The 72,089-nt window shown below is 38.6% G+C and overlaps 2 pseudogenes across 1 annotated transcript; one reads left to right on the top strand and one right to left on the bottom strand.

Annotated features, from left to right (window-relative positions):
* Positions 1 to 15,534: 15,534 nt before the first annotated feature.
* On the top strand, positions 15,535 to 18,928 carry LOC149188508 (cinnamoyl-CoA reductase-like SNL6; annotated as a pseudogene). The gene is made up of 6 exons (XR_016255818.1): positions 15,535 to 16,170; positions 16,442 to 16,593; positions 16,688 to 16,879; positions 17,766 to 17,919; positions 18,171 to 18,362; positions 18,567 to 18,928. The product of XR_016255818.1 is annotated as a cinnamoyl-CoA reductase-like SNL6 (transcript).
* Positions 18,929 to 29,286: 10,358 nt separating this feature from the next.
* On the bottom strand, positions 29,287 to 32,119 carry LOC149188507 (GTP-binding protein BRASSINAZOLE INSENSITIVE PALE GREEN 2, chloroplastic pseudogene; annotated as a pseudogene).
* Between the last annotated feature and the right edge of the window lie 39,970 nt (positions 32,120 to 72,089).

The raw sequence follows: 72,089 nt of genomic DNA, 5'->3' as shown, positions 1-72,089 counted from the left end.
GTTTAGGGCCTCAAAACGGCTCCGGAAGTTTAGGACCCGAAAAACTGCTAAAAATAGTAAACTGTGCTATAATTTAGAAAACTGAAAAGACTGAAAGAGACAGTTGTGGGGGTCCAAATGGGATAGGTGGGTGGCCACCAACATCCACCTGGATCAATACCAAAGTGGGAATTCATCCATATAATATACAAATATAAGGATCATTCAATAGTAATAATATGCATAAATAATCTAAGGATTGTTAACAACAATATAATTCTTCTCAAACCCACAACGAATAGGGTTGACTACCCGATTTATCCAACCAAGAATTCACTAGACTGTTTAATCAATATACAATAGTCACACTAATTCAATTATGTGCTACTAGTTTAACTAACAGCTAACCAACCAGCTACAGCTTATCCTTATCCTGATCACTTGACTTTATTAGTATTTGACCAGTCCTGCGTTGTTGTTCAAATTCTTGATTTGATATGAAGGCCTTAGATTGATGGTTATGAAGCCCTAAACAAGGTTCTGAAACTACCTTTACTCAGCCATAGACTCTTCCCAAGTTGACACAGAGAACCCTTCTGCATGTCCTATCCGTTAGCCACCAAAAACATGACCACTAGGACTCGTTTGAAACATTGACCTCAGATTGACGCAGGGGAATAGAGCCATAAAGCTTTCTCGGGTATGCCCTCCTTAGATGGCCGCAACCCTCAAAACTTGGATGTTCCCTCAAAATGACTTCGTTGCTTGAACAGTGGGTAAGATGCCCTCGGTTAACTCTTCAAATACTTGATCTATCTCTATATAGGGTCTGGTCACCCTATTGTAGCTATCCGCAATCCAATGAAAGTCGAGTACAAATGGTTGCAAACCTCAAACTTAGCTTGGATCCTTGGCTGAAGTTGCAATGTCTAGAACGATTCTCAAATAAACAGCAAGTCACTCTTGTGTCAGAATAATTACCTCCTTGTTATCCGCAGGGGGAGATCTTGGTGACCTAAGAATGACCCCTGACCAATCCACCAAGAAACATAGAAGAGGATAAACCACAGATCAAATCTTACTGTCCTTAAACAAGATACAGACCGAATCCTTCAGTTGAAGAGAGAGCGTCTCAATGTTCCAATATCATACCAAAACTGCTTCCAAAGAAATATGTTGTGCTAGAACAAGACAATTGTGGTGTCTAGGTAGGGTGGGATCAACTCCACTGAAACTAGACAAAAGGTTTAGATAGGGTGGGATCACCTCCACCGAAGCTAATCAAGAAGGAGGGGCTAAACCTTCAGAGCCTCAACTCAAGAACATAGAAATATCAAATCCAAATCGATGATGCCAAAATGATTCCAACTCTCCTCTATTTATAGGTTCCCTCATGGGGTTTCTCAAATGTGAGGGGTTGTAAGTGCAACCCCCAATTTGGGCTTTTTTCCCTAGCTAACCCCAAAATTTACCCAATGTTGCCCCAAACATTGGATAATTGGGTTTTCCCCCTCTATCAAAACTATAGCCTATGGGGTTGGATAGGCTACTTTGTTCTTCTGCGGGCAATTAATTCATAGGGGGCATCACAATTAATTTCAGTTTATAGGTCCAATACATCAAACTTGGTCTCAGTGGATAGTAATCATCATCATCATCATTTGTGTATGCCAAAAAACAAGTACAATATAGCAACATACTGCACGATCGAAAATGCGTCAATAATGAAGTGTTCTTAGTTCAAAGAAAAACCACTCCCCAAATCATTTCTCCTTGGGTCACCTTAGACCCTCCCACTCAATTTATAGCAGGGATGCATTATCAAGATTCAATACCATAAGCTGAGGGTTGCTTTACACATCTATCAAGAACATGTGTCATCAATAGGAGCTTTAATTGATGAATACCATTCACAAACACAATGAACAAACAAAAGGGAGCATGTGAAAAACATGGAAAGGAAAAAAACAAAAGCAAGTAACTGAAAGTTTACATAGTGTAAAGAAAATTGACAAGAAGGTCTGAAATGTCACATCCTTTGAATAACTCACTGCACATAGGGATCAAAGTCTTTGTACCATTTTTGTAAACAAACTCTTTTAACACAATTACAGTCTTAGTCTTCAAGAAAAACGGCAGTTTTTGACGGCATTATCTCATAAATTGCACTGAACTCAACTAAGGACTTGGATATTATAATCCATAGTCGTTGTGTCCAAATTTGGATTAGAATACAGATACAGGATGATACAGACCAAAAAAAACAATTCAGAAAAATCCAATACAGAAACTTTAGAAATTAGAAGTATACATCTCACATAAAGTGTCTGTGTGTGTGTACAATTTCTTCAAATTTTGAAAAGTAAAATAAATAAATAAATGTAAAGATTTTAAACTATAAAATTGATTTTAATATAATTTATTTTTTAATTAAAATTTATAATGTTAAACTGCATTGAGTTAAGAGCTGTGGTTTTACCTGTTCAGCAACAAGTACAAGACAAGAAGGGGTCACTATCTGTATAGTTGGTTCCTCTCTCCAAATAAAGTGACGAGTGACTGATTAAAGAGAATCATTTTGTTAAGGGTGGTCGGTGCAGCAGGATGGGGTTGGGGGAGTGGTTGTCTTCAACCGCCAGGGAACAAAAGTGTACTCATATACCTGGACCCTAGGGATGACCATCAGCAATGCAACAGAAGCATATGCCCTGCTACAGGGACTAAAACTTACAAATAATATCAAAGTCTCAAAACTGAGAGCGCTTGGTGACTCTATAGTAAATCATCAGATCTCTACTCTCTGATCAAGCCTCACAAGATCACCAGCTGGAATCCAGTTGAAGTGAATTCGGCATGAGAAAGACAGCATGGCTTCAGTCTCCTGCTTCCAGATCTTTAGGGCACCATAATCAAGAGGCAGACTGGTTAGCAAACCTTGCAACAAAAAAGAAAACGGGGGCACTATTAAATAACTCTAAGGCATATGAGCAACTCATTCCGTAAGACCCCCTCATTTATGACATTAACACATGTCTAGTAAAGAATCAAGATGTGGACGCACATCATACTCTCAATGAGGAACAGCCAGTAAGACCCTCCGACCACCCTCACACACCCCTCATAATCATCACCCCTTCATATGATTTCCTCTCTATATGCAAACGAGATGAATTTGGATTTATCCCATGGCTTGCAAATTTGATCGGCATCCAAATTATTCCCCTGGTTCAGCTGCAATTCACTCTGGTTCAGGCCTACGTAGGCTTGGAATTGTCCTCCTTGGCACCTCTCATCTCTCTTCCTGTAAGGAAACGGCTCCATCAGAGTTAGCAGTCGCATGTTTTCTCAGCTCTGGGTGGGTTTCCACTGGCCCTCTATGCAGGCCACTTCCTTTGGTTACGTCGGTTATCAATCCAATTTCTCCTCCGTCTTTCATTGTGCTCTGATGGTCTTTTGTTCAGCTTCGTGTATTTCAGAGGAGTGCAAGGAGAGGTGTGTATCACTTGTGGACTGGGGTTACTCCACCCATTGACTATCAGGGATGCATCGAATTTCGAGGCACTACAACACTGATCCTTCTCAACACATAACAAATTGTGGCATGAACAACACTCCCGACTAGAAGCATACACCAGTACTCAGACAACAAAGGGACCTATATCACCACAATAGTATGGATTATTCATAGCTCCACATGACAAGACAAACACTGGAAAGCCATCAAGCCAAGATTAGTGGACTGGAGAATCAACTGACAGCTCTCTGTGACAAATTCAAAACCAAAGATAACCAATTTCGCTCTCAGCAATTGAAACTTGTGACAAAGTTCTCATGAGTTTCTTGGTCCTCTAGTCTCAATGCATTTCGGTCTTGGAGAATGAAATCCAAGGAATTTTGCATCATCTAGTTTGCCTTTCTACCCAGACTTCTGTTCCTTCTACTTCAGGGACACATCCCCTTAGTCTTCTCAGTGTGCATTTAAAGATATTCTCCAAAGAGGCAAAGTGTCAGCAACTGTGGGCTCCTTCATAACCACAACAGCACACTAGGAATGATCCAACTGCTAGCACAGCGCAGGACAAGGCCCCACACGAGTGACTCTTCTCCCCTCTTTATGACTTTTGAATGTTCTACAAAGTTTGCCTCTCCCGAGGACTTTTCTGCAGAATTTATGTAACTAGACTTATTAGAAATTTGATTACTGGAAACTCCCTTTGAATTTAGTCAGCAAAATTTTGGAATGGACTGTACCTCTCTTCAGGGTGGGGCACTGGGAAGCCTATCTTGATGAACTTCTGCAACAATCCTTTACTACAGCCTTTATATTAATCAATGTTTTTAAAACCGGAACCGCTGACCGAACCGGTCCACCTAATGAGCCGGTTTACCGACCGGAACCGGTCTAACTGGGACTGGTTTGGTCTAAACGAACCGGTTTTAGAAAAATACATTAAATAATTATTTTTTAATGAAAAAAACTATTTTTAAGATTTAAAAGCATGATTCCAAGCCAATAGAGACAAAATATGCAAAGATTGCTCATTTATATACCATGTAAAGGTGTATATCAAAATGGCACCGAGTGCAATACATATCATCGACAAAATACATAAGCAATGAGGCTCTAAATGGCCTCTAGAGTGCAAAAACAAAGCCTACAAACTATGGGACCAGTGGCCTACTACAAGACTTCAGTCTAGACTCTACATATATGATAATAGTAATACTATAATAGTGATCAACATTATCACTTGAAGTTGAAACTTCTCATGAGTCTCAGTCATCATGATCAAACTCAGTTGGTTGAGTCTCGACTCCCAAACTTTGCAGTCACAAACTTCTCTATTGGTTCAGTGACTTGAGTCTCAAACTTCTGAAGGTATTCTGCCCTAATATGCTCTATTATTTCATTTGGTGCTCCACGTGGCTTTACATGGCCTCCTATCCCAGCCAAGTGTTGCTTGAACCTGTTAATACCCCCTCCTTGAATGGATTTTTGGCAATATTTGCAGATCATTTTGCCATCAATCATATCACAATGAGCCCATGCAGTATCTCTGGCTTTTGGAGGCATGATGACTCCCTGGATGGTAGATCATAGAAGTGAGAAGTTTATAACACATAAAAAAAAATTAATTCATGGACAACAGTCAAATAAGGAATTTTCAAGTGCAAATCCTTACCTGGAAATGCAAACTAGCTTCCTTAGCCTCCTCTTGAAGATGGCAACTCCACTGACAGCTACACACTATCTCCAAAATAGCTCCAACTCCAACTCCAAGATGACTACTTCAGCAAATGCCAAAAACTCAACTCTCCAAGCTCACAAACACTCACAAACACTCCAAAACAGTTGTGTGAGACAAATGAGAGTGAGAGGGGCCTCTTAAAGGCTTGGAGAGGGTGTTTTTGGAGGGAAAACACCCTTAGTTTCCCCCCAAAATCCCTAAAACACAGTCCGCATACACTTTTTGCATTACACGGTGGGCATGCCTCTAACCGGCCGGTTTAGGACGGAACCGGCCGGTTTGATACAAAACCGGCCGGTTAGCACCGGTTTAGGGCAAATTTTAGTGAAATGGGCGATTGAACCGGGTTTTTTTGCCGGTTTAGACCGGCGCCCTTGCTAACCGGCCGGTTAGACCGGTAACCGGTTTTCAAAAACGGTTTTGAAAACAGTGATATTAATATAAACCTTTCCCAGTTTTGGTCTTTAAAAAAAATTCAAAAAGGAGCAAATCATTTTGTTGCTTACATCTCTTCCAAACCTTGCAGTGCCCACATAGATCCAGACAAATGCTTATATAGGATTCGACAATAACAATACATACTAAGTTCAGATGGCTTGGTTATCACATTTTTTTGTATTTAAGAGAGGGTCTAAGAGGTGTCTCTCTCCTGCGAACTCCTTGTAACTAAAAAGAGAGCTTTGGATACCAACAGCAATGTCTCTTGTTGCCTCATTTTCCCTACACTTTCGATTGGATTTCCTTCCCCGAGGAAGTGGAGGTGAGATGCAAACAATGATTTTTTAGTATGGCTTTAAAGGCTAACCCTTTCTCTATTCCTTTACATTCTTCATTCTAACCCTTTCTTGTTTTCTTTCCATTTCTCGTTCTCCTCTCCTGCCAATGGATAGCAAATCATGGATGATTTGTTCTGCAGTTTCTTTCAGTGGGGATGGAAGATCTTCAACTATTTCAGTGGTTGTTGCTCCTTTCTCGGGCATCTCTGACTCTGGGACGAGCGTTCCTTTTCTGATTGACTCTCCCCTCCTTCCTTGAGATTTTCATAGGCTTTAGGATCATCTACCACCTCAAACCATTTGTCCAAAAATAGTAGCAACAAATGGGGAAAGCAAACCTAGACAAGGGGTTGAAGCAATATCCTCTGTTGGGTAGAGATCAAGGGTCTAGTGATTGAAGTACAGGCCCCACAAGCCCATGAAGTATGCCCAGGAGTAGAAGATCAGATCTCAATCATTTTTTTGGCTAGAATAGAAATGCAAAGAAGCGCCTCCCAAAAGCAAAAAGAGAGTTGTCTTTGCATCTTAGACATCCAAGATTTTGAAATCCATTTATCAATTGAAACGAAACTCAACCACGGTCCAGCAAACTTACCAGTCAAGGCTCTCACTAAAAGGATGGAGGGTTTTTCTTGTCAATCCTAAAGTCAAGTTACACATGGTGGGGGCACCTTCCACATTCACAATTGATGTACTAAGTCCAACCTTGAGGTCTTTAGTGTAACCATGCCTTCTTCAATGGTCGGATCTATACTCTTCAGTTTGTTTGACAGCCCTATATCTGACAAAGAGCCCAATAAGGCACTGATGGGCTACCTAATCAGCCTCTACTATACTCACAAGTGAATCTCCCTGTGACTTCCCTCAAATTACTTCAGTGTTCCACGGGGACGCGTCCCCCAGTGTCACGGCCCTATACCTGTGGTAGTCTTTCAACCAACGTATAGCAGGTGCGACACCACTACACTTTTTCTTTTCACCAATACTAGAGTGTATGGACTACACCTAACTTCAACACTTAGTCAATTTTCCAATCAAGTGTTAACAATGCAGCAAAATAACATTTACTTCTTCAATTATATTTCATCATCACTATTATGTAGCGAAAATCACATCAAGTGTCACGGCCCTATACCTGTGGTAGTCTTTCAACCAACATATAGCGGGTGCGGCACCACTACACTTTTTCTTTTCACCAACACTAGAGTGAATGGACTACACCTAACTTCAACACTTAGTCAATTTTCCAATCAAGTGTTAACAATGCAGCGGAATAACATTTACTTCTTCAATTATATTTTATCATCATGATTATGTAGCGAAAATCACATCAAGACAAGTATAACGCAATTATACTTGGGAGGGGCAACTCCCGTAAAGTCTGCCCGAATCAGTAATAATAAAACTTTAGTAATTTTACAAGTACACAATAATATACAGCTAAGTCGTGCAGCCACTCATCGACCTGCACACTTAGACAACTTTCCAAAATCGTGCCTCAACCGTGCAGCAATAGTTGTCGTTGTCCGCACTGCTGGAAACCCCAAATTCGTTGTTGGCACAACTCGTGTTGCCCGTCGTTCAGCCTCACCCAAATTCTGCACACTTCGTTCAGCAATCGTGTCGCCCACTTGTGCTATCGTTATACTTAGCACACGGCCTACACACAGCAATACACCATACAATGTTGAACCGTTTTAAACCCGAACTGTCTTCCAAACTGTCTGCACTGCACCCGTCCAACAGACTGCCCGTCAGCGCGAGAACACGAACTGCACACAGTGCGGCCTGTTCACCCGACTTTGCCCGCCGAACACACTTCGCCAAAAACCCGACCCTGCCTGCCTGCAACCCAATCGTCGACTTGTTTGCTCTGCGCCTACTACTTATGCCTCCCTCGCTCGACTTCTATCTTTGTGATACTTCAAAGAAATTTCATTGATGGTTGAATGCCATCGCACCAACTCTCATATATATATGGGTCGAGTGGACCCAAACGCCACCCAACCATCGCATCGATCGACCTCCTTTATGGTCAGCCCAACCAATCTTTCCCACGTCGGCCCAACTCCAATCGTTGCCTCCCCCACTAAAGGCCCACCAAGACTTCCTCTTCATCTCAGCTATGAAGAAGACCACCCAAGTATCATATCATCATAATTCCAATGTGCCCACTCTCCAATATGTCCATGAGTCATGTCGGGAACTTAGCCAATTCTCCATATGGCTAAGCATGACTCATCCATCGCAAAGCTCATCATGTTCCTCCCTTGTCACAGGCATTTGCACCTTTTGCCATAAGGTCACAAATTGCCCCAACAAGTCCTGCAACAATCAATGTTCCTTGCTTCAATGCACAAGGTCTCATCATAGTCATCCATGGTAAGGTTGTCCATCGCATTGGCAAACTCCCTTTGCCCATCCCTACATATGGCCCATCCTCCAAAAGCTCCAATGAAACACAAGTAACAGCAATACTTACTTCATCATGAGGCTCCTCCATGTGAGTGCCTTCATCCATCAATGTCTGCAATATGTACGATCCTGGTCCAACTTGAGCAATCAATGGTGCCTCAAGTTCTTCCTCCATCGTTGTCACACCTGCAACATCCTCTTCCTCATATATCACAGCTTCTTCTTCTTCATCGCAATCTACAGCTACATCCTGCTCCATTGCCCAACCAAGTCGAAGAAGCTCTCCTTCAACATTCCCTTCCAAGACTTCAAGTTCATCTCGAATCTGTGGGTTCTCTTCTTTCATATGCCTCAACCTGTATAAGGTTAGCAAGAGCCTCCCATGGCATTCTTCCCAACTTGCCATGTCTTGTCATTCAGCTTGGCCCAAGCACAATGCTTCACCCCTACTCAACTATGTCGCACCTAAGTGCTCAAGCTTCAATACCAACTGCAACCCTATCGTCGTATCTCTGCTTCACAATCTTCAATCAACAAAGCCTTGCGGAAAGAGGGCTCTGATACCATCTATCACGAAGTGGCAGCTGTATCTCTGCTTCTCAATCCCCTTCAAATCTCAATCAGCTCGACTCGCCCTAAATCAAGCTCTGATACAATCTATCGCGGCCCTATACCTGTGGTAGTCTTTCAACCAACGTATAGCAGGTGTGGCACCACTACACTTTTTCTTTTCACCAATACTAGAGTGTATGGACTACACCTAACTTCAACACTTAGTCAATTTTCCAATCAAGTGTTAACAATGCAGCGGAATAACATTCACTTCTTCAATTATATTTCATCATCATTATTATGTAGCGAAAATCACATCAAGACAAGTATAACGCAATTAGACTTGGGAAGGACAACTCCCGTAAAGTCTACCCAAATCAATAATAATAAAACTTCGGTAATTTTACAAGTATACAATAATATACAGCTAAGTCGTGCAGCCACTCATCGACCTGCACAGTTAGACAACTTTCCAAAATCGTGCCTCAACCATGCAGCAGCAGCTGCTGTTGTCTGCACTGTTGGAAACCCCAAATTCGTCGTCGGCACAACTCGTGTTGCCCATCGTTCAACCTCACCCAAATTCTACACACTGCGTTCAGCAGTGTGTCACCCACCTGTGCTACCCGTTATACTCATCACATGGCCTGAAGCAATACACCATACACTACTGAACTGTATTAAACCCAAACTGTCTGCCAAACTGTCTGCATTGCACCTGTCTAGCAGTGTGCCTGTCGACGCGAGCACACGACCTGCACACCGTGTGCCTGTTCACCCAACTCTGCGCGTCGAACACACTTCGCCAGAAACCCAACTCGGCCTGCCTACAACCCAACCTTCGGCTCGTTTGCTCCGCGGCCTACTCCTTATGCCTCCGTTGCTTGACTTCTATTTCCGTGATACTTCAGAGCGAGTTCATTGATGGTTGAATACCATCACACCAACTCTCATATATAAGGGTCGGGTGGACCCAAACACCACCCAATCGTCGCGTCGATCGGCCTCCTCCATGGTCGGCCGAACCAATCTTCCGCACATCGGCCTACACGTTATAACATATTGGCCCAACTCCAATTGTTGCCCATGTCGCTACCTATAAGTCGATCTTTCATGTCGACCTTGCCCACCTGTCCAACTCGTCATTGCACATGGTCTCTGCACTTCAGCCGTGTTGGTTAACTCATAGTTTTTAAAACCGGAACCGGTGACCGGACCGGTCCACCTAATGAACCGGTTTACCGACCGGAACCAGTCTAACCGGGACTGGTTTGGTCTAAACGAACCGGTTTTAGAAAAATACATTAAATAATTATTTTTTAATGAAAAAAACTATTTTTAAGATTTAAAACCATGATTCCAAGCCAATAGAGACAAAATATGCAAAGATTGTTCATTGATATACCATGTAAAGCCTTAAAGGTGACTATATCAAAATGGCACCGAGTGCAATACATATCATCGACAAAATACATAAGCAATGAGGCTCTAAATGGCCACTAGAGTGCAAAAATAAAGCCTACAAACTATGGGGCCAGTGGCCTACTACAAGACTTCAGTCTAGACTCTACATATATGATAATAGTAATACTATAATAGTGATCAACATTATCACTTGAAGTTGAAACTTCTCATGAGTCTCAGTCATCATGATCAAACTCAGTTGGTTGAGTCTCGACTCCCAAACTGTGTAGCCACAAACTTCTCTATTGGTTCAGTGACTTGAGTCTCAAACTTCTGAAGGTATTCTGCCCTAATATGCCCTATTATTTCATTTGGTGCTCCACATAGCTTTACATGGCCTCCTATCCCAGCCACGTGTTCAAATCTCAATCAGCTCGACTCGCCCTAAATCAAGCTCTGATACAATCTATCGCGGCTCTATACCTGTGGTAGTCTTTCAACCAACGTATAGCAGGTGTGGCACCACTACACTTTTTCTTTTCACCAATACTAGAGTGTATGGACTACACCTAACTTCAACACTTAGTCAATTTTCCAATCAAGTGTTAACAACGCAGCGGAATAACATTTACTTCAATTATATTTCATCATCATTATTATGTAGCGAAAATCACATCAAGACAAGTATAACGCAATTAGACTTGGGAAGGACAACTCCCGTAAAGTCTACCCAAATCAATAATAATAAAACTTCGGTAATTTTACAAGTATACAATAATATACAGCTAAGTCGTGCAGCCACTCATCGACCTGCACAGTTAGACAACTTTCCAAAATCGTGCCTCAACCATGCAGCAGCAGCTGCTGTTGTCTGCACTGTTGGAAACCCCAAATTCGTCGTCGTCACAACTCGTGTTGCCCGTCATTCAACCTCACCCAAATTCTACACACTGCGTTCAGCAGTGTGTCACCCACCTGTGCTACCCGTTATACTCATCACATGGCCTGAAGCAATACACCATACACTACCGAACTGTATTAAACCCAAACTGTCTGCCAAACTGTCTGCATTGCACCTGTCCAGCAGTCTGCCCGTCGACGCGAGCACATAGCCTGCACACCGTGTGCCTGTTCACCCAACTCTGCGCGTCGAACACACTTCGCCAGAAACCCAACTCGGCCTGCCTACAAACCAACCTTCGGCTCATTTGCTCCGCGGCCTACTCCTTATGCCTCCGTTGCTTGACTTCTATCTCCGTGATACTTCAGAGCGAGTTCATTGATGGTTGAATACCATCACACCAACTCTCATATATAAGGGTCGGGTGGACCCAAACACCACCCAATCGTCGCGTCGATCAGCCTCCTCCATGGTCGGCCGAACCAATCTTCCGCACATCGGCCTACACGTTATAACATATTGGCCCAACTCCAATTGTTGCCCATGTCGCTACCTATAAGTCGATCTTTCATGTCGACCTTGCCCACCTGTCCAACTCGTCATTGCACATGGTCTCTGCACTTCAGCCGTGTTGGTTAACTCATAGTTTTTAAAACCGGAACCGGTGACCGGACCGGTCCACCTAATGAACCGGTTTACCGACCGGAACCAGTCTAACCGGGACTGGTTTGGTCTAAACGAACCGGTTTTAGAAAAATACATTAAATAATTATTTTTTAATGAAAAAAACTATTTTTAAGATTTAAAACCATGATTCCAAGCCAATAGAGACAAAATATGCAAAGATTGCTCATTGATATACCATGTAAAGCCTTAAAGGTGAATATATCAAAATGGCACCGAGTGCAATACATATCATCGACAAAATACATAAGCAATGAGGCTCTAAATGGCCACTAGAGTGCAAAAATAAAGCCTACAAACTATGGGGCCAGTGGCCTACTACAAGACTTCAGTCTAGACTCTACATATATGATAATAGTAATACTATAATAGTGATCAACATTATCACTTGAAGTTGAAACTTCTCATGAGTCTCAGTCATCATGATCAAACTCAGTTGGTTGAGTCTCGACTCCCAAACTGTGTAGCCACAAACTTCTCTATTGGTTCAGTGACTTGAGTCTCAAACTTCTGAAGGTATTCTGCCCTAATATGCCCTATTATTTCATTTGGTGCTCCACATGGCTTTACATGGCCTCCTATCCCAGCCACGTATTGCTTGAACCTGTTAATACCCCCTCCTTGAATGGATTTTTGGCAATATTTGCAAATCATTTTGCCATCAATCATATCACAATGAGCCCATGCAGTATCTTCAGCTTTTGGAGGCATGATGACTCCCTGGATGGTAGATCATAGAAGTGAGAAGTTTATAACACAAAAAAAAATTCACGGACAGCAGACTCAAATGAGAAATTATCAAGTGCAAATCCTTACCTGGAAATGCAAACTAGCTCCCTTAACCTCCTCTTGAAGATGGCAACTCCACTGACAGCTACACACTTTCTCCAAAATAGCTCCAACTCCAACTCCAAGATGACTACTTCAGCATAAACTCCACACTCTCCAAGCTCACAAACAAACTCACAAACACTCACAAACACTCCAAATCAGTTGTGTGAGACAAATGAGAGTGAGAGGGGTCTCTTATAGCTTGGAGAGGGCCTTTTTGGAGGGAATATACCTTTCCCTCCCCCCCAAAACCCCTAAACCACAAACTGCCTGCGCTTTTTCATAAGTTACGGTGGGCTGGCCATAAACCGGCCGGTTTTGACCGGTTAGGGCTAAATTTCGGTCACAAGGCAGGGTTAACCGGGTTTTTAGGCCGGTTTCGACCGGCAGGCCAGCTAACCGGCCGGTTGGACCGGTAACCGGTTTTTGTGAGTGGTTTTAAAAGCTGTGGGTTAACTCGGGCGCGCACTCACTCGGGCGCCTAACTCAAGTCGCCCGGCATGCCCTTCACCCAACACACCTTCATCGCACATCCGCCCGTCACGTTTCTTCCACCCATTGCACGACACAACTCAATGCATGCCCGTCGCACATCTCCCACCGGTCGCTCGTAGCGATGGGCGGGCACTCGCCCAATACGAGCGCGCACACTATAAGTGCGTCCACCCGTCGCACGTAACCGAAAGTCATGTCAAGTCGTCACACAAAACCGAGCACGCTCCACCCGAGTCGGTCAACACGGGCACCCATCGCACATGGGCACGCCCTCTACAACTCAGTCGCACATCGCCGACTCGGGGACCTAACACCCAAGGATGGGTGCATGCACCCCTTGCACCCGGGACAAGGAGTCTACTGGGGGTGTGCTTCCCCACACCCTTTTTGGGGAGTCTTGGGGAGACGCAAGGGGGTGTGTTTCCTCAATGTGGGGGACAAGACTCCCCAAAAGGGGTGCATCTAGGCGTCCCCCCATAAAACTTCAGTATCAAGTATATAGTAATATACTAGTATGTTTTGCTTTCAATTTAGATTCTAGAATGATGAATCTAATTTTTAAATCAATGTAGATTGTAGAATGATGAATGATATGGATCAATGTATTTGGAAATTTCATTACTCAATTTTTTTATTGAATCTCATGGTATGGATGAATAATGAGTATGTCATATGAATGATGTATGTATCAAAATGAATGATGAGGATGGATCAATGTATGTCATTATTTAATTCAATTATGAATTTAAATTTTATGTGTGGATCAAATTTAAATTTTCAATGTATTGGTATCCATATTACTATTAGTCTATTTAATATTTATGTTTTCATTATTGAACAATGAATATGAACTTGAATTATATATATATATATATATATATATAGATATATATATATATATATATATATACCCCGACATCCCCCCCGTACCCCCGAAATTTCCCTAAAATTTGAGGGTACTCTGAGACGTCCCCTGTACCCCCGAAATTTCCCTAAAATTTGAGGGTACTCTGAGACGCCCCCCCGTACCCCCAAAATTTCCCTAAAATTTGAGGGTACTCTGAGACGTCCCCCCTGTGCGTCTCCCCGCACCGCAGTCTTTTGAAACATTGAATTACTTTCCTTGAGCCTACTGTGGCCTCCAGCCTAGATCAAGAGTAACATTCACCAGCGAGTTCCAGTGGTGATAACAGTGTAACTAGGGTTACCCTAACCGTTGTTCTTAGTAGTTGCATTGCTTCATCTCTATTTTTATAATACTAATACAATATTATAATAATACTAAAATGTAATTTAATAATATAATTAAAGTTGAATAATATCATAATCTTAGGCTTTATATATGTCTGTGTAAGATTTATATAGAATAAATAATAAATATATACCTAATATCCCGATGAACCACTGACTTTATAATGGATGACCATCAGATGCATATCCTAACAAATACAGTTGGCAAGAGTCCCTCATTGATCACTCACAAGTTGCAACTCCTTCCTCAATGCCCTACACCTTGTTGTTTAAGCATTGTATATGGAGTCAACATTCAATCTGTTAAAATGGGTAGGGCAACCCAACCCGACCAGAGCAAGCTACCACTAACAGACAAGTGACAGAGAATGGACATAACATCATTAAATTAGAAACTTCATAAGTATTTGGAGACAAAGGGACAAAATCCTCAAAGTCAGCCCCGGGGGATGTGTTGAAGTATTTTTGGTAGCAGGTAGAACTTCTGATTGAGATGATGAAGGACAATTACATGCTGTAAATCTTCTTCTGCATCCCTTAATAATGTATATTCTCAAGTACTTTTGTTTTTCTATGTAGTATCCATTCAACTGTTGTAAATCACACTAATTATAATGGCAAATACATTGCATTGAATTGCACCTGGTTATCTCTGTATTAGGAGTAGTCTACCTAGGCGGTAGAATGGCCCGTTTTCCGTCACCGGCCGGAAAATCGTCCGGCTCCGGCCACCGGGAATGTCTCCGCCCTCCGCCACCCTCCCCTAGCTCCGCCACCCTCCTTCTCCGCTTCTCCGCCACCCTCCCCTGGCAATCCTGACATTCCCTGCCAGGGCCTGACAAAAAATCGGATTCGGATCGCAGAGAATGGGGCCTGACAAAAAATCGGATTCGGATCGCAGGGAATGGGGCCTGACATCCCCTGACAGACTACTCCGATCGGGGACGAGCTATTGCAGCCGCGGTGTATTGTTCCGGGGAGCTCCTTATTCCGGTTCCAATTCGAATTGTCACCCGCGCGCTGCAATGCATAATCATAACCCTGTTGCAATTGTATGAAAGAACCTGACCAAGATTGCAATCTACTCCGATCGGTTTCTGGAACAGCTAATTCTCACCCGCGCGCTGCAATGCATAATCATAACCCTGTTGCAATTGTATGAAAGACCCTGACCAAGATTGCAATGCATAATCGCCACGGAACCCATACGGAACCCTAAGCCAAATTGAATGAACTCCTGCATTGCTCACCGGTCCTTCTTTAAGCCTCCCACCTGCACCTACGACACGCATTAAACATGCCGACGATCCCCAACTCATTCCTAATTGTTCGATCTTCCCTTTTAAAGCCCCTCCCTGGCCTTCATTCCAGGTCACAGAGTTGTTCGTGCAGTGCTAGGAGGAGGAGGAGCAGCGTTGCAATTGGGGAAAATTTCAAAATCAATAACGAGAGGACAGAAGTAAGTTTGTGGAAATAGCAACCATGCCGGTGTTTCCTTCTGGTCTGGACCCCTCTGAGGGCAATGGCAAGGTCGTTTGTGTCATGGATGCGTCCAGTTATGTAGGTTTGTGGATTGTTCAGGGCCTTCTGCAACGAGGCTATTCAGTGCATGCCACTGTGCAGAGAGACGCTAGTATGTTTATTTATTGAAAAGAGAACAAGATTTTCTAGTTTCTTGATGAATTTCAGGTTAAGATGAATCTCTATGAATCTCAGATTTTAAACCAAGCTTGATGTGTTTTTGTTTTCAAAACCCTAAGGATAAAAATATGGAAGTTGCCCCATTCCATCCCTATTTTGAATTCCCAGTCACTTTGAAATTGAGCTGAAGGTTTTTAGATTTCGTTTCGAGTGACCTTATAGTATGTTGGGCATTCTTCATTGATGATTTTGAATGCTGGCAGGCGAGGTTGAGTCTCTCAGAAAATTGCAGGGGGATCGATTGCAGATCTTCTATGCAGATGTCTTGGATTATCACAGCATTACTGATGCGCTCAAGGGCTGTTCTGGTCTGTTCTATACCTTTGAGCACCCTCAGAGTGCTGCAGGCTATGATGTAAGTTAGTGAACCTTTCAGTTAAAGATGTGGGCATTTTGGTGTCTGTCTTGGAGGGTTGAATATTTGATAGATGTGAACTTGTGTAATACAGGAAGTGATGGCAGAAATTGAAGTACAAGCAGCCCACAATGCACTGGAAGCGTGTGCTCAGACTGAGACCATTGAGAAAGTTGTGTTCACTTCTTCTGTGGCTGCAGCAATTTGGAGAGAAGATGGAGACTACAAGGTTAATGCCCTTGACGAGAGGCATTGGAGTGATGCAAATCTTTGCAGGAAATTGAAGGTCTGTATGTGTGATTATTGTATATGTCAAAAAGTTAGGTTTTGGTTATGCAATCTAAGTAAGTAACTCAGAAGTTTGCAATGTTGCATCTAGAGTTGCTTTGATCAGATTAGTTACTTAATCTATTAAATCTAATAAGTAACTTAAAAGTTTGCATTTACAGTTTTTCAATTCCAGTCAGCAATAGGATGGAAGCCATGATAGTAATATATTTGATATCAGCTCAACATGTCACTAGTGGGAATTGAATCTGGGTGAGGAGAGACATAATTGCTCCTTCCAAAGTGGCCATATTTTAGTTTATCCAGGGTCATATTTTAGTTTATTCAACATCATAATACATTCTACTCGGCTATACAGTGTATCTTGCTTCTCTAAGTCCCCATATCCAATTAGTTTTTGGCGTTTTGTAATTGCGTAATGATAATACATGCTATATATCGCACCTAACTTTGCAACAATACATATCCAACTGATCTTGCCTCTTAAGATTGCTGAAGTGATAACACATTCTAGACAATAGAGTGCATCTATCTTCTCTATATGCAACAATCCATATGCAATTCATTTTCGCCCTTTTGAAGTTGCCCAGGCTATAAATGCATCAAATAAGAGAGAATCTACATATGCAACCATTTCTAAATCTTTGGTGCATATTAGAGCAGGGCTAAAATGGCTTTGTGCTAAGTATATATATATTTTACAGAGAGAAACTATATGTATTGGGGTGAGGTATTCATCATTTTTTCACGGGGTATATGTATAAACTTTGGGAGTTTCTCAAAGATTGTGAAGTTCAAAGCCTGCCCAGTTTAATAACAGTATTCCAAACCTTGAAGTGATCTGTGGTATTCTGTTCTAATTATACAATATTTCCTGTTCACAGTTGTGGTACGCATTAGCCAAGACACTGTCAGAGAAGGCTGCATGGGCGCTGGCAATGGACAGAGGGTTGAATATGGTGACAATCAACGCATCTCTGATTGTAGGACCTGGCATCACATACAAAAGCTCAGGATCTACCATTGCATATCTTAAAGGTGAGGATGAGAGATCTGCATACCATATAGACTCTGCTTTAAAGCATACAAATATGGTATAGTAATCCTCTGGAGAGGATCTAATCCATAGAGGTGCAATATATAATTTAGTTTGCTTACAATTGCGAGTCCTTGTAGCACAGGGGCAGCACATATAAATATGGAATATTCGAAAAGGATTTAATCTCTGTAAGTGCAATACACAGTACATAAGCTAGTTTATTTACAGGTGGAGGTCTTTATGATTGCAGGGGCTGCACAAATGTATGAGAAGGGCACTTTAGCTAGTGTGGACATAAGTTTTCTAGCGGATGCACATATATGTGCTTATGAAGATCCATCTGCCTATGGGAGGTATATTTGTTTCAATCAAATAGTCAGTAAGGCAGAGGATGCTGTCAATTTAGCACAGAGCTTGCGTCACCTGATACGTTCCCTGATAGGTACAGAGCAATTATTTATTCTTCAGTTATTAAAATCACTGAAGATTCTGTATCTGCAAGATTTGAAATGGGTTTGTTTACATAATGATATTTTATCACAATTATTGTGTCACAATGAAACCAATCATACATAGCTGCTGTCCAAAGATAAATATGAATTTTGCATTATTTATTTGATTTTTTTGTTGTATAACTTGGTAACAGATTTGAAGACTCAACGGTCTACCAACAGCGTCTGAGTAATAAGAAGTTGACTGGATTGATGGTTGGATATGGAAATCGTGCAACCCTAAGCAGCGAACTGTAAGGGACGGGGGGGTGGCTTTTCCCCATGTTTACAGCTCATCAGCAGCCATGAATGAGGGGCACAAGAAAACTTGGGGAGATTACATGTTCAGACTACATGCATTATTGTACATCATGTAATATAATTTTCCCTTTTAGGTTCGTTGGAATGTTGGCAATAAGTCGATTTTCTTCACGACGAGCATTAAAGTCTCAACCTTCATTTGATAGTTGGCAACAGCCCTAAGTCGATTTCCATAACGACCAGCAATGAAGTTTTAGCCTGTCACTAAGGCTTTCAACCATGCGCATTTTTTTGTTAATTGCTGAAGTAAAATCTATTTCCTGCTTTCTTGCAAAAGTGCAAGCAAACTTTGTTGATGGGCTGTTTGGTGTGTGAATAAAAAGTGCTATACCCCACATTCTGGAATTGTTTTATCATTATGAAAGTTCCTCCTGTTTGTTTTACCATTATGGGCAGTTACACTCTTCCTTAACACAGCTTGCACTCTCCCTTATCATGAGCTGTGTTATGAATGAATGGAATGTGTAATGTTTGTTTATATGTGAAAATTTGTTACGTAAGGCCTTTTGCTTATATTTGCAGCCATCATTTTAATGATGTTTTTGTTTTTTTTGGTTTTAATCTTTATATATATTTGAGTGTGTTTTTATTTTTAAAGAAGCAGAAAAGATTATTTTTAATTAATTGGATTATTATGTAAAAATCCTTGAACCATTTATCTGAATAATCCACAAACATCTGGCAGGAAAGAGTAGATTTCCATTTCTGCCAAATGCATTTGGATCAACTAATAATTTATTTGAATAAATCACTGACATTTGTAAAATGGTGGATTATCATTATAAAAGGAAAAAAACGCTAAACAAATAATTTTTATATCCTGTTTTATTGATTTAATATGTTGTAACTGGTTAAAGTTCAAAGGAGTGGTTTATGTATGCCAGTTTTGTGGGAAGTGTCCTGACTCCACAGAAATTCTCACTTGTATATAGGATTGTAATAAGTGGAAAAGTGATTCTTCTCGCTTTTAAATTCTTCTCTCGTGTTTGCAATTGGCTTTATATATGCCAGTTTTGTGGGAAGTGTCTTGATTAAGAAAAACTCTACAGATGTTCTCTGTCACACATCTACTAACTAATAGAAGTTCATAAAAAGTGATTCTTCTCGCTTTTAAATGCTTCTCTTGTGTTTGCAATTGGTTTTATATATGCCAGTTTTGTGGGAAGTGTCTTGATTAAGAAAAACTCTAGAGATATTCTCTGTCACACATCTACTAACTAATAAAAGTTCATAAAAAATTTATTTACCACATACCATAATATTATATGGTCAATATCTTGACCAATGTTGTTAAAAGCGCGACCAGGATTAAATCGGCGCCGGGAATGAAGCGGAAAAAATCGGAAAAAGCGGGAAAAAAGCGTTTGGTACAAAAATATTCATTTTTTTTCATTTTTTTCAATTTTTTTAATATCTAAACCATCTACAACATAAAATAAATACATTGACACATAAATATGATAAGAAAACTAATATATAAGATGTTTAATATCATTTCTAGCGCTAAAATCACACATAACATTGAATCATGTCCTGAATAGTAAATCCTGAGTCCTGACTCCTGAGTCCCAGCTCAGCCTCAAAATATCAACAAAAAATATGATAATGTATCTCATCATGTCATAATGTCATAGACTCATATAAAATAAAATGAAAGTCTAATCCTATTGATTTCCTCTGCCCCTCTTGCGAGAAAATGTCACAGCTTTCTCTTTCCCTCTAGATGTAGATGCTGGTGGAAATGGCAATGGAGTCTGATGTGCTCTAGAAGCTGAAGAACTAGAAGTATGAGCTACAGGAGGTAGACCACGTCCTCTACTGGTCCTAGTGGTAGCCCGGGTAGGCGGTGTCACCTCCTCCTCCTGCTCCTCCTCCTATTCACCTGCTCCTCCTCCTGCTCCTCCTCCTCCCCCTCATCCTGCATTAACCAATCATCAGTAGAATCCATGGGAGGCCTCTCGGCCTCAAACCTCCATGCAGCAGTGGTTTCAATCCCATCCAATGAGATGGCATCCACATTAGGTGTCCTCTCAAGTTGCCTCACCCACAATCGAAGATTGTAGTAGACGTAGACCATGTCATTAAGTCGCTGGGACTCCAACCTGTACAAAGATCATGAAATAATAATTAATAAATCCAAATTTTCATTATAAATCGTGCTGCCATGGACCCCCGAGATTTTTTACGAAAAAAGCGTGCTTTTTTCAAAAAAAGCGGCAAAAAAAAATTTAGGCGCTTTTTTCCCATAAAAAGCGCGATTTAATCGCGCTTTTAACAACACTGATCTTGACAAATGAAAAAAAAAATTATTTACCACATACCATAATATTATATGGTCAATCTTGACAAATGAAAACGTAAGACTTGTAACTCGTTATTGTGACTTTACATAAATTATAGTGTGAATGTTCGTTTTAAAACAACTAATGAAATTTGTCATTAGAATTGGTTTACGACCTGAAAAGGTCACTGTCAGGCCAGTACATATGTTATTACAGCACTCTTTTGATAATTACGAATCATGAACCTTACACTGCGTTGCATATTGCACTTTGGTGATGATACCAATTTTACGCAGGGGCTTTGATGAAGCTTGCAACAACGACACCACTGCTAGGCTTTGCTGAGTCTGTTTTCTCTTCAGAAAATATAAATTTTTCCCTCATAGAGTATACTTGTTGATCCTCCTTCAAGTTGTCTTCCGTTATGGTTTCATAATCAATCTGCAGTCATGATTTTATTAGGTTGGTAATAAGGTGAGTGAGTAGCATTGAATGGAATATCTACATCATACCACTATCTACCTATGTATTCAAAGCAACATCTTCATACTGCTTCTTCCAATGGTAAGGTGGCCTTGTTAAGAGGAATTGGCAAATGTGGGGCAAGGTGCAAAATAATTTTGAATGTTCCTTTTCTCTTGGTTCACCGTTCACTTTCATGGTGAGGAGGAACATAAAGAAAGGAGACCCTAAAATTGTTAGAAGGGAGAGAGGAAGATCCTTTAAATTCAACACCAGAATTTGGTTGTGGTAAGTTGACTCTTTCTCCCTATTTTGGCATTTATCTCTTTTTTCCTTGCCCCCCCCCCAAACTTTATGTGTTTCGTGCAATATCTGCAATACATCTCCTCATCAACAAGCTTAAAATGGATCCATTACTGCTTTTGACTCTTGGGGCCTTGGTAAAATTTAAATGGAAAGAAATCTACAAATTCAAATATGCAACATCGCAAACCCTATTTTAATATGCAAAGTTCAAAGTCCAAACTTAAAACTAGTAAAAGGTTGAAAGTACAAAACTTAAAACACAGATTTCAGACCTCCAATTTCGTGAGAGAATTAAATAAGGACAAATTTAACTTTAGCATGGAATGAGATTAATGAGCAGTGGACACAAGAATCCGGTTTACAACTCCAACATGCTTGAAGATGGGATCTACCACAAACTGCCCAAGAGAAATGTCAAACAAGCTCCAAGCTCACTCTAAATCACAACTCTTCAACATTGCTCCCAAACTCCAAATGTAGGGCTTAGGGTACTAGTAAAAGGTTGAAAGTACAAAACTTTAAACACAGATTTCAGCTCTCCAATTTCATGAGAGAATTAAATAAGGGCAATTTTAACTTTAACATATCTTGGAATGAGATCAATGAGCAGATTCAATGAGCAGTGGGCACAAGAATCTGGTTCACAACTCATCCAGCATGCTTGAAGATAGGAGATACCAAATCTACCACAAACACCCCAAGATAAATGCCAAACAAACTCCAAGCTCACTCTAAATCACAACTTTTCAACATTGCTCCAAAACTCCAAATGTAGAGCTTAAGGTGCTAGATATTAGGTTTTAGTTTTTTTATTTGATTTTTTCCTTAAAAAATGTGTCACCCTATGGTTTAGGGTGCTAGGAATTAGGTTTTTGTTTTTTTAATTCATTTTTTCAAACAAAAAAATGTGTCACCAAAGTGGTACAAGCTCAAGTTGACTTGATTAGGAGGTAACTCAACCAAGTCCAAGACCAAGCAAGCCAAGATTAAAAACACTACTCTCAAGTAGCAAGGGAGCCATATCCCTTGCTAAGTTGAGGCTAGAAAGCACATCTCAAACTGAATTGAGTCCCTAAGAATTGACCCCATGATCATGATATCTTCTCCTCAAAAGAGGAAGTGATCATTCAAAAGAGCATTTTTTGATGCATTGAAAATCATAATCTTCATCTTACTAATGTTAAATATCAACTTTCAAAGATCACAAAAATTGGATATGGCTTCAACGTATCTTTGCAACCCCTCTAGCAAGGAGGCCAAGAGGATCACATCATTGACAAATAGACACAAGAAGATCAAGATATGGTGTAGAAGACAACCATCCCCATCCTCTAGGTGCTCTCAAAAAAAGGATTCCAACACATCAATGCAAAATTTGAAAAAGATTCAATGAGATTGGACATAGAGATTGAGCACCTCTATTTGAACCCTATAGTGCTTCTGATGAAGTCTAGGAGGCTGTAGGGGGTGCAAAGACAACCAAGAACCAACTCAAGAGTCAAAACCTTGTGATGGCAACCAAATGGGTTTCTGATATGCCCATGTCATGCAACCTCTGAAACAAGGCCTTTCTTACGACCAAATCAAACATCTATTGAAAGTCCACAAAATAACATGAGATTTTTTAATAGAGATGGTAGGCCTCTTAACTGACAACATTAAGTGCAAAGATATGATCAATGGTCTAAGACTCTCTACATTGAATATTGCCTATCCTCTGGCCTGAAGGTAATTCTACTCAAGCTCATCTGGATTCTGATAGTCGCAAATGCAAGATTGTAGAAAAAATCTTGGAAAAATTGTCCAATTGTGATGGTCCTATAATTAATTTGAAGCAGCTTCGGATTTGAAAATCATATGGACGTTAAAGTGGGACCTAAAAATACAGCATGATTAAAGAAATCAGCAATGTGAAAGTTGAGAGAGTGAATACCATGCTTGAGGAACTCAAGCTGCAAGTCTTCCTCATCAGCATACAGCCTAGTACTTATAAAGTTGACAACTCTCCTAATGCCACCACATGAGAAAATATATGACAATAGAATGGGAGAAGAGGTGATGTGAACTAGTCGTTGCCTAGGGATATCACAAGGGAGTTACATGCACCAAGGATCTATATCAGGTGGGACAGCAATTTGTCTAGGGAAAGGGGTGCATCCAAGGGCCTTAGGTGAATGGAAGAGGTCTTCACGAAGCTCACATCTTCTTATGGAAAGGAATTCTTGGTATTTATGACAGAGCAAGACAATGGTAAGAGGTCTATGGAGGAGTTTACACTCCTTATCATAACAGCAATTCATGGGGCAGAGGTCAGGTTTAGGAACTCCAGAGAGCGTCCTGATGGTATGGGGGTAGTTACAAACTCTGTCTAGCCTCTTACTCCACTGTGCACATAACCCATTCTAGGTAATTTAATGGACAATTTGGAAAATTTTCCACCGATATTTCTATATGCAAATGATTTGAAAGATATCTTTAACAGTTACCCAAGCCATAGGAAGACATTCTTCTCAGTTTAGCTATATATTACTGAATATTACTTTGGCATATCTGCGCCTAGTTTATTCATGCTTTGTAGCGGTCTATGCATGAGCTTCCATTGTTTTCGAATTTCATCTTAATCAGATCTAGATCAACCATTCCTTTTATAATTACTCTTTAGAATTTCAAACTGTTGTCAAAAAATGAAGAGCATCCATGGGTACCACACTTGAATGGTAAAAGTTAATGATAGAAGTGTTAGCAATAATAAGCATCTGTAAAGATCACCAACAACAAAGTATGATTCAGTTGGCTCATTAGGGGAACCTTCAGATCGGTAGTGTAATGGGAAACTGGAAACTGTTCGTACATTGAAGCTTACAGGTAATTATTCTCCAGCAGAAACTAAGGAAATTTTGGTGATTTTGAGATAGTCCACACTTACCATGAGAAGATCATAATTGTAAATGAGAATACGAAAGCAGTAACAGAAGTTTTTCTTCAGGCAGCTAAGCTGAATGCATTAGAGCAGGATTTCTCAAGCCTGCTTCAGATGGTTCCAGTTTGGATAATTTAACAAAATTTTAAAACTTATCATCTGTATTTTTGCTACTCTAAATATTAAAGTCCATATACAGAATTTAGTACTTGTAAAAGTCAGCCTTATCAAACATGGGTAAGGCCCAATCTATGGTCTGATGTCTGATCCTCACAAGACATTAGACTGAGCTGGGTATTTTAAAGCCCAGTTTTTATTTGTAAAATTATTAAAATTTGAAATATAAAATATTGAACACCTTTTTTAATGGGATAAAAATTGTCAATTGTTCATGTGGTGAGATCTGTACATTACGTCTGAAATAACAGGCATTGAGTTTTCCCTTTTCATAGAAAAAAAATCAACAATCGTCTTTGTAGTATGCCCATTCCATTGTGAATTGCTCATGGAGGTGCTTTCCTGCAGATGCTGTCATATTATTAAACAAACTGAATTCCCCAGTGACTTCTCCATAAATATTTATTGCTTTCTTCTACATAAACTAAGTTATGTTTTCTAAAACAGCCCTTCCTGGTCTGCAGCTAATCGCATGTTGCCTATAGCTTGAAAGTATATCATTAAAACCTCTGCGCATTGCTATAAGTGAATGTAAAAAAATGTTGGCACATTGATGACTATGGATGCTGCAATCCTTCTGTGTATGAAATAGTACAATATTGAAGTCATTGTGCCTTGACCAGAAAAGCATTTATATCAAATTAAAATAAAAGTTAATCATCACCACATCTTCCACATATGTCAACATAGGCATTGCACTTTAGAAGCATGAATAAGAGAAACATTCAGCGTATCAACAGGCATGTAGAATGCACTGGCCACCGTTATCCCTTGTCTAAATGCTACTGGTGCACCTTTTTGGATTCCCCAACGTCATAGTTACTCTAGGGCAGAGTTGACATTATATCCATTGATAGTTGAGATTCATCATTTGAGAGCAAAGTCTGCTTGGAAAAACTAAAATAATCCCTAACAGCTAAAGCCAGAAAAGAAGACACTAAGACTACATTAAAAGATCCTCAATTCTTTTAAGAATAAATAAAAGATTGAAGTGTTTGATCATATGCTGTAGGACTACAAGAGCAAATAGCCCCGAGGGTTGCTCAATTAGTTCAACCATCTGCCCAAGACATGTTGCCAACAATGAGGCCTTAGGTCACAAGTTAGAATATGGCTGGGTTCTATTATCCCACTTGTTAGTTGGGGTTCATATACTATTCAGTGCAGCATTCACACCATTGTAAGCCCAAGGTCACATGTCAGAGCTATGTAAAAACCATTTGAGGCCCTGTATTAGGCATCCTAGACCTGTGCCTTTGCTATTAAGTTTGTATTCAATTGTTTGGTCGGACCATACCCTATCCCTTTAAGTTCCACTTGAGGTCACTTTCGTCCCTAACTGCATTGAAGGGCTTTAGGTGAACTTTCTTCAGGGTTCATGTTTTTATGGGAGCCTGCATTTGTGGGGGTGATCACCTGGTGTATGGGCCAGTCTAGCTCATGTCAATACTTAGCTCCAGAGTCTATAAGTCTATAGGTGACCTTGGCTTCGATGCAATGTTCCTCAGACAACTTTCAAAGCAAAATCCACTTATGAAACACAAATCCACTCTGAGTCTTTGCACTGGAATGATAACTATGGGCTATCAGTTCAATAAGTTGAAACCTCAGGCTTCATTTTGGACTGTAGCCATTCTGGACAGCTCTGACTGACCAGGGAAGTCTACCAATTTGTTTTCATGACTGCTATAGGTATTGATGTAAAAGCAATGACATGAGCTTAGATGCATCCCTTACTCTTTATAAAAAGGAGACTGTGTGTGTACTTGGAAAGATACCCGTAACCTCAATGGAGTAGAAAGGGTTCTTGGTACGCTACACACAGGGGTTCCAGGTTACAAGTTAAGGAGAATTTGGTATTTAGGTTGATTACATCTCTTTATGGTTTAAAACAAGTTCCAAGGACCTACTATAAAATATTTGACAAATATCTTATACTATCAAGATCCAAATCTCTAAAGAGGCGATGTTTTTGCCCTGAAAATAATGGAAATTCCTTGGTTGCTTGAGAATATCCCTGCAAAAGTGAAGGGTTGTTCAACGAGTATAGAGACAGCATGCAATGACTTTCCAAATGGATCGCCACCAAAGAGGAAGACTGCACATGAGATGGACTTGATTCTAGGTGTGACATTGCCAAATCAAGCACTGCACAAGATGAGTACATTGAAAAGCATGGAATTATATCAGCAAGTTGGTGAGTTGTTGTCAAAGGGCTTTAATGGAGATATTGTGAGCCTGAGCACGTTATCAGGTCTGATGACATCGAAGAAAGATGGGCAGTGTAAGATGTGTACAAACTCTAATTCCATTACGAATTCTGAGCTTGGCAGAAAAATTATAAAGCATGCTGAACTAATGATCCATGTATCAGAAAAACCAGCAAAACTAGCAGAATCAGAACAGCACAATGCTGAAGGTTTGGATGCAATCTTGGTTGAAAAGATCCATGTGCCAGAAAGAGAACAGTTAACTCCCACAGGAGAAAAATATACAAAGATGCATCAGCCAAAATCAGGATTGTCCAAGAAACAAAGCATGGAAATTGATTTGAATCCAGTAGATGGTATTGACACTGAATATGATAAAGAGAACAGAGATACAAATGTATTTTCAACTGAGAATAAGACACTCGAAATGAAGAGCAAATTTGATATTCTGAACATCAACAGCCTGGATAGTGACCTCAGTACTATTCCCCTGGAGCATGTAACTGAGCTTGAACAAGAGATTCTTGCAGTGAAGAATGCCTCCGACGTTGTTGAGCCAGTGCAGAGAAAGCAAAACCACCATAATGAAAATAGTGAGGAAGGTCTAGGTAAGATTTTGGTCAAACGTGTCTCAAAACTTGAGAAAGAGAAGTTGGCAGCAGCAGCAATGTCAAATGAAGCATTTGGTAGTCCGCAGCGAAAGAAACAACTTCATTGTGTGGAGAGTTTGGAGAAAGACTTAGTCAAGCATATTTCAAAGCTTGAGAAAGAGAAATTAGCGGCAGCAGTATTGTCCAATGAAGCATCTACTGGCGTGCAAAGAATAAAACAACACCATTATGTGAAGGATGACGAAAGTTTGGATAAAGTCTTAGTTAAGCATATCTCAAAGATTGAGAAGGAAAAAATGGCAGCATCAGCAGCATTGACAACAAATTCAGTGCAGAATGTAGACAGAAAACATCAACCGCATGATACAGTTGAGGATAGTTTGGATAAGGTATTGGTCAAACATATATCGAAATTGGAGAAGGAGAGACTGGCAGCATTACCATCTGATAAAGAATCATTTCAGAGGGTGCAAAGAAGTCAGAATCGCTGTGACAGGAAGGATGGAGAGAGTTTAGAAAATATCTTAGTCAAGCATGTATCAAAATTGGAGAAGGAGAAACTGGCAGCATTAGCATCGGAAAAGGAATCATTTCAGGGGGTACAAAGAAGTCTGAATCACTATGATGTTACCGGAGAGAATTTAGAAAATGTCTTGGTGAAACATGTCTCTAAGCTGGAAAAAGCAAAAATACAAGCAGTGCAAGAAGCATCTGAGAGGGTACAGAAAGGCCAACGTGAGTGTGATGCAAAGAATGAAGATAGTTTAGATAAGGTTTTGGTGAAGCACGTCTCTCGACTGGAGAAGGAGAAAAATATGGCAGCAGCACAAGAGACATTTCAAAGGGTTCCAAGAAATCGATGCCAAAAGTGATGAGGGTAGTTTTGAGAGTTTAGATAAGGTCTTGGTTAAGCATCTCTCTCGGCTTGAGAAGGAGAAGCAGAGAGAATCATCAAAAGGTTCTGAAATTCTGCCACGGAGTTCAAAGTCTCAGACTAGGGTAAGTTCTTTTAACTAAATGTGCAAGTACAGTCAATCGAATTGCAATGAGACAAACTGAACACACTGATATTTTACTGTCATTCAGGCACGATAATAACAAAAACAATGTATGTTATATAAATGAAAAGAAACCAGAGAAGATGGTATTCCTAACTGAAGTCACGCCTGCTGTTCGTTAAACTCGTTTCAGAAACCAGAATTAGCTGTTCCAGAAGGCTGTTGTAGCATTTATGACCAGAAGAATTGACCGGCTAAGGTCTGGTTGTTCAATTCAGTTAAGTTATATCACTGATTCTCCGGGTCAGCGATTATGCATTGCAATCTTGGCCAGGGTCTTTCATACAATTGCAACAGGGTTATGATTATGCATTGCAGTGCGCGGGTGAGAATTCGAGTGTTTTGATCAATGCATTAATTTTTCAGACAGGCTTCACTGAACTTTTTTTTAACTGAATATATTACACATCAAAGATACTCGATCATTCCACAAATACTACTGCATATTCCTACTAATGTACCATACTCTGCTTTGTGTTCGGAATTCACCAGTCTACAGCCTCTGTACAAAAGCTTTAAATGTAGATATACTGAAAACTGAACAGATGACTGATTAATTTCCACATTACTCGAGAATCTTGCCAATTAGAAGCTGAAAACAGCGCAGGCAGCTCAATGTTGCTCTATAAACAATTGTCTAGAGCTAAAGTTGATAGCTCAAGCCTCAAGGTCATGCAAGTTCTTTTAGGAAAAGATATTTTGTTACTTTTATAAATAAATAAATACTTCAAAAGGCTCAACGGGTTAACTTAACTGGTTGTCACCAATGTTGCTGGGCATTTGGCGAGTTCTGTGCCAGCATGTGCTCAGTTCGAATCCCCTTGTGTTAGGCACACAAGTATATGCCGACATGTTTACAAGCGAAGCCATCCCCACAAAGGGGGGCAAGTTTCCCTTGGATTATCCTGTGAGGTTTTCAAAGGAAAAAAATAGGTACTCAAGTGAATGTCTGAACAGAGAATGTAAGATCGCAACTTTCCAGTCTGTTTTCTATGAAGATGAAAATTAGCTTCCGACTCCTCGCCCTTCTTCTTCTTTGTGTTTAGTCACTAGTACACCCATTAACCCAAGTGTGCAGAAGACAGTTGAGAGCTTGAAAAAAATACAGTGAAATATTTTCCCTATATGCCATTTCTGTTCTTGAGTGTTGTCATATCTCTCCGATTGCATCCTTACTTTTCTTGCCTTTTCTATCATTTTTTTTGTTTACATCAGCATCGTTTGATTTTTTCTTATCTGCCTTGGATACTACATTAGAAACTGTGAATCCAGCGTCTTCGAAGAACCGTGCTCTGTCAAGAATCAAAGCACTCCGTTCCTTTACATCCACACCATCGTAAGTCCACACAGCCAAAGTTGCATCACCTTTCAAGCCTAATGACAACCAACCGAGACCTGCAGTAGCAATATCCACCGAATTGAAATCCCAACTGTTTCCTGATATTTTGAATTCCCTCCGCTGCCATTCACCAAGCTCAGAGACTCTTTCCACCCCAATGGGAGGCTGCAACTGTAGTCCAAAGTGGTGTTCTCTTATCACATCCGCATTCTCAACCTTCCCCATATGCAAGGGAATCAGCGGAGAGACCCAAACAGTGACATAAAGTGATTGAACAGAAGCCTCTTCGATGTCAACCCTCATTAATCCCCCAACATGTACACATTGACCCACAGTCAACCTGTAACTCCTGGGTTTAAGCTCCTTCTTTATCTGAACCATCTTCTGCTCTTCTCTGTTCAGTCGTGTTGGTATCTGATACGGATGCAGAAGGCCCGGCGTGTCATACAATTTCGCCTTGTCAGGCAGAATCCCTTCGATCCTAAGAATCCCCAATGTAGTGCCTGGAACTGGAGCTTCGGTGAGTTGGGTAACCTTTCCTCCAACGTGCTTCCCAATCGCATTAATCAAAGTTGATTTGCCCACATTCTGCGCACCGATTACCCACACATTTCCTCGAGGACCAGCCAGCTGCTTGATATGCTCGGCCAAGTTCTTAATCCCCCAGCCCTTGTGGGAACTGACAAGATGGACTCCGTGTAACTTTTCTGCCCCACCGAACCTGGACCGCCGGCGAACCCAATTCTCCAACCTCTGTGGCGTTACCTGGGTAGGAAGAAGATCGAGCTTCGTGGCAACAAGCACTAAACGGGGAACATTCCCAGACTTCCCTTCCTTCCAGACATGCGCCCCTTCTTCCATCGCCTTTGACACCAAAACCGCCACACGCCGAGGAAAAGACCCATCAAAGTCCACAGTATCGACCACCATCACTACAGTTGATCTGCTGCCGGTTGTTTTCATCAATCTAGCTCCCACTGTAACTTCAAAATCAAAATCCGGCAGCAAATTCTCTACGCTCTCGTCCTTCACTTTCCCATAGTTGCGCAAGGAATGGCACCGGGCACAAACCACTGGCGTTTCCGCTTTCTTTAAGTTTACATTATTTTCCCCCTCTTGAGAGATATTGGACTTCGGTTCAGATTCCTGGACCTTAATCTGATTACTTATTTCTCCTTCATCGTCTGGATTCAGCCAGATTTCATCTCCTAGATTCTCTCCTTTGACATCAACCCATACTCTTTTCTTTTTAACTTTCTCCGAGGGTTTAGTGAAGAATCCAGGCGCCTTCGGCTTCTCGTTCTGCATGTAAACTCCGCATCCCGGGCAGACTAAATGCTCGGAATCGCTTTCGTGACCTTCACTTCGACCCCAAGGACGAGATTTTTGCAGTTGGGTTCCCAAACTAATGTTTTCGGGGGGTTTCGTTGATGATATAAGATCTTTAATGGCGGATGCATCAGAGGAACTGCATCGTATTATTCGAGATTGACAGAAGGAAAAGATGTCATACCTTGACTTACGGTGAATACCGGCGGCCTCTTCAAAGCCGGCACCTTTTTGCTTCAAATGAGAACAATAAGCCGATGATATCGATGTTGGAAAGCATTTTCTGGTCCGAGATGCAGCGAGCAACCTGCCGTTAAGCTTCGCAACCCTATGCAACATGGCCGTCTGTCAGGGGTTGATATTACAGGATTGGGATGCTACCATATTGCCCCCTTCTGAGTGGAAGAGGGACTCTGGCCTCCGACGACTGCTTCGAGATCCAGCGAGACACTCGACCCACCTCTCTATCCTTAAGGCTGAACCAGATAGCAGCATTGACTCGACCCGCATCCACCGATCAAATCGCTTTTGCTCCAGCCTCGCTCACCTCTATGGAACACAGGTTCCTATAAGGCCAGGGTCAGCAAGTGGATGCATTGTGTTTCTTACCCCTATCACCCTTGTTCATTTGAGAGTAACGAGCTTCGGCGAGCGCCGGATGGTTTTCAGGGTTTAGGGTTTAAGGCTGTCGTGGCCATCACCAATGACTACTAAGCCACTGTATTAATCCAGTTTGACTTTTTATGTTTATATTAATCCACTTCTGGTGCAATGTTAATTGAAATTCGAAAGAATTATAACGGTGATAACAGGAGTTAAACTCTTGAACTGTAATAAACTTTTGGAATGACTACTAGTGTATGGTTACTGAACCTATGCTTTAAAAGAGAATTCCGTCTAAAAAAATTTCAGGGTTGAGACAGTTGCATGTCAAGGATAAGGGAGGGAGATAAATGGATGTGAACTCTCTTCTTTCAAAGTCACACATTTAACTATGCCGTATTTGCTTGAATCTTTACTTATTAGTATAGTAAGTTTAGGGAGTTTTTTTTTTCAAATTTTCGAGTTAAATTTTGATGGGTAGTATTTGGATTATGGAGATTTGAAAATTCTATGTGAGTCTAATAAATTTTTTGTTAGATTTTGAGCAAATTAAACTGAAAAATATACGGAAAAACTTCTAAATATATAACAAATAGACTATAGTATATTGTATTATCTTAGAATTATAAAAAGTCATTAGTTCAAATCTATCCCTAATTATTTTAAAGATTTTATGAGGAGAGAGAGGCTGTATAGTTTGAATTCAAGGTAATTGTGATGAGGGTTCAAATCTATCTCTAATTATTTTAAGGATTTTATGCGAAAGAGAGGTTGTATGGTTTGATTGCAAGGTAGTTGTGATTAAGGTGAATGAAAAGTATAAAGGTTGGTAGTTGAAAACACTTTATGATTTATGGTGAGTATAGATTAACATGAGATATTAATTTATTTATTTTTAATATAACATAATTTTGGTAATTAACTTCCATTTTAATTTCAAATTCAGTAAAACTAAATTTTACATAAACCAACTAATTTGTACTTTATAAATAATTAATAATAAATTTTATCCAAATAATTTTTAAATAACAATAAATATTTAAATTTCAATAACATAAGATAGCTATCTTATTTTATTATACACATGATAAAAACGTGACTTTCCAATAACGCAACAAATTCAACAATTTGTTAATATATTTTTCATTTTGAAATTGGTTACTAGATATAAGAATAACGCAACAAAATTCAACAATTTGTTGATATATTTTTCATTTTGAGACTGGTTACTAAATATAAGAAAAGTAAAAATGTCGATTATAAAACTCAATTCAACGGTCATTACAATAATAAATTAAATTGTAAGTTTCAAATTTACAATTTTAATTAAATTATATATATATATTTTGGATTGGACTAGTTCAAGTTAGTATGTGAGAACTTTCTCATTTCATCGTGTTGCCTTGGGTATAGATCAGTATAGATTTATCTTCAATTTGAATTTACCAATAGCTAAGAGGGATCAAATCTCTCTTGAGGTGCAAACCTCTTTTAGAGTGAAAATAGATCCAATCCCTCTTAGGGCTTGATAGATCCCGAGTTAAGATGGATATAGTTTGGTTTAATTTTTAGCCTTTAAATAGGCCAAATTAGAGGAGAATACCGTGGAAAAAACCTTGGGTTAAGAATACCATGGAAAAAACCATGATTTAGTGAATTTTATGTTATGTTATTTTATTTTATATAATTTTTTTAATTTAATTTAATTTTGTTTTATTTTCACTGAATCAAAATGTTAAACATTACAACATCACTACCTCACCAGGAGAGCAGGAGAGACGCAATAAGTCTAGCCTTTTAATATGGATGTTCTTAATTTTTTCAAAAGTGAATCAAATGAATATATTCAATATGAGATACCTTGGTCCTTGTGCTTCAAGAGTCACTTTTCCCTAAACTTTAATATTATTTGGATTTGTACCTTTAGTGCAATGATAGATTTATTTAGCCCTAGAGGTGCACTAGACTAGAATAGCCTTCTAATTTAAGGATACCTCTCATCAAGTTTAGAGTTTGCTCCACCAATGTCACATTAAGACAAATTGTCATATCTTCAAGAACATCATATTTGCCACACCTCCTCCTTAGAGCTTAATATTGAGAACCACATTATATTTTGAGTTCGCCCTACTACAAGATTAAATGACAATGCTTTTGATTATTTAGATATTCACTTAGTTCTTTCCAAAATCTCATAACTTATGAGGACTAGAGATAATTAGCCCTCTTCCTTATAGATATGTTCAATATTTACTAATAATATATCAAAGGCCAATTACCCAAACCAACATACATCAAATTGATTGCCTCTTACTTTCAACACACTAACACTAATTAAAAAAAATTATAACTTATTTTCATATTCATATGATAAACTTATAAAACCCTAAAATCTAATCAAAATCTCATGCCCATTGCACATTTGTTTTCAATCTCAATGAATATTGAAAATCCTTCCTTAAAACAACATGTTTCAATGGTAAATAAAAAATATTTAAAACACATTCATTATTCCTAATCTCATTGTAATTTTCAGAGAGAAAATCATTATGGATTATATTAAGAAAATATAAAGGTCAAAATACATGAGAGTCAAATGTACCCTAGTCCATATATTTACAATGTGTCAGATACTATCATCAAAGATCAGACAGCATGTTAGCCTGAGAAAGATAAAACCCATATAACACCTCATGTGGAGGCAAAAGGGAAGTCGTCATCAAAATAGATTAAAATGTGTTGGATCAACAAGAGCCTCAAACAGGAAAGCATATGAGTCCAAAAAGAGCTTGTTGAAAGCTAACTAAGATCAGTGATTAATCCGAATGAGGCATGGAACCCGAAATTGAAATCAAAATAGAAGCAAGGGGCTGGCTGGAGTTCTGGAATATGCGTTCATTTCTCCACTTCCATAGGAACCAGCAAGTGAGAATGAATAAAGAACACCAGGAGGGACACTGGGCACTCCACCAATTGAAACCATCCTGAACAGAAGAGAAAACCCGGTGAGAAAAACCATAATACAAAGACAGGTCATACCAGATTGTAGAAGATGCGGCGCACTGGAAGAACATGTGTGCATTGGATTCAGCTTCGGAGAGGCGCATTTGGCATCTACCCGGACCCTGCCATCCCTTTCTTTGGAGAATCTCCCAGGTGAGATTCCTGTCTGAGAAAAGAAGCCATGAGAATAGAATCATCTTGAGCGGACAGGATGCTTTCCAAAGTTTGAGTGGAAAGGAGGGGGAAGAAGGCGGTAGGCCGAATGAGAGAGCAGCATATAGATCTCTGACGCAGATAGTTTGAGAGGGTTTCTCAAGTGACCAAATCAGCTCATCCATTGAACCCGATTGAATGATTCCTTTGCTTGAGAAGCTGTTGATAGCCGATAACCATAAGGGGCGAAGAGGGAGGGGTAAGGATAATTCGACCTCATTCTTCCAAATTGGGAATTGAGAGGACCATGATTTAATTAGCTTATTCCACGTGAAAAGGCCTCTTGAAAGGAAGAAGGAGAGTAAGGCAGGGGGAATCATCGATTCCAGCTTGTACAAGGTTGGGTCAAAACCAATGAAAATGCTCGAACCTGAGGAAAGTCTCCACCTTAAATTCTCCATGAAGAAAGATTGTATCTTTCTTAAGCTTAGCCAAATAGAGGATCCTTTTCTGATGCCCAAAGATTGCCTCCTGTACCAGAAAACCATACTCCTTCCTTTGAGATATTTTTGATTAATGATGATGCTCCACTGACTTTTTCCATAAATACCTCTAAGAAGAGTTTTGCAAAGAAGAGCTTTGCCAAAAGATTGCATATGCAAAAGACCCCATCCGCCCAGTTTCTTCGGCCTTGAAATAGAGTCCATCTTCACTAAATGAATCTTGGACTGATATGATCTACCACCCCATAAGAAATTGGCTGCCAAAGACTTCATTTTTTTTGTGATGGATGCAGGAAGAAGGAAGAGGTGGGCCCAATAAACCGCCAGTTGTGAAAGAACGGCCTGCAGCAATATAAATCTGCCCGCCAGGGATAAAAATCGCATCTCCCAACAAGAAATTTTGTTGTAAAAGCGATCTATCAGCCATTGCCAGTCCCAAATGCGATATCCTTTTGCTTTTAAATGGAAACCCAGATATGTAAAACCGTCCTTTATCAATGCATGTTTTATGCCAAATAGCGCTGCAATCCATTGCGCTAAGTCCAGATTAGTTCCGTTATGATACAGCATAGACTTGTCTTTGTTTATAATCAGGCCAGATGCGGATTGAAATTTCTGGAAGATCACATTTAGACAGACCCATGTTGATTTGCATAACATCGCAAAAATAAGAATATCATCTACAAAAAGATTGTGAGAGAGGGAGATATCCTTGCATATCTTAATCGGCCTGCACCTCCCTTCAGCCACTGCCATATTGATCTGAGAGCTAAGAGAATTCATCACCAGAATGAAAAGAAGAGGTGAAAGAGGGAAACCTTGGTGAAGACCCCTCTCCGCTTGGAAGAAAGATGAAGGGATGCCATTAATAATAACTGAATATTTGACGTTTTCAACACACGCCATAATCCAGTTGATTCCTTGAGCCCTTAATCCGATTTTTGCTAGAAGGATTCTAAGAAAGCCCCAGTCCACACAGTCGAATGCCTTTTTGAGGTCTATCTTTAGAGCGGCAGCATCAATATTTTTGGAACTGATTGAAAAGAGACATTCCTGTGTCGTAGCTACGGCATCCAGAATTAGTCTGTCTTTTAAGAAAGCATGTTGTTCCTTTGATATAAAGGAATTTAGGACAACCTTCATTCTTTCAGCAATTATCTTAGAGATGATTTTATAGAGAGAATTGCATAAAGCAATCGGCCTGTAATCCAAGAACGATGTCGATTTATCCTTTTTGGGAATAAGGGCTAAAAAAGTGGCAGATAATGCACTGTTAATGTTCCCGGAGATGCGGGAGGCTTCCACCATGCGCAGCATGTCATTTTTGAACAAATCATAGAAATGAGAGAAGAATTCTATCGGCCAACCATCAGGCCCCGGACTTTTATCCATTTTGAATTTTTTGATAGTATCATGCAGTTCCTCTTCCCCAATAGGCTTGAAGAACTCATCATTTGCGCTTTCATCAAACATTACAGGGAACAGATCCACGGCCCACACGATATCATTTGATTCACTTCTTTGCCTTTTATATTGATTTTGAAAGAATCTTGTAACTTCAGCCGAGATTTCCTGTTGAGTGTGGAGAAAGCCCCCTTTGCCATCTTCAATCCTCCAAATAGAATTCTTCGCTCTCTGTGCATTGGCAAAATTGTGAAAAAACTTTGTGTTACGGTCACCCTCCCTGAGCCATGTCGCCCTGCTTTTTAGCCTCCATGTTGCTTCCTCCTTTTGCAGCAGCTCTTGCTTCTTTTTTTCCAAGGATCTGATGAGAGTTTTTTGATCAAAAGATAGACCATTATAATAGACCGAGTTAGAGAGAAGACATATTTCTTTTTTAATATTGATTAGCTCCTGTTTATGTTTCTTCCTCTTTTTTATTTGCCAATCCTTAGCAGCGTCCCTCAACAATTGAATTTTTTCCCGAAAAGTATATAAGAAGGCCTCTTCGGATTGATGGATATCCCTCCAACTATTTGTTATGAGTTCATTGAAAGATTTGTCCTCTAGATGGGTTATATTAAATTTGAAAGGATAGCCCATCCTGCGCTCCATATTCATCCATTCCAAAAAGATGGGCTTGTGATCCGAGGAGAAACCATTTCCAGTTCTGGCCACAGGCATTCCCCACTTTTCAATAATGCTGGCGTTTATGATAAATCGGTCAATTCTTTTTGCTATGAAGGTTGTGCCGAGCCTGCCATTATCCCACGTTGGGACCATTTTGTCAGGGATAATATCAACTAGATTCCTCTTTAAGAGTTCCTGTCGCATTTTATCGGCCATACGATCCTTCTTCCTACACTGACCCCAACATTCCTCAGAGTTAAGGGTCATGTTTAGATCACCTGCTATTAATAAGGATTCAATGTCTAAAATTTCAGAATCAAACAAATTTTCCCAGAAAGGGAATCTGTTCCTATAGAGCGCATAAATATTCAAGATATTGAGAATCTGAGGCCTTCCTCTGATTGAAGCCGAAATAAGAATTCCAGCACAACGTTTGAAAGCCTTTGCTCTGACCCTAAGGGGGTCCCAAAAAACTACCAGACCACCCGACATACCATCTGCTTCAGTGGCAGCCATATGCCAAGACGAAAACATTCTTCTGAAGAAGGCCAGAGACACTAAACTTGGGTGCATTGTTTCCTGAATGAAGATAATATGGGGGTGAGCAGAAACAAGTATCTCTTTTAGCGCCAGAAATTTAGGGGCGGCGCCCAATCCCCTAATATTGAAAGATATTAAGAAGGTCATTTAGAGGGCTGACCAGCCGAACATGCTCTAAGAGGCTGCGAGACAGAAGGTTCCAAGATTGGAACATCCACAAGAGACAGATTTGTGACCCCCAGATCAGAAGCAATCGTTCTGCCTCTGAAGTGACGGCTTCCCCCTTTTTGCTTTTTCCTGATTGTGATATTTTTGCCTGAATTGGGGCTGATGGTTGGGAAGGAAGGCTTATGAATAGTCAATGGTTCAAGAACCGATGGGTTCCACTGGAGAAGGAGGTCAATGTCGCTATCATATTTGTTCACTGGGGAGTCAAACGGAGAGTTGAAAGGAGTCGGGGACATCATGGGATCCTTTCCTTTTTGCATGACAGTGGGAGACCTATTGGGAGAAGGCGAGGAGGATGTAATCAGTATAGGATGAGATCCCACAACAAAATCCACTTTATTCATGACCTGTGGGGAAGGCACTGCGGTCTCTTCATGCGGCTCCGGTATGGGTGGGCTTTTGAAGTCCGCTACATTTGGTGACTCAGGTTGATTCTGAGAGTTAAGCTGAGAGCATCGAAGGTCTGTTGATTGAAAAGAAAAGTGATTTTCGAAATTACTTGCATCTTCAGTAGGGGAATCAGATCCCAAAATTCTCTCCTTTTCAAGAGGATGTTTGTATGACCTGTGTTTGGGTCGATATCTGCAGTTTCTAATGAGGTGTCCCATTCGATGACAGGAAGAACATCGAAAAGGGATACCCCAAAAGTCAAGTCTTTGACAAATTTTAAAGCCTTCCCATGTAATCTCTATCTGATCAGGATAGCCTCCCTTATAAGATTTCTCAATTAGAATCCACGCGATTCTTTTGTCCCTCTCCCCTCTGACCCATGGATCAACATAAATAAATTTACCAACTGCGTCCCCTATCAAGGTGAGGGGTGAGGGTTTCTGTTGTCCAAAGTTCTAATGGCAAGTTTGGGAGCTTGACCCAAATCATGCTGTGAGATGGCGTATTTTTCAGGGGGTCAAAGCCCATATACCACCTCGACAGAGAGAGAAAGCTTCTGCGAAAAACCCAAGGTCTGTTAAGTGTCAGTTCCAGATCAAATGCCTTCTGAAAGTGGAACGAAAACCAGTCTTTCATGAGTCGGGATATGACTGGAGTATAGCCAATGAGAGGAGTCCATGAAGCTACTATCCATTTCCTCAAGTTTTCTTCATTCATTTCCGGAAAATACCATTTCCCGACCAGAGCGTGTTTTTGAAGACTATCAATCCGTTCGGACAAAGAAACGCTGGTGACAGAGACGGCTTTGGGGGGGTGGGGGGGGGGGGGGGAACCATTTTGACCGGAGCTGTGGGTTTATAATGGTGCTGACCTTGGGCATTGCCTTTTTTTGAAGAAGGCGGGCACTTCTTCTGTTGAAAAGAGCAAAGACTTGTTTTTCAATGAAAGAGTATTTGAATTCATTGTTTGAAATTGTATGACTCATAAAAGCAATAGGTTGTCCTATACCTTGATCATTTTTCTGCATAAGGATGCTATAAATGGCTTCCTTTGTGTCAGTAGTGTAGGTAGAGAATTCTGTAGAGAAATTTGGCTTTGCTAGTACTAGTGAGAAGGTAATGGCTTCTTTTATGGAAATAAAAGCTCTCTATGCAACATCATCCCACTTAAAAACATGATCTCGATGTAATAGATTATGAATAGGTTTTGTTATTTTAGAAAAGTAATTAATAAAAATGTGGAGAAAATTTACCTTTCCCATGAAAGATTGGATTTCCTTTTTTGAATTAGGGGGTGGGAGGATTTTGATTGCTTTGGCCCTTTCTGGGTCAAGGTTAATTCTGACTTCAAATACAATATGTCTAAGAAGCTTACCAGTGGTGACCTCAAATAAAGATTTCTTCGAATTGAGATATATACAATATCTTCTACACCTAATGAAATCTCATCTTAAATGTTCAAAATGATTTATACGACACTTTGATTATATTGTCATATCATCAAGATAGATCTGAATGATCTTCTTGATAAGGTCATTGAAGGCTAATTGCATATCCCTTTGTAAAGCGGCACCTCCGTCAATCAAGACAAAAGGAATTCATTCATAAGTGAAAGTGCCCCAACAAGTGGTAAAAGTAGTTTTGTATTTGTCTGCATTCTTCAAGCGAATTTGGTTATAACCAAAAAAGACATGTAAAAGGGACATCATTTGAGATCCTGCCACTTGCTGCAAAATCTGATCTATGTTAGGCAGAGGGAAATTATCTTTCACACTTGCCTTATTCAAAGAATGATAATCGACACATAAGCATATGTCACCATTCTTCTTCATAACATGGACCAATATGGCCACCCACTCTGAATATTTAACTGAAAAAATGATTTGATCTTGAAGTAATTTGTATAACTCTTTTCTAATAGTGGATTTTAGAGCAAGGTTGACTGGTCTTTATCTCTACCTAAATAGTTTGGCATCTTTCTTGATAGGAATGGAATTTTGATTGATGTTGGGATCAAAACCTTGAAGGTATTTGTAAGACCACGAAAAGACACCAGAGAATTGTTTGAATAAATTGATTGACTTTTCCTTCTCTTCTTTGGTGCATTGGGCCCCAACTCGTAATATATTTGGATCTTCATGGGTTCTAATGTTTACCAAAATTGTTTCTCCAATTTTGCTTTTAGATTCTTTTCCATTCCTTTCTTTTGAATTAGGAACATCGCATGATGAAAAACAACTTTCTAAGGGTGAAATTATGGCTGGGTATATGTTGTCTTTTAAAGATATAATCTCATCGTCCTTGATAGGTTCATTTTGGATAAAATCATAAATGTTTTCATCGTCAAGGAAGAATTTCCAATCCTTATCATTTTCTGGGAGATGAGGCTCATAGAGAGATAGTAAAATACAATTTTTCCAATTAGGTAACATTTGGCAAGAAGGAATTGTTGCATATATGACTAACCACTCAATAAAAGAATTAAGGTCCCTCCGAATATGAGTAATATTGAAGGCTAAAAGTTCAGAGATTTTTTCCCAAGTGATCTGAGTATATCTCTTATGGAGTTTGTTAGAAGGAGAATACATTTTATTTATTATATTGAAAACCAATTATGAGTCCTCAAAGGTATTCAAATACTTAAGTCTCAAAGATAACACTTTCTATATCCCTAAAAGAAGTGCTTAAAATTCCGCAATGTTATTAGTGCAATGAAATTCAAATCTAAATGCATATTGCTGCATTTTTCTGAGAGGAGAATACAAGACAATATCGATGCCATTTCCTTCGTTAGAAGAGGCCCCATCAACGTGCAAATGCTAGAGCTGATCTTGTAGATGTGTTTTTATGGGAAGAAGTACCTCATCTTTTGTGAAAAGGGAGTAGACACCAATGTCTTCTTCTACATAGTTAACATGTGGTTAAACTAGACCTTCGATGTATGGCGTAATGCGACCTTCCCTATAAACGATAATGTTTTTTCCATTTTTAGGCAAGGTCATATGTGTTCCATCAAATGAAACGTAATCATCGTCCCGACTTTCTAATCTCTTCCTAGACTATTTGAATACTTAGAGATCGGGATATCCATGAAATTTATGTTACTAGTAATTCTAATTTTGGGATGAGCACAAACAACTGGCGTGATATCCTTGATTTGACAAATTATTTATTGGAGAGAGTTGTTGAATGTGAGTACTTCCCTTGAGGTATCTTTGAAACATTGTATACCTAATTCTTTCATTATGACCTTAAGCATTATGTTAAGTCTAGAGCCTCTGTCAACCAAGCAACAATGTGCTACATTTTTCATGAATTTTCATGGAGACATAAAAGGAGGAGTTCTGAGAGAAGTTGAAGGGTTATGAACAACACAGACTTTGTCTTGATGGTTTTCTCCTTCCGGTTGCATTTTTAGGGAAATAATTTGTGCAGGTATTTTACCTTCGAGAAAACCCTTTAACTGCCTTTGTTGTTTACAAATTGCTTCCATATGAAGTAAGGAGGCATCAACTTTGATATTGGCCATCTTTTTTAGAATGTTAAATTTAGGCAGCATGGAGGATGAAGAGGGGATAGAAGAATGTACATTTTGAGAGGCATTGTTTGTATTTACAATGGAATGGGAGATCAAGAAATCTGTAGCTATTAGATTTTGAGGTTGTTTGGAAGCCTTATTTATAGCACTGTAGGCTCTAAAATCACCTCTTATCTCAAAAACTAACACTTATTCATTATCAATCTAGTTTAGAATTTCCAAATTAGGATCAGGTTTTTTACTGAAGTTTATTTCTCTTGCACTTATTCGAATTTGACAAGTTTTCTCACTATGGTATTCTTCACAAAAATCACACCATGAATGAGATAGCAAATATTTTGGTTGATAATATTGTTGAGCAACATGAACATGTGTTAAAGAAGAGTGTTTTGGTTTAGGTTGTATGTTGAGTTTTATTTCGTACAAAATCAATGTATTGCTCATATCTTGCATGAGTTGAAGGATGGATATCATATCATATTGGTTGGTTTGAACTTCTAAAGAAACACTCATTCTGTGAATTTTGTTACTTGTTTTCTAGATAAACTTAGAGAGAATACTCAAGACTAGCAACATTCTTCTCTTCCAACCATTGATGGTAAGGTGGGGGTAATGCACTATCGTACTGCATCATGGCTACTTGATTTCGAGGGTGAATAATTTCAGGAATTTGATTATATAGTTTCGTAAAATGAAGGTTAAATGATTTAATGGTTTGTCCTCTTGAAAATGAGAAATTATTATAGCCAGATAAGAGGTCGATAAGGTTTCTAGGTTGCCCGTAGGTAGATTTGAACTGGTAACAAAGTTCTTCCCAAGTGGATAAGGCTTTGGGAGGCAGTTCAAAAAAATCAACAATGAGCCTACCTTGAATGGAATTCAAAAACAATCGCATATAAGTGTCATTATCATTTTCCCCAATATTGTGGCAAGCATTGGAGAATGCAATTAAATGTTCATTTGCAGTGATGGTTCTGTTGGTTGAGAAATTAGGTAAATGGAATTTAAATTTAGGAAGAGGTCCATTGGTTGGAGCTAAGTTCAGAGGAGAATTCACATGCCAAGGAGTATTGTTAAGATCTTCTAAGAATTGGTACAAACCATGTTTGTGAATGACTTTCACAAGGTTGGTGGTTGACTTATGAGGAGTGAAAGATGAATAAATTGACCCAATAGAGATAGTGGGAGTGGAAATTGAGCCTGAACATGAAGAGGAAGACTCGGAGGAAATGGAACCTTAGGTTCTGGAGGAATATTGAAACTCAATCACAAACATTACACACTCTATGGGAGAGGTAGTCCTAGAAGAGCAAGTTAGACTGTGTAAAAATCAACGTCGAGCTTTGATTTCTAAGATGACTTTACATCTTTGAATTTCGTTGATAGGAGTATATTCAGGACTTTCACCTCTGATACATCTAGAGGATATAGGTTCACTACTCATACAAATACTATTGGTGAGGGCAGAGTACGCGTTGGCGTTCACGTTCACATTGTTGATTGATTAAGACCTCTTGCTCATCAACAATTTCTATTACTCATGCAATTTTAACCAAATAATGATTTAGTTGATCAATGGTAGGGGCATTGAATAAAATGTAATTGAGAAAAAAATTGGTATTTACTTTGATCATTCAATTGTAGAACGAGACTAGGTTGTTGATTAGATCAAATGGTCATTTATCAGCTTGAAATAAAATCAATGAGAAATATGGATAAACTAACTATCTATGAGCCAAGTTATCACACTCACGAATTAGCCTTTGGAATACTTCTCATTGTTATTGTAATTGAATATATTGGGATATGATAGCCCAATTTTGAGCACACTCTTCATTAGAAGCAACATTTTGAAGGATGCAATCAAGAAATGGATGAGCAATGCTAGTTTGATCATGTAAACCAAATTCAAGATTAGGTTGTTCAATAGATTGAATAGTCATGAATTCATAATAGATTTGAGAGAGTAGGGAACTAATCTCTCCCCGATAGAGTCGCCAAAATATTTGTTGATGGAGAGGAGGTTTTTTTATTCTTCTCGCTATCACATCTTCAAATCTCACCAGGGCAAGTGAGATAATGGGACAAACTTGCCCAAAAATTTATTCCCTAGTGTAGTGATTGGTTTTATGAGGGATTTACAAGTTTCTTTATTTTTATATGATAACATAAGATAATTTACAGAGAAATTAAAATAGAAAAATGAAATTAATACATACCAAGTAATGTCTGGAAATTTTATAAGAATTCTAAAATGTAAATATGTACATTAAAAATAAACGAACATAAATCGAAAAATAGACATCCAATGCAACAAAATAATCATTGTTTGAAGGTTTGTTGGCCTTAAAGCACTGCAGAGCATCAACTGTGTTAAACTTACAAATTAAAGAAAATAAATTTCCAATAAATTATGAGATTTTGTGAGAAGTATACACAAAAATTATAGAGAAAAAAGGTTGATTTTATTAATAAAAAGTTTGTGAGTACCACAAAATTAATAAGGAATATTCTTGCGAAGAACCATTGATCAAATCAAATTCTAAACATCTACAGTGTAAAAAATCAAAGTCTAGGAAAGAAAAATAAATGATGAGGCAACCTCTAAAACACCTTCAGGTGCTCTAATATAATAGTAGACAACTTGTTTCTCTAAAAAGTTAGTGGTTGTTAACACTAGTTAAATAAAAACAAGACCTTCAATAGCAAATAAAATGACAGGAAATTAATTTACGTAAAATAATGTGTACAAAGGATGAGTGGAGTCGCTCATTTGACAATGTCTTCACTTCGAAAGAGATCTACTACCACCTTTTGGTTCAACTTTTTATAATTCATAGAATATTAGAATCAGGAGGAATGAATGACTACTAAAACTTAGTGCATACCTATCATTGTAGTATTATCTCTCCTCATTCATAACCTCCTCCATCATTTATGCCTCCTCAGAGTGGTTAGGCACTTGAACTACTTGGATAATTAATTATAGTATATTCTCTAATGATGTTTTGATTAGAGGTCAAGGGTGGGGCTCTCCATCCCACTATAGAAGAGATGTTGTAATGTCCTGTCCTGTTATGTTATGTAGTTTTTTTACTCAGTAAAATTACATAAAATAAGATTAATAAATAAAATAAATAAGTTTATTAATAATTATTATTAATTTAAACATTTTGTCTCAGTCAAATTACATTAAAAGGACAAAAAAGACAAAATAAAAAATTAATAATTATAATTAATAATTAAACCAACCTAGATCCATCTTAACTCTGGATCTATTAATCGCCAAGAGGGATCAAATCTCTTGAGATGCAAACCACTTTTCAAAGAAATGGTTGATGGGGAACTAGCAATCTCCCCAGATATATGAGTTCTCGATATAAGTGCAAACCTCTTTTTAAGTGAAAAAAAATTGATCCCTCTAGGCCTTTGGTAGATCTAGAGTTAAGATGGATCTAGGTTGGTCGATATTACAAGACTATATGAAGGAGATGTGGTAAAAATATTTAATTGTCGCTATCTATCGTAAATAAAATATTTCAATGTCCGTGTGAAGTAACTTAATTTTATATCCACTTTAAAGAAAAATAAAGTAAATAAAAATAAAAATAAAAAACAAACAAACCAAAGAAAAACTTATATTTTCACTTTTTAGTTAAACATATATTCATGTTAACTAGTTAATTTGAATACCAACTTCATATATATCTATATATAAGAGTAATAAGACAAACATGTGTAATTCATTCAATTCTTAATATAAAAATAATGTCATATTTAATAGTAATAATAATATTCAACATGGCGGAAAAAAGCAAGAAGGAGACGATGCAGAGCTCCTGTGCCGGTGGAAGATAGGGTTAAGCCCTAGCCGAACTTTCCCCTCTTCTCTTCCACATTGGTTCAACCTCATAGTGATCAACCCTCGGCCTAGACCCCCCTCTTATTTATTCAAGAATAGTTTCAAAATGGGCCATACATCTCCTAGTTGTTCTTCTTCTTCGTCGCTTTCAGCGTTCGGCTTGATGCCCTTAGTCCTTGTCGTGTTTTCTCAAGCTACGACTAAATCTCACTCCTTTGGTATTGATTCTATTGGAAGTGGGAAGAACCTCTCAGCTTCCTTGGCTTCTGCTCATGTAGCATCCTCTTCTGTTGTTGGTACTTCTGGTGTCACCCTTCCTTCAGGGTCTAACCAAGTTCCTTCAAAAAATTTCTGTGACATTGTCAATGAGTCTGATAATTGCTCTTTGCCTACTTTCAAATTGATTCCTGTTAGCAAAGTTCCCATAGTGGAAATCTCTTTGGATTATTAGGCTCTCAACGAAGTTGGATTTTTCTCCTAAGCTAGTTTGGTCTACTATTTCATAGGGATGTGTCCAAAACATGTGGAGCTCCACTCCTGGATAAGTGTTCACTCAAAACCTCTCATTTTAACTAAGTTAAACATATAGCCCATGGCCAAGGGTTTCTTCACCATTGTTTTTAACAACATTGGAGACACGAAGCAGATTATTGAAGAAGGTTCTTGGTTCTGGTGCTACCTTGGCCTCTGTATGTAGCTTTTGTTCCCTTCTTTCAATCCTTTCTCGGTGTCAATCACAACTGCTCCAGTTTGGGTAAGGCTCCCCAATCTCTCTTTGCACTCATGGGATATTTATTATCTAACTTCAATTGTTAATTCCTTGGGCAAGTTCTATGACACTAAACTTTACTTAAAACCCACGTATGCTCACATATGTGTGGACATGGATTTCAGTAGGGGCTTCCCGACTGAGATTAAGCTTACTGGCCTAGATTTCTCTTGGGTCCAATCCTTGGATTATGAAAATGTATCCTTTAGATGTAGAACCTGCTATGAGATAGGCCATTCTCTCAAAAACTGCCCAAATGCAAGGAAATCATCTTCAAAGTCTGCTTCTTGGAAGCCTAAATGGTGGAATGATGCAACCTTCTGTTTGGTCAATTTAGTGTCCTAAATTGCTCTACATAAATTATCAATTCGGGTATCGTAAACTAATAAAGTGTAGTGCACTGTTTGTGCTAACTAACCCTTCTTACTTCGTTGTTTTTATGTTTTATGTTGTTTTGGGGGGTTTTTGGTCTTTTAATTCCTAATTATTTACAATGTAAATTATCAGAACTAAATCTAACTTTTGTAAAGACTGCTCAAAATATAAAAATGAAAACAAAGCTAAGAAAGAAATGAAAACAAAGCTAAGAAAGATATGGAAACAAAGCTAAGCAAGAAATGAAAACAGAGTTTCTATTCCTATTTTACCATTATTTCCAAATCATGAATTAAAACTGAAAGTGAAATTTGCAATTGATGTCTAACTAATTACAGAAATAAAACTAAATGAAATACTTGGTTACTCTGCCTCTCAATTTTGGGAGAAAGTCTCCTTGGGATGACATTTGAGTAATTCTGTACTTCATTAATCTAAGAGAAAGCAAATACAAAGATACAGAAATAACTCATTGCATAGATGAAATGTTCAACCACCTAGTTAAGGATGAATTATCAACTTGAAGGGTTTTTCATAAACATTCATTAACACCATGAGTCAGTAAACTAAAAATGAAATGGCAAAGACAATAAATGACACTGATCAGTTTAATTGAGAATTTAAACTAGAAAAACAGTGAATGAAGTAAACTATCCAATAGTGTATCCTTATCATTCTTCAATCCTACTCTCATCCTGAAACAAGGTTAGTTTTTAATTGAAGAAACAAGATTACACCATTGAGTTCTATCTTCTAAACTACTGATAAAAACAAAAAAGAGATCAAGTTAATGGAAACTGCTCTAAATTATAAAAACTGTTAATATTTAAATGATGGAAATTGCATTATAAACATTGTTAGTAAGAAAATGATTATAAACACTGTTTTAGAAATAAAATGATGAATTTACAGTTAACAAGAAGAAGAAAAATAAAATTAAATGAAACCTTCTTCAGTGCAGGGGCCCTCTGCAACTGATTAGGCTACGCTTGCTTAATCAACTCCAAGAAAACTCCTTCAGATGTTCATAAAAACATGTGGTCTTCTCATACTAAAATAGGGACATAAAATGCCCAGAAATTACAGAGTCTAGAACTTCGATTTCACAATAAAACTATTACTATTACTACTCACTTCTTTGGTCCCTTACACAGGTATTTATAAGAAAAATCATATAATTGTTTGTAGAGAAAAGCATGCTACAGCCAAACACGTAGAAGATAGATATGCGGAATTTCTTCCTTGACTGCTGGAGACATAAATCCAAGACATCATGGCTGTTGGATTCGTTTGTATAGGTGGTTGTTGGAGTTCGTAGGTACAGGTATTTGCTTTGGGTAATGCTTCCCATCACTATGAAACGCATTAATTAACCACGAAATAGAGTCCTGTTACCTTCGGTCTCTTTGTGTTTGACTTATCCATTGACTGTAGTCTTATGCCATCTTCTTTGTCGACCTGGGCTGAATGAATAGGACAAGGTCCATGTCATGATGATTTCCAAGCTGCCCATGTGGCTAGTTTCTCCTTCTGACACCTGGAACCTGTTAGAGCATGAAGGTAGCTGCGGAACAACTGATTAGCTGCAGAATAGGCTGCGTTCCGTAGCTAATATACAAAAAATTATTCAAACAACAAAACATAAAAGCATAACATGTAAATCACTAAATGTCCTCCTCAAGACAATATATACCGGTTATTGGTGATGAGAATGCATCTTTCTTATGGAAAAACAAAGAAAAGGAATGAGAAGAGTTGCTAGGGAAAGAGTAATTTTGAGGCTCAACATACCCCCACTGCAAAATCATTGCATGTCCCCATGCAATTTTCAAAAATGTGAACTTCTTTCTCCTATTGCATCTATTCTGACACTTCTGCCAGCACATCCAACTTCCTTTTCTTACTTCTCCTTGCACTGACTTCCATCCTGGGCTTCTTCATAAGAAGTCTGTATTTGAGGTTGATAATTGTTCTGCTCAAATTCCTATTTTTCCTCTTCAGCTTCCTATTTTTCTTGTACCATAATCCTAGGTGCAACATTGTGTTGTCATGAATGGCTCTATCCAGCTTGTTCTATTCCCTCAAGGTTTCATTTTCTTTTTGAATGTGCCTGTTCAAAATCTTTAACTCAAAGATTTCTTGTTTGAGAGAGGTAGTTAGAGGTTCTTGTGGATTGATAGGCTGCTTTAGATTGGTTAAGGATCCTGGATCCATTGAGGTATCCTTTCTCTCTAATGACTCTATGTAGTCATAGATTTGCTGTTGTACTGGATCTATGCCAGGAGAAGCTCTGCTTGGGCTGCCTTCAAAATTCTGTGGAGGAGAGTTTTGTGGACTATGTTCAGGTGGAATACTGTCAGGAGATTGAACTGGGGTTTCTTCCTCTAAGTTTATGAACTGGGCTTCTTTTGATGTTACCTTCCTCACCTTACCTCAGAGTCTAGAGCTCCTTCTCAGGTTTTGGAAGCTTATGGTTTCTTCTCTTGTGTCCTTCTTCCTCTTCCCTATCTCCTTCTTTTTCTTGATTTGCTCCTTAATCTTGGTTAGTCTTTCGGAGAGTAACTATTCATCTTCTTGTGGTGATGAAGGTTCAAGAATGTCTTCATTGATTTCTTCAGCTCTCTCTTTCATTTTTCCTTTCTGTTTATTCTACTTTCTAACCTCTGGTTTAGAAGTTGTCTCTGCATCATTCTTTTGTGAGGAGGTTTGAATGTTAATGCTGATCTTTCTCCTCCTACTTTTCTTAACATGACTCTCCTCAAGTGACTCTGGAGCATCCTGGAAAAAAATTCTTACCAAGAAATCTTCCCATGTATCCCCTACACTTTTCAAATGGAATTCAACTAGTATTTTCACTAATCCATGATGATACATAGTTGTTTCTATGGATTCAATTTTCTTTTGGACATTTGTAGCCATCCTTCTTAGACTGTTTAGAAGGAAGAAGGGAAGGTTGATGGTTCCATTTTCTAAAATATTCATTAATAAGCGTATATGGTAAACATACATAAACCCAAATCTTCCTTCACATGTAATGAATTTTTGCAATATTAACAGCATATTACTCCATTTGTTTTTGAGTGCTGAAATAGGAATTCCCTTCCTAAATACTGTAACATCCATACCTGGGTTTCTAAGGATCACTTTCCAAGATTCACCATGAAATTCCTTGTTTTTAAACCATCTTTCTCCTTGTCTCGGCAGCTCCGTTGCTTCTGCTATGAAGGATTCTATGACTGCAAATTTTATATCTCCTATCTCCACTTCTGTGCCATCAAATGACATTGCAAAAGACTTGTTAATTTCCTTGTGGTAGCCGTCAAATTTCTTAATAAAATTTAACGATCCGACCTTCTGTATCATCCCTTTAAGATGTGGATGCCCCTCCATATACTTTACCCCATACGGGCTTTGTCCTGAAAATAAGCCCCATATCCCCTGTTTTCGGTTAACCTCCAAATTACTCTCACTGTCTATAAAACGAGTGCTATTTAAGAAATGGAATGATTGTGTGTATGGAAATGGAATGACTGCGTATATATGAAAATGGAAATATTGTGTATATGAAAAGACTGCGTGAATATGAGAGATAAACTTAAGAGTTTGCATGTAATAAATAGACAGTAAGGGTTTAGAGAGTCGTAGATAGGTAGGTCACATCGTCATCTTGACCGTTAATAGGTGGAGTTGTGGAGGACCGTTTGAGTACAGGTTATGGAGTTTGAAGCGGAGATTTGTTATGAAAGAATCATTGAGACCGTTTGTCATTAAAGATGGAAGATATGGCAGAGACATAGTGGCGGTCAAATCAAATGATGGTTGATTAAGGAGACATGTGATTATACATATTATACAAACTTATGTTTTCAAATTGCTTTTTGAAATAAATTTTTGCATTTACCTTTGGAACCTTTACCTTTCGCTTGCTATTTTTTTTTTGATGTTGATCCACAGGTACCTTGAGCATGGTTGGTCTTCAAAAATTGATTTTCTTCAATTCCCTGCATACATGATTTTATTATGAGCTGTACACTTGTGCTTGAACTGATAAACAAATTGTAGCTGCAGAATCAAATTAGCTGCAGAACAGAATCAGCGGCAGAACGTGAAACAGAAAGTGGAATATGGCTTATGGATCATGAATGAATTGAAAGTGGCTATGTAAGTGAAATGAAATGAGATGTAAGACAAGATGATAAATGAAATGAAGATGGAATGAAAACTGTAAAAGGAAAAATTGAAAAATTTATTGATGAAATATGACAATGGGATGAAGTGAAACTGCAAAAATAAAACAGAGTGAGGTGAGATGAGATGATGAATTTGCATAATCTAAACTGCAAAGTAACTGTAGCTTTTTTTCACTACTTATTACAGAAAGAAAATGGAAAATATAGGGTGTCAGAAATCTTTGATTTTCACCCTGTATTTTCTGTATAAGTATGCCAATCAATGATTGGTTTTCAACCTTATACAATTTAATTTTTTTTATTTGTTTTGTTTGTTTGTTTGTTTTTTTTTTTTAAGGAAAAATAAAGACTAAGTTAGTGGAGAAGAAGAATTCTTCTTCACTAGCTTCATTTCAGAATTGTCTTGGAAAATCTTAATGAACTCCTCTTTTGAAATTGGTTTCTGATATATCTTTAATCTATGACCATTCACAAGAAGAGGAGTTTTACTTTCATCTATTGTTCTTATCCTCACTGCTCCATTACTAAAGACTTTTTCAATCTCATATGGCCCAAGCCAATGAGTTTGAAACTTCCCTTGAAAATCTTTAAACTTTGAATCAAACAATAGCGCCCAATCTCCCACTTGAAACCTCTTGTCCTTGATATATTTGTCATGCCATTTAGCCCTCTGTTGTTGGAATATACTAGTCCTTTGAACTGCCTCTTGCCTGATTTCATCAAGTTCATTTAATTGCTCTAGCCTATGCTTTTGTGCCTCTGATAAATCTAGTCCCAGTTGGACTGCCATCTTGAAAGTTCTGATTTGGAACTCTATAGGGAACAGGACTTGTTTCCCATAAACAAGTTCATAGGGTGTATGTCCCGTTGTGTTCCTCCATGTAGTTCTGTAGGCCCATAAGGCTTTAGGAAGCCTTTCTGCCCAATCTCTTCTATGTAGATGCACAGTCTTGGTGAGAATTCTTTCAATCACTTTATTTGTAGATTCCACTTGACCATTTTCTTGTGGATGATAGGGAGTAGATTTCCTATGTTTGATCTTGTATTCTTCCACAAGCCCTTCCACCATGTTAGATGTAAATTGAGATCCCTGATCTGTCACAATTTCTCTTGGAACACCAAAACGAGTAAAGATGTCCTCAAAAATAAAATTAACTACAGATTTTTCATTAGCAAAAGGTAATGCTTTGGCTTCTACCCATTTAGTGACATAATCAGTGCATACCAATATATACTTCTTCTGCTTAGATGGAGGATTAATTGGCCCAATAAAATCTAAGGCCCACTTTTCAAAAGGTTCGATGAGTACCTGAATTTGTAATGGCATTTCATTTGAGGGAGCAGGTTTCCCTACCCTTTGGCAGTTGTCACATCTCCTGACATATTCTTTAGCATCTTTGAAGATGGATGGCCAATAATATCCTAAAGAAAGAATTTTATAGGTTGTCCTCTTGTCAGCAAAGTGTCCACCACATGGCTCATCATGACATGCCTTAAGAATCTCGAGCATTTCATCTTCCCTGACACACCTTCTGATCATAAGATCTGGGCCTGTTTTATACAATTCATTAGTGATCCATGAATATCTTGCACTTTCCTGAATAATTTTTCTTTTCTCTCTAGGAAACAAATGTGAAGGTAACTTTCCTGTGACCAAATAGTTAGCAATATCTACAAACCAAGGAGTTTGAGTAGTTACTGCAAAAAGATATTCATCAGGAAACTTATCTTCAACCGGAGAATCTTCTTTGATATTCTGAATCCTGGACAAGAAATCAACAACTGTGTTTTGTTTTCCAGGTCTATCTAGCACAATAATGTTGAATTCTTGCAAAAGTAAAAGCCATCTTGTAACTCTGCCATTAGTAATAGGTTTATTCATTAAATATCTAATTGCAGAGTGATCTGTATGAACAAAGGTTTCATAGCCTATTATATAGTGTCTGAACTTGTTAATTGCATGAACAATAGCTAAAAATTCCTTTTCAGTCACAGTATAATTTAACTCAGTGGGAGTCAAATTCTTACTTGTATAGTAAATGGCATAAGGAATCAAATCTTTTTGTCCCAATATAGCTCCCAGAGCTGTATCTGAAGCATCTGTTGAAATATGTGTTACACTAAAATTTGTCACCATGACTATTTGCAGTCAGTATGGCTCCATCAATAAACATACTGTCCTCCTTGGCAAGTCTTATACCTCTGCTCCTCATGTCAAACTCCAAAAAAGAGAGAAAGCCTTTAAAAAATCAATATAACTCTGGTTCCGCACTTTCTCTTACTCTTACCTGCGGGCACGCACCTCAAGTACATAATACCTGCGTACTTGTACGCACCCACCCCTTTACAGACAGAGCGTACAAGTACGCAGGTATTATGTACTTGAGGTGCGTGCCCGCAGGTAAGAGTAAGAGAAAGTGCGGAACCAGAGTTATATTGATTTTTTAAAGGCTTTCTCTCTTTTTTGGAGTTTGACATGAGGAGCAGAGGTATAAGACTTGCCAAGGAGGACAGTATGGTTATTGATGGAGCCATACTGACTACGAATAGTCATGGTGACAAATTTTAGTGTAACAATATGGAAATGGAGTTTTCAATTTGGACCTCTTAAAATGGGTGCTTCAGAAATTTTTGTTTTTAAGGTTTCAAATGCCAACTGGCAATCAGAATTCCAATTGAATTCACAATCTTTGGTAAGCAATTTGAAGAGTGGGGATGCTATTTTAGTGAAATTTTCTATAAACCTTCTATAGTATCCTATAAATCCTAGAAAATTCTAACATCCTTTTGGCAATTTGGAATTGATAATTTAGAGATGACTTCAACTTTAGATTTGTCAACTTTAATCCCATCTCCTGAAATGTGATGTCCTAAAACAATACCTTCTGTAAACATCATAAAACATTTTTCATGGCTTAGTGAAATGTTTGTTTCTTTTAATCTTTTAAGAACTTTTTCCAAATTTTCCAAAGCTTCTTCAAATGTATTCCCATAGACTGTAAAATCATCCATATATACCTCTACGAAATCATGTATTAGATCAGAAAAAATCCCTAGTACTGCTCTTTGGAATGTTGCAGCTGCATTACATAACCCAAAAGGAAGTACTCGGTAGGCATAAGTTCCCCATGGACAAGTAAATGTGGTTTTATCCTGATTTTTCAGGTGCTACCTGAATTTGATTATAACCACTAAAACCATCCAAGAATGAGAAATACTTCTTACCTACTAATGTTTCTAACACTTAATCTATAAAAGGCAAAGGGAAATGATCTTTAAGGGTTGCTTTATTCAGTTCTCGATAATCAATTCACACCCTCCATTTACCATTCTTTTTAGGCACAATTACCAAAGGAGAAACCCATTGGCTATCTGAAACTGGGTAAATGAAGTTTACATTCAATAATTTTTGGAGCTCTTCTTTCACAATCTCCCTAAGATTTGGATTCATCCTTCTCTAAGGTTGTCTGATAGGTCTACAATTTTCCTCAATGTAAATGTGATGGATACAAGTCTTAGGATTAATGCCTTTCATGTCGGTGTATTCCCATGCAAATGCAGCATAATGTTTTTGTAATGTTTTGATTAGCTCTTCTTGTTGTAGTTTCTCCAAGTTTTTGTTTATGTTCAATGTCCTACCTGGAAAAATTTCAATTATAGAGCTACCAAACTCTTCCATAGAATAGAGAGACATCTGCCTAGATGAAAAATATTCAACATTAGATTTTTCTTGAAATTGCTCATGGTCATATTCTGAAGATGATTCAAAATTTTCCAATGTATTTAAAATTTGACTATCTTCACTAATATCTGAAATAGTAAAGAGAGGTTGAATATCATCTTCATCATCAATCCATTCTTTTTCATCTATTTCTGTGATTGCTTTTGCTGGAGGATATAAAGTAAATTTTTTTGTTGAATTACCATCAGAAATATACATGTCACCAGATCTACAACTAATAAAAGCATCAGTTGTGGCCAACCAAGGTCTTCCTAATATGAGTGGATGTCCTCCTAGATTGTTCTTGGGAGTTAAGATCATGAAATCAACAGGATATTCCCAAGAATCTAAGGATACTGAAATATCTTCTAACACTCCATCTGGTTTGATTACTGATCTATCTGCTAGTTGCAGTAAGGTAGGTGTGTAAAGAAGATTAGGAAGCTTGAGCTGCTCCATAGTTTGTTTGCTCATGATGTTTATTGTTGCCCCTAAGTCAATCAATGTATTTGGAATTTCAACTCCATTGATATGTGTTTTCACAATTGGACTTCCTAGATCCACATATTTTTGTATGGCAATTTTTCCCATCATTATGTCTGCTATTTTTCCTACCAGGTGAATTCTTTTTGTTTCCTTTGTTTTTCTTCCTGGTTTCTTTATGCTCAACTCCTTTATTGTTTTGGCTAGAATTGGAATTTCTTTAATGGCTTGTAGCAAATGGATTTTGATACAGACATTCTTCAATTCATCTAGAAAATCATAATTGGGAAACACAATCTGTTTTTCTACTCCTCTATCAATTTGTAATCTTTCAGGAAAATGAGGTGTAGAAGTAGATGTTGGTTGCTCAATGATAGGAGTTGTGTTCATTGATTCTTTTTGTTTTTCTTTTTCAATGTTTTGGTTTTGGAGAGATGTTCCCTCAAAAATTTTATTGACCTTTAGAGAATCTTCCTCAAAACTGTCTTGTTCCTGAATAACTACAGAAGGTATTTCCTTTTCTAATATCCTACCAGATCTCAGTTGAACATCATTAAGATCTAGAGGAGTAATCATATAAGTTGGAAATTGTTGTCCTTCTACCATGTAAGTATTCTGAGGGTTTTTATTATTGGGGTTTGGTAATGGTTGGGCAGGTAGCTGATTTGGTTTCTGCTAAAATGGCAGTAAGAGTTGAGGATTTTGGTTTTGTTGTGGAGATTGTTGTGGAAATGGTAATGAAAGTTGAGGGTTCTGATTTTGAAGTTGTGGCTGTTGATTTTGTTGTGGAATGTGTGGGGGAGGATAATTCTGATATGATGGAGGATATTGATAATATTGAGAAAATCTCCCATAAGGATTTTGTACTCCTTGTGCCCAAGATTGAGATTGAGATTGAGGTTGAGGCCAAGGTTGTTGCCAAGGATTTCAATTTGGTGGGGGCTGAAGATACATTTGATTGTTAAATCCCTGATTTTGTGGCCCCTGCCAAGGTCTTCTAGCAACAAAACAAAGAGGTTCTATAGAATTTGGGACTGTTTCCTCTTGAAAGACAGCCTTAAGACCTGGAATTGAAGGACAACCCTTGGTCTCATGGCTTTCTGAGCAAATCATACAAGTTTCTACAACTTTTGCATCCAAAGGACATTCTCTTAGAGCATGGTTTTTTTTTTTTTTGCATTTTGGACAAAAAATGGCTAAAGCATCAGCCTCGGTTTTCTACTTGTTTTGTAATTTAAGGGTGTCTATTTGCTCACTAAGACTCCCTAGAATGTCAGTTTTAAATTCATCAAGCATATTACCAATTTCTGCCCTACTTACAGATCCAGTTGCAGATTTGTTTACTCTAACAAGAGAAGGATCTCTTGGACCTTTCCCAGTTTTAGATTTCCCTCTTGAGAGATGAACACATAATTCTCCTATATCATTTAATGGGAGTTGAGAGATATCTCCCTTCCCCATCATGTTAAGGATATCTATCCACTCATCTCTAATGGCTTTCAATAAAAGAGCTTTCAAGGTATCTTCATCTAAATTGTCCATCTTTGCTCTTTTCAAATTATAGTTGAATCTCTCAATCAAATCCTCTAAGTTTTCATCCTCTCTTTGCATCATTTTGAACACTTCATCTTTGTGATTGGTAGGCATGCAATAATCCAAATACCTATCCAAAAACGTTTTTTTCATGTCATTCCATGTTCTAATGGACTGAGTGACTAACCCCATGAACCATTTCAAAGCAGCTCCTTTTAGTGTTGAAGGAAACAATTTGAGTTTTTGAGAGTCTTCTAGATAGTCATAGGTTCTGCACAAGACTTCAAACTCAAATAAGAATGTTTCAGGATCCTCACTTTTTAACCCATGGAAGTTTGGGAGGACAGAGGGTGATATATTTTTCATTGTGGCATTTGTTTCCTCATCCACTATAGGGAATCCAAAAGAATTATTTATTTCCCTATTTCCTCTGCCTCCTCCATTATTTCCTCTACCTCCTCCATTGTGTCCTCTACCTCTTCCTCTACCCCCTCCAAACAGACTGAATTCCCCATCTTCTCCTTCTTCTGCCATTATAGTTTCCTCAGAGTCAGTATAAGGTTCAACCTGCAAGGTTACTTTCTCCTCCTCTGGTTCTTTTTATAACGGGATATGGGAGAGAGGTTCTACTTCTTCTTCCTCACCAGGTATTCCTAATTCTTCAACTAAAATGTGCTCTTCTGTGGAGGTGAAAAAGGCTATTCCTACTGTTGGAGATTCAAGATTTTTCTCTTCTAGGACTGACTTGGTAGATGAAGTAGGATATTCTCTTTATTTTATTTCTGCCCCGAGAATTTCAGGAGTTCTATGGCTAGGAGTATAAGTTTGAGATGGAGGTATGTTTCTTCTTGTTCCTAGTGGAGTGGGTGGTGTTGTAGGAGTTGAACTTCTACCCCTAGCTATAAATCTACCCCTAGAGTCTCTTTCTCTATGCATATCGTTTTTTTTTTTAATGTAAGAGATAAGGCTACCTAGTTACACTTCCCCGGCAACGGCGCCAAAAGTTTTGGTCAATTTAGTGTCCTAAATTGCTCTACATAAATTATTAATCCTGGTATCGTAAACTAATAAAGTGTAGTGCACTGTTTGTGCTAGCTAACCCTTCTTACTTCGTTGTTTTTATGTTTTATGTTGTTTTGGGGGGTTTTTGGTCTTTTAATTCCTAATGATTTACAATGTAAATTATCAGAACTAAATCTAACTTTCGTAAAGACTGCTCAAAATCTAAAAATGAAAACAGAGCTAAGAAAGAAATGAAAACAGAGCTAAGAAAGATATGGAAACAAAGCTAAGCAAGAAATGAAAACAGAGTTTCTATTCCTATTTTACCATTATTTCCAAATCATGAATTAAAACTGAAAGTGAAATTTGCAATTGATGTCTAACTAATTACAGAAATAAAACTAAATGAAATACTTGGTTACTCTACCTCTCAATTTTTGGAGAAAGTCTCCTTGGGGTGACATTTGAGTAATTATGTACTTCATTAATCTAAGAGAAAGCAAATACAAAGATACAAGAATAACTCATTGCATAGATGAAATGTTCAACCACCTAGTTAAGGATGAATTATCAACTTGAAGGGTTTTTCATAAACATTCATTAACACCATGATTCAGTAAACTAAAAATGAAATGGCAAAGACAATAAATGACATTGACCAGTTTAATTGAGAATTTAAACTAGCAAAACAGTGAATGAAGTAAACTATCCAACAGTGTATCCTTATCATTCTTCAATCCTACTCTCATCCTGAAACAAGGTTAGTTTTTAATTGAAGAAACAAGATTACACCATTGAGTTCTATCTTCTAAACTACTGATAAAAACTAAAAAGAGATCAAGCTAATGGAAACTGCTCTAAATTATAAACACTGTTAATAAGAAAATGATGGAAATTGCATTATAAACATTGTTAGTAAGAAAATGATTATAAACATTGTTTTAGAAAGAAAATGATGAATTTACAGTTAACAAGAAGAAGAAAAATAAAATGAAATGAAACCTTCTTCAGTGCAGGGGCCCTCTGCAACTGATTAGGCTACACTTGCTCAATCAACTCCAAGAAAACTCCTTCAGATGTTCATAAAAACATGCGGTCTTCTCATATTAAAACAGGGACACAAAATGCCCAGAAATTACAGAGTCTAGAACTTCAATTTCACAATAAAACTATTACTATTACTACTCACTTCTTCGGTCCTTTACACAGGTATTTATAAGAAAAATCATATAACTGTTTGTGGAGAAAAGCATGCTACAACCAAACACGTAGAAGACAGATATGCGAAATTTCTTCCTCGGCTACTGGAGACATAAATCCAAGACATGGTGGCTGTTGGATTCGTTTGTACAGGTGGTTGTTGGAGTCCGTAGGTACAGGTAGTTGCTCCGGATAACACTTCCCATCATTGTGAAACACATTAATTAACCACGAAATAGAGTCCTGTTACCTTCGGTCTCTTTGTGTTTGACTTATCCATTGACCGTAGTCTTATGCCATCTTCGTTGTCGACCTGGGCTGAATGAATAGGACAGGGTCCATGTCATGATGATTTCCAAGCTTCCCATGTGGCTGGTTTCTCCTTCTGACACCTGGAACCTGTTAGAGCATGAAGGTAGCTGTGGAACAGCCGATTAGCTGTAGAATAAGCCGCGTTCCGTAGCTAAATATGCAAAAATTTATTCAAACAGCAAACATAAAAGCATAACATGTAAATCACTAAATGTCCTCCTCAAGACAGTATATACCGGTTATTGGTGATGAGAATGCATCTTTCTTATGGAAAAACAAAGAAAACGAATGAGAAGAGTTGCTAGGGAAAGAGTAATTTTTAGGCTCAACACCTTCGACCACTACTGAATTTATTCGGAGTCTCCTCCCTCTGCTTTCGACCTCAGGGATGGTTCTCAGAAAGGTTTTAAGTCTTGAGAATTTTTTAATGGAAAATATCAGGTACATCTAGTCTCATCTTAAATATTTGGGAAAACTCCCAAATCCAAAGAATTTTATTTTTTTGTAAGCTGATATTTTATTCATATGGAGAATAACATGTACAACCAATAGAGAAAAATGAAGATGGTCTCACCTCGACCGAGTTTGTTGACCAATGTTTGCAACAAGTGACAAAAAATACAAAAAGGAGGCTAAGGACAACACCCACAAACGAGAGGGTCAAAGGCACGAAAAGACAAACAATACATAAAAACACCTGAAAGAATACTAGTCATTCTACATAATGGAAGTTGGGTTGTCTGGGGCTATTTTTGGAGGAGGCGGGGGACAAAATTTGCACTGGACGTGTCCTTCGAAGTACACCAACCAAGTCTCCAACTTTTCCACTTTTTCTGCAAGGTGGTTTTGGCCTCACTAGACCACCACCACTCGCTCCCTAACTTGGCACTAGAAGTAGTACATCCTATCCAGCGTGGCCATCAACTGAGCATGCTCCTCCTGACCAGCCCATTTCGCTGTGTCCACTCGATCCATCAGAGTTTGAATTATTTCCCAGCAATTATTCAAACAACAATGTTGAAGTTCATGTGGGCTGGGAGCTGCATGCCACCCAGATCCTTGGTTAATTGTTCCTCCTTTCCGTCTATCACCCCGACGCTGAGTTTTTTGTTCCCACACACTACCACCACCACTGGAGCCCTGCTTTCCTCCACCGCAACCACTGCGCAATCCCACGCCAACATGCCAGGAGAAGTCAGCTGGCTTGCCACCACAATGTGCACCAACTGACGTTATTTCCAATTCATCAGAGCCCATAGATCCTGGCACGGCTGAAAGGGAGGAGTGCCCATGTCGTGCAAATGATTTAATTTGGCTTGAGTCAGGAGGGCTAACACCAACGGATTTCAAATTCTAGCCCGCTAGACTTTGCCCCAACCACCACTGCCAAGATCCATGACTCCCAACACTCTTAAAATGGCTTTGAAGGCCACCTACTTCACCCCAGCCACTGCCTTGCCACCTGATGGGAACCCCAGGACGAGCTTGAGCAGAAGGAGAAGGAAAATACGGGGAGAACACGCCCTAGGCCGAAGCTGCCCAAGAATCTCCGCACAACCCACACTAGGATGTCGACCTTGTGTACTCCATGAGGATGACTCTATTTTCACCACCGCCTACCAAGAACCACAACATAAAATACTAGTCCTGCCAATTTCTAGGCCAAGCTTCATAAATGGGGAATTCCACCCATAGACACTGCCACTCCGAGTTATACCTCCTGCGGTACCACCTCCAGGTTCCCCTCTCAACCGAACCACTCAAACATGCTAAAAACCATAGAAAACTGAAATAACAATTTCCATCGTTTATCAGCATCCACATAATGCAGGCGTAGTAAAGCCCGAGATATATTGGGAAAAAAATCTACTGAATTCACCATACCAAGAGTCACAGAGGAATATTGAATACCACCCTCCGATGTTGGAGGTCCTCTGTCGTCGCTTACGCTTACACGGAGGATACCACCCAGGATCCCAACACTAGACTAAGACACAAATGCAAATTCCAACCTTCCTCGCCATCCCACCCGTTAACCTTACACCACCCCCGTTCTCCGAGACGAAACGAAGTCTCACACGATTTCAATAAACTCTGCCAGTTCACCTCCCATTGCGCTAGTTGAGATGAGGGGACCGGGAGGCTAGTTCTCTGCTGACGAGATATCTGTTGTCATTCATGGGACTCGATTTCCACGTGCTTCGAGGTTCTCACCCCCATCAGGGAAAATACAAAGCAAATTTGGAAAAATTGGTTGTGGAGGTTTCTAATGTTGAGGCAATGTTGAACAATGAGAAGCTTTCTAGTGGTTCCCCTGCGTCTTCTGTGAATTCTGAAAAGAAACTATCCCTAGTGTGTGTTTCCACCACTCTGAACAAAAGAAAAAATGTTGTTGATCCCCTGAAGCTTGTGTCCCCTCCTGTCATCAATGGGAAAGTGGTTTCATGGGTAGACCAAGTGGAGACAGTTCTTCTCCCTTTGGAATGCAAGACATAGTTCAATAAGCAAGTATCATTAAGCAAGAGAAACATTATTGAATAAACAAAAAATTTGTTAGGATATTCTGACACATAGGAAATAGTTAAGTATAACTTGGTCTAGTGTAGAGTTAGGTAAAGTGTGTTTCTTTACTATGTACTTTTGTAACTTATAATCTGACGATCACGATATGTTCTAGACATGAAGTGATCCGACGGTTCATTCTATCCTCAATATTACCAACACTTGATTTGTGGCTTAACACCCAATTGGTCCATGATCTCTATTTAAAGAGAATGGAGGGTCATTTGTAAGGTGACCATTCATGAGAGAAGCTTATGTAAATTTTCTTTCTTTTACATTAATAAATTTCTTGAAGTGACTGCGTTGGCTTAGGCCATGGACTGTTTCCCTATTTGAGGGTTTTAACCATGTCAAGAATATTGGTGTATTGATCCGTCATCTATTTGTGAGCGGTGTCCTTTGGTGTTCTATTTGAGGAACTTACCCTGTAAATTCCTACATGGTATCAAATCTATTTGAGGGTCGCATCCATTGGTGATCCAAATCCGAAGCCGATACAACTACATCCAACTGTCATTTCCTAGATCTACTGTTTTTGACTGCTTTCGGGCCAAGATGACTGCTCTATTGTGTTAGGAGCATCTATTCCAGTGAGGAACCCCTTTCGTTTCATGCGAAAAGGTTTCTGGTAGCCCTATCTATGTCATTTTTAAGATCTGGAGGTATATAGTCTTTATTTGCAGTTTTAGTTATTTATCTCTCTGTTTATTTCAGTTTATTTCAGTTTATTTATCTCTCTGTTTTTTAATTACCGAATCTATACCTTTAATTTATGTGTATTCTCTTTGGCCCGCGATTCTGTGCAATCTTAGCAAATCAGAAACAAAAAGGAAGGATTTTTCTCATGCGTATGCTTCTTTCCACCGTGCCTTAGTGTGATCTCAGAAAATTAGAAACATTGAGGAAAATATTTATTTTTTTTGCGAAAGCTAACTTCAAGCCATAAGGTTTGGTTTTTTATGTATGTCGATGTTGGGTTGTGTGGTTTTTTGTTTTGTAGGAAAAAATATCTTTTTCAAGTAAGCACGCACACCAAAGCTTCAATGACTAAAAAAAAAACCTTTTTTCCCAAAAATTACTAACAATTTACACTGGCTCACTTGGTCCAAAGTTACTTTATGAAAATAGATGTCTTGAGTTCAAGTCTTTCTATTGGTTGAATTTTTTTTTCAAAAAACACATGTAACTTATGTTTTAAAGTTACTTTATGTAAAAGTGTTCTCACTCATTATAAAAAGTGAGCCACTTAAAATTCTAAAGTCTCTTTATCTTTTATTTAAGTTACAATTTAGTGAGTAGCTCATAAAGTACCATTGTAAAAGTGACTTTCACTTATTTATAAAAGTGGGTCACATATTTTTTTTTTAAAGTGAGCTAATTAGATTAAGTTTGGAAAGAGGAAGTATTTTTTTTTAAATATAACATTATCATTCACTTGCGCACATTCACGTACTTCACCGACATCTTCAACAACTTTTCTTCAAAAAACCATAACTTCTTCATCCGGAAGACGTTTTCAGTGCTGTTTTTTTTAATCGGCCTAATTTTTAAAAATATTTCCATTGGAACACTTAGTTTCAGCATCTACAGCTTCAGTTTCTGTTAAAATGGAAAGTCCATGCCAAGTTATTCTTGACAGCACCAACTACTTCCAATGGTGGTCCTACATTGTGGATTTACTTAGAAGTAAAGGTCTTTACAGAATAGCCTCAGGCCAAGAAACTAAACCTAAAGATGAAGATAAGGCAACCAAATGGGAAAATAGGCAAGATCAAGCATGTGGGTTGATAGGGATGTCTATTTCTCCAGACCTTAGATTCCATATCGCAAAACTTGATACCCCTAATGAAGCAATGAAACAACTCACTAAAGTTTTTGGAATTAAAAATGAAATTAGAGCCCATCAACTCGAAAATGAGTTACTTACATTAGACCCCAATAATTTTTCTTCCATTGAAGATTTTTTTTCCAAGTTCAAGACTCTTTGACTTCTCTTGGAAGGTGTTAAGGTTAAGAAATAAGATGGTAGCCTTATCTATTCCATTCTTACTAAGTTGGGACTAGCCTACTCTGTGTTTGTTTCCACCTTCCATTCTACTAGAGAAGCCTTTATTTCTCAAAGACAAGACTACAAGTCCCCCTCTTTTGATGCCTTTTGTGATTCTTTAATAAGGGAACAAGAAAAACTCTTACATCTTGGTCTTCTTAATCTTTGAAAATCTTCTAAGAAAGCCTTAGCTGCCCAGAAACAACCATATGCAAATATAACCTTAGCGTCCTATGTAGAAAATATGTATGTAGGTTAATCTGATAATGCAATATAAATCAAAGCAGAATACTATAACCTACTTCTACTATCAATTTGCGGAAGCTTAAATATTGAGTTGAACAATATAACTAGAAGAAGAAGAATCAATGCACAATACACATGAAAATACTTTGGGGAAAGCCTCAGCGAAAAACCCCACTATCTGTATTATCATACAAGGTGGAAATACATAGGAATTATACAAAGCCTTAGCTCTCACAACTAGCCAGATCTCAGTACAATCCTCACATATGCTCACAGGCAATCTTGGCTGCTCTCCAGCCTTCCTCTCTGCCCTCCAAGCTTCTATTTCCTTGCGCTGTTCCTCTAGGATGATTCTCCTTCAACCAAGTGGAACACTGATCTCACACATTGTCATAACTGTGCAATCCTCAAGGAATGATTCCTTGACTACATGCATGAGTTTTCTTTATAAGAAAACACGTGTAACTGATAGTACGTTGTCCTTGTCTTTAATCTCAACTGGGTCTTTCTTAGAATAGACATGCATGAGTTTCTGATGAGGGAATCTTCAGTTAATTGGAGTACACTAGTTGAGTGCATGCATGCATCAACTAACTATTAACTCTCTATTAGTTCCTCAAACAGTTTGGAACTAATTTAACTAGACCTAACTCAATGAACTGAGTTAACTAATTACAACTCAAATATAACTCAATCTTATCTCCTTAATTTAAGGGATAACTCTTGCATGACTTCAGAAAGACTTCTAACTTGAATTTCTCCAACTAATTAAGTCAAAATAACTTAATTAATTATTTTCAAGTAGTTGTTAAGACTAAATTCGATTTTAATTCAAGGACAAATTAAATTGGAATATTCTTGTTGCCACATTTCAACACTCCCTCTCAACAAGAAAGGGATTATCTGCTACCTTGATCCCATCTCTATGGAACTCGAATTTACACTTTGACAATGCCTTTGAAAAAATGTCAGCATCTTTCTCCTCAGTCGAAATATACTGCAGAAACATGATCCTCCTCGCTACACAGTCTCTGAGATGATGATACCAGATGTCGATGTGTTTGGACCTATCATGAAATACTAGATTCTCAGAGAGTTTGATACAACTCTGATTATCACAATAGATCATAGTTGGATCCACCCTCTGATCAAACAAATTAACTAGGATTTTTCGCATCCATATGGCCTCACATGCTGCCTGACTTGCAGCCATGTATTTTGCCTCTGCCGAGCTGAGTGCAACTGACCTCTGTTTCCTACTGTACCAAGAAATTGGCTGACCCAAGGTTGAAAATCCCTCCTGATGTGCTCTTCCGATTTGATGGACTCCCTGCCCAATCTGCATCAGTGAAGCCCTGTAGGTTCACTCCCTCTGTCTGTTTGTACCATAATCCATACTGAGATGTGCCTCTGAGGTATCTCAATACATGCTTTATCGCCTTCCAAAACATCTTGGTAGGTTGAACCATCGCTTAACTCAGTTGGTTCACCGTATAGCACAAATCTGGTCGTGTGTTCACTAAGTACATCAGTGAACCCGCAAGCTGCCTGTACACAGTAGCCTCTACTACTTCTCTTGAAGTAGCATCCTCCTACCTCCAATTACCTGCTAGAGGAGTTTGCATGGGCTTGCACTTATCCATGTGGAATCTCTTGAGTATCTCATTGACATACTTGCCCTGAGACACAAACAACTCCCCATCCTTCTGCCACACTTCCATGCCAAGGAAGTAATGCATGAGACCCATGTATTTCATCTCGAATTCTCTTGTAAATTCCTCCTTGCAAGACACGATCAACTGCTCATCACCAGTCAATATGAGATCATCAACATAAAGTACGATAATCAACAACTTACCTTCCACCATGATGTGGTACAAGTTTGCATCCGCTTCACTCTTTGTGAAGCCCAACCCGGTGAAGCAGTTGTCTATCTTGGTGTACCAAGCACGAGGTGCTTTCTTGAGCCTGTACAACGCTCTCTTGAGTCAGCACACATGCGACTCACAATCAAAGGTCTCAAAACCTTCCGGCTGCTCTATGTACACCTCTTCCTCAATCTGGCCATTAAGGAATGCAGTCTTCACATCCATCTGTGTTAGCCTCACTCTCATAATAAAACAATTATAAATCCAAATATCATAATTAAATAAATCAAATCTTGAGAATTAGGAGTTAGTTCCTCAAACTAGGGAGTTTAGTTAGGATGAGATATTCTCTCCAACTAGTTCTCCTAGATTAGTGTTTTGTTGAGAAAATATCTCAACCAAGTTTGTCCAAGATAGACATACTATCTTGAGACCAACTTCCTCATGTATTTATTTGTACTATTATCATTCTTTGTACATTGGATTGGATTGGATTGAATAATAATGAGAATGTGAGGAATACTGTAAGGCTGAGGCCTTTTCTGCCATGTTTGGTTTTTATATTTCTGAGTGTTTATTTTATGAGTGTGAGTGTGTATTATTTGTTTATTAGTTTTCTTCATATGGTATCGAAGCATTATAGTTCTTAGGGTCGTCTTGAGACATACCTACAGTACGAATTGGATCTGTGATGCAGTGTGGATTAACGTTTGTGTGGAGTGTTAATAAATCCAAGATGGACAATCTTTTTTAATGGAGATTGGAAGTTTGGATTTGCGTCCAAAACCTGTGGCAAGAGTCTTGGTATCAAATGGCAAGGACCAGAGAAATATCTCAATTCGATTCAGCCTGAATGATGACGTGTAGATTTATTTCCCGAGACAAGCTTCGAGAAGAACGACAATGGAAACAACTTGGAGCATACATTGAATGCAAAATGAAAAAGAGGATCCGCAAGATTGCCATGGGCGCCGCAGCGGAAGATATTTCTACGATCAAAGAACTTGTATTTGTAGCTTGATCTAGCCTTCACATGTAGCTTCTGGCGCAAGGAAAATATCCCAAAACTTTCAACGATGTCATGGCATGCCGCATCACAGCTTTCAACAGAGTGATGTAATGAAAGCTCTTCTCAAATGGTCTCAGTTTATGTGCAACAAGTTCAACATACTCCATAAAATTCTCCTCTGATTTAGGGATGAAGTTGGCCAGTGACTTGTCACTATTGCTCTTACCAAACAATTCCGTGGTTGAGTGGTTTTGATGCAGGCGTTGGTTATACAATAGCCTCTTCATCCTCCCAAGACTCTTTAACATCTTCATCTGAAGCATCTTCGTCATCCCACGTGCCATTCGGTTTCTCCTTGGCAATGACTAGAGGTACTGGCACAAAATCCTCAGCTTCCGAGTCATCCTCCATTGTTGAATTTGAGCAAGATCTACGAGTTGGTGATTTCCACGAATTCCAAAGGAAAGGAATTGAAGGTCAGAAAAAACACCTTGAAGGTTCAGACAAAGACCACCATGAAACATGCATTTGTCCAGTCTATTCAACTCTCTTTCTATTTCTCCTTCAACCCTTCTAAATGGAAGCTTGCGCAGGGGACACGTTGTTACCTCTAAAAATTTGAGATTGTTCATCTTAAGATCTTGAGGTAAATATTCTATCCCACATTTCTCTATTTTCAACTCTATCAATTGAGTCAAATTTTTGAAGGAATCAGGCAAGAATTTCAATTCTAGGCAATTACCCATCTTTAAAATTGTTAACTGAATCAACTATCCAATGGAATCGGGCAAAAATTTCAATTCTGGGCAATTCTTTATCCTCAACTCTGTCAAATGAGACAATAGTCCAAATTCGTTGGGCAAGCATTTTGATTTTGGGCAATCAAAGAGCCACAATTCCTTCGAGTTCTTGAGAACAGGCAAAAGTGGCAGCATTCCCAACGAACAAGCCCCTCCTAATCCCATAATTATCGTCTTGGATAGGTGTTCAATACCGTTCAGAGGCAGTTCTTGCAAGATACTTGCAGACACATCTGATCTTACCAAGGACCATAGATGTGCCATTTGGGGAGGAAATTCCATCACATTGCTAAGACCTTCAATATCTAAGTTTTTCGGGCTAATAATATTCCCAAATGTTCTATTGGAGATGGTCAAATTGGGCAAACAATAAGATTCCCAAAACAATTTGGAAACATCTTCCAACTGGAAACATTTGTCGAACCTGTTTCCTGGAAGCTTGCTGGTTTTTTCAATGAATTAAGAAGCGAGACCACTGGCAAATTTTTGAACGTGGCTTTTCGATGACCAGAACGCAAAATTGGGTTATTTTCGAGGCATATCTCTCGCAACTGACTGTCCCACTGTGTTGAGCTGCCTACGTGAAACTACACCAGAACTTCATACCAATGGTGAGTTATTTTAAACGGTCAAAGGATGTGGATTTTTTTTTCAAAGCATGATGTGTGCTTTAAAAAGTAGATTCATTCACATTTTAAAGTTAACGTAAAATTCACTTATATTTTTTATTTAAAATGAACTTCATAAAATTCTTTTCATGGGAGTTTTAGAAGAAAAGAGCTTAAAGTTAATGGAGGGATAAGGTGGATCATAAAGTTTTTTATATATATTTGTAATGGAAAAATAAGGAGTATATTTTGTAATATTTTTGGAGTGATAAGTGTTTTTGAAGTGAGAAGTAAGAAGTGATTTTTGTACATTTTGGAGAGATAAGGAGTATTTGTAATTTTTTATGTAATGGAGTCATAAGTGCTTTTGTGAAGTCATAAGATGCATATTCAGTATTTGGAGTGATAAGTGAATTTGTTTGAGAGAAAGTCATTATTGTAATTCAAATTAATGTTTTACTTTGAGAGCAATTGAGTCACTATAGGCAGTTTTTGAAGACAATTTGCTTCCAAAGTTTGCAAGTGTGACATTCTCATTGAGAAGTTTCCACGACAAAGTTGTGACATTGAAGAATGATGTACTCCAGTAATTAATAAAATCATAATTTTTGTGGTGCTTGTGTCCTAGATCCGCCCGAAATTGAATAAGGGGATCTTAGGTACACCATGTGTAATGAATGCATGTGCATGACTTGTGTTCAGATGATCAAAATGCTCTCTTTGTATTATGCTTAAACAACTACATGCACATAAGCAAGCTTAAGTATAAGAACGCTTAATCAAGCTTAAGTACACAAGCACAAAGCATCACATCATCAACTTGATAAGATGATCTTCCAAGCAAGCACATTTCACATCATGTAATCAAAGCAATCAAGTTAAGGACGCTACAAAATCAAGCATTTCAAGCCAAGACGACATCAACATCATCAACACTTTTTGTATCACTTGCAGATAAACATGTTTTAACTGAATTGTATGGGTGCATTCTCAGTTGTAACCGACACCCTAATTTGAATTGTTAAGGTGAATACATTAAGTCAAGTAAGTCTTCAACTGAGTCATCAAGATTGAACTTGTCATTTGTCTCTTGGGTGCATTTTCGACAGTGTTCGACACCCTTCCTTTTTTTAAAATTAGCACATTCAGTGAGTACATTCAAGAAAGCACAAAGTGTCAGTAATCAATCAAGCAAGTTCAAGCAAGCCATCTAGCAAGCAATCATCATCAAACGAGTGTGAATTCTAGTATTCTATTCTTCAAGTGAGCATCAAATCAAGCCAGTGTTTAATGCAAGTACAGTAAGCAATAAATCAAGGGAGCGTGTCATTCAAACAACAAAGCAAGCGAGTGTGTCATTCAAACAACCAAGCAAGCGAGCATATCATTCAAACAACAAAGTAAGGTGTTAGTGAAGCATTCAAGCAAAGCGATCATCATCAAGCGAGCATGAAATCAAGAGTTCAAGCAACCAAGCTATAAAACTCTAGCAAGTGTTTAAAGCATCAACAATAAGCAACAATACAAGCGAGCCTGAATTCAAAGTGAGCAAGCTAACATGGAGACACACATTCAACTGTCCCAAATTCTTAACAATTTGATTTTATCATCAACTGGCGACATGGTGAACATCAACAAAACAACTCTTGTTGATATTCAAGTGCATCTTCAACATGCACATGAAATGATTAAGTTTCTTCAACTGGAGTCGCAACTTCAAAGAGTTACAACTGAAGAGTGATGTTTCCAAGTTTTTCATCTGTACAAATGAAGATAAAGATGTTGATTCCAAGTCACTGATCTAACCAACTTCAAGTGTCGAAGTGGTCCCTGATCCAGTTCAAATTTCTTCCAAACCAATCATCAAGCCATGGGAAGAACTCCAATGTAACAAAATTCGACAAGGATTAGGATATGAAAACATGAAAACAACTTGCATATCTCAAATTATTCTTAAGCCGATCAAGTTCATCAGTGTGGGATTTCTTGATCCAATAACATCAACAAGCCATGAGAAAGTTGAAGACAAACAGAAATACACACAAACTGAAGTTGCAGACAAACAAACATGCACACAAATTGAAGTTGCAGTCAAACCAAAATGCCTTCATTGTCAAAGAACCAGTCATCTGGAAGATCAGTGTTTTGATCTCCATCCTTGTCACCATTGTGGCAAGTCAAATCATTCATCAACACAATGCAGCAAACAAAAACAATCATGCAGATTGAAGATCGATTATTCATGGATTGATCCCCGGGAATGGTCATCCATAGTCAAAAGATTGTATAAGTTTTACAATCGAATTCACTCACACATAATGCAACCAACAATAAAAATGAAGATGGTACTCTCGTGCAGTTGAATGGGGGAGTACACCAGTGAAACAATTCTACACCTAAAGGGGGGGGAGTTCAACAATAATTTGAAGAAGATTGTCTCTCCTTTCAGCTGACAAAGGGAGGAAAATGTCAATGAAATTGACAGTGGTTGTTAGACTGAAAGTCTCGACAACATCAGCAAAGCAGCCAGTGGGTATTTTCATCAGCGAGTGAGCATCAACAAATTTGTCAGTGGGCGATCAACAACAAATTCAGCAGTGAGTAGTTTTCAAACACACCAAAAGCAACAGTGAGTTGCTTTTCAACATCATCAGCCAGTGGGCATCATCAACATTTTGTCAGTGGACAAAGGATGCTGATTTTTCAAGCAAAGGACAGTTGGATCCTTTTGCAACTTGGCACGTGATGGAGTTGTCAAGAGACATTCATAGATGAATCAAACATGCAGCTGACTCATGGTCTCTTCATATTGCAGTTTCTTCAGCATCCAGCTTTGGCGGTTTTTCAGGCAAATGTTTTTTTGAGGATCAACTTGAGAACTTGGAAGAGGGTTCCTTTTTCTTATTTTGGATTTTGGGGGGGGGGGGGGGGGAATGTTAGCCTCACTCTCATAATAAAACAATTATAAATCCAAATATCATAATTAAATAAATCAAATCTTGAGAATTAGGAGTTAGTTCCTCAAACTAGGGAGTTTAGTTAGGATGAG

The sequence above is a fragment of the Pinus tabuliformis genome, chromosome 3_1, assembly GCF_031772625.1.
Source record: "Pinus tabuliformis cultivar Carrire ecotype Pingquan chromosome 3_1, CPIR1, whole genome shotgun sequence".
NCBI classification, from domain to species: Eukaryota; Viridiplantae; Streptophyta; class Pinopsida; order Pinales; family Pinaceae; genus Pinus; species Pinus tabuliformis.
This window is presented reverse-complemented; position numbering and strand designations above follow the sequence as displayed.